Genomic DNA, 72089 nt, shown 5'->3' on the forward strand with positions numbered 1-72089 from the left:
AATTTAATAAATTATTTTGATTTTTTATATATTTTTTTAAATTACACATTATTTAACAAAAAAAAAAACTCGCGCCAAGGAATTGTTAAAAAAAATTATAACATTAAATATATATTTATAAGAAATTTAATAAAAAACGGAAAAATTTAATAAAAACCTGTTAGTTATATTTGTATGTAAATTAAACACAAAATCATTAAAACAATTAAAGACAATATTGCCTTTTAAGCAGCAACTAAAAAAAACAAAACGTAAATAGCAAACAATACATAAAGCGTAAAACTACAATAATTGCAATATTTATGTAAATTATTTAACTTATAGAAAATGTCACCAAAAAAACAAAGAACAAAATTCCTAACAAGTTTGATTTTAATCTTTTATTTTTTTAAATAAAACCGTAAAATTTGTACCTTAAAACAAACGAAATACAGCAATTTAAACATACACTTCCAGGTTTTAAAAGGTAATATTGACTTCTTCTTGTTTAATTATAAAAAAAATTATATATAAAAAAGTAAAACGAAAGCAAAACATACATTTATAAAATAATAATAATAATAATAATAAAAATAAAAACAATTGTAGATGTTTATATGTTATATGTGTTAAAATAATAATAATAAAATAATATTTAAATAAAAATTAAAAACATAAGAGTTTCAAACTAAAAAAAAAAGTAATTTAATAATTAATTAATTTACAATGTTCTTAAATTGTTATCAAAAACACATATTAAAAAAAAAAACAACAAATAAATAATGATAAATCAAGAACATATAAATTATAACAATAAAAATTTAAATTATAAATAAACATTAAAAAATTATATACATACATACATTTTATATGTTTTTAGTAATTAATTAATTGACAATGTTCTTAAATTGTTATCAAAAACACATATTAAACAAACAACAAGAACATTTAAATTATAACAATAAAAAACATTATAAAATTATTATAAAAAAATATACATAAAATTAAAGTATTTTAAGAGAAAAGAAACTCCTTAATCCCTTGTTTTTAGTTTAAAAAAAAAAAAAATATTATTTTTTAAATTAATTTGAAAGGAATCTTTAACAGCTTTTAACTTCTATATATTTTTATGAATGAATAGCAACAATTACTTCTGGAACTCATGCATTATAATAATTTTTTGAAGGGAACCTTTAATGGGGGTAGGACCAATTATGGCCCTATGTCCACCATAATTCAGAATTTAATTTCTGATGTCAAAAAACTGACATGCGAAATTTTGTGGCATTTGCTTCATAAACAACGAATTTGTGAATTTTTGAAGCTTTTTACAAAATATTCCGGGGGAACATCTGTTCCCACCGATTTTGTCCTATTTCAATACTAAACATTTCTGATCAATAAAGTATACTTTGGACTTTGTGTTAAAACTTTATTGGCCTGTGTAATTAATCAACACCTTTCTTGGTTTCAATCTTAACAATTTCAAGCCAAAAATGGCCGAAAAAAGAACTAGTTCCAGTATTGTTATAAAGATGTTGTATATGTTTTCTAAAGTTTCAATAGAGCTGGTCTGGAGTTTGATAAATTCGAACAAAAAACATTGATTACATAACTGATTCCAGAACCGTTTCCTAAAACCATTGTCGACTCCAAAACCAGTTGACAATTTTGAACAGTTGTTGTCGACCCCCAAAAATGTTGAAGGTTAAATTTAACAGCCTATTTACTGCCAGCAATTTGTGCAACTTCAATCACGCCCCTACTTGCGAAGTAGTAACAAGGTCCTCAAAACGCTAGCCTAGGGGTATGTATAAAGAAACCTAGTTATTTACATATAAAACGATAGGTCAGGCAGTGGTTAATTATGCTGCTACTGTGTGGCTACCTTAGCTCAATGCTACCCAGTGGTGAAACATTCAAAGCTACTAAAATGCTACCATTAAGGCTGTAATGGTCTACCTACAAAATTATCTCAGAACATCAGCTAGTACATGAGAGAACGAAAGTCCTTCTAGCCAAGGAAAACAACTACGTGTTAATTAAACAGTTCCTCCTAGGATGTCAACGGGGAAGTCATTCCAATTTTAACATTAAACAGTTTGATGCCCCTTCCTTCGTATAGACAAGGAGAACATAAGAAGTTATGTGCAGAATCCAATAGATCAGTCCTATTATACGGCAACTTTTAACGACATTCATAGAGACTCCTTCAATTCGATGGTCGTAGGATATAGCATAAATGTCGTATTTGACACGGAAGAAAACCAGCCGCGGAAAACAAGTGCATTTCTGACACAACTAAGTTCGGGATGGAACAACAGCAATGTCCGGCCTCAGGTGTCTTCGGTATACAAATCATTAATAACACAGTCCAAGGAATTTTCAACTCAGACACCAAAGTATACTTTTCTAAAGAATTAGGCAGTGCTGAATCCGAATCTGGGCTCAACATGTATCCATCGCATCAGGTTCTTGAGATCTCGTGCCCTAAAAGTTTTTTTTTGACATATTTGAAACTTTGTGATGTGATGGATTCAGAGTTGCGCAATCCTTTAGGAAATTTAATCTAGTCTATAGGTTTCGGCTTTTATAAAATTTCGCTGGATTGTGTAATTCTATCAGAAAAGCTTTTTAGAAGTTTGCTATTGAAATTCAGCAAAACCTGTTCATAAATTACGAAGATATAAGCTAAACTCTGCAAAAAGTCTCAGAATTTTGAAAAGCGAAATAAATACGCGACATTTGAGGTGTGTAACGATGATGTGACCGAAATGGAAACTGCTAGATAAAACTTTAATGGTCTAGAATATCGCGGGATCGTAATATATACTAATTTTATAAAAAAGTCGCTTAAATTTAGTTCTAAATTTGTTCTTTTTAAATATTTGTCGACACTAAGTATGAAAAGTGTTCATTTATCATATGAATATTTCATGTTAATGATTCCTTTCGAATTTCATTTCAAAGTTATGAAAAGTTTTAATTTATCATATGAATATTTCATGTTAATGATTCCTTTCGAATTTCATTTCAAAGTTAAACAATTATTATTATTTTTGTCCAGTATTTCAAAATCCCTATAGATGACTCAATACACAAACAAATCATAAATGTATTAATGTATCGTAATTAAGAACGTATAAAAAAACAAAACCCAGAAAATATAAAAATATTTATAAATAAAAAAAGGAAAGAAAACCCGTATGTTTACAATGACTATGCGCTAAACTTTCATTCTCTTAACAAGAAATCGAAATAAATCTTAAGTTTTTGTTATTTTTTTTTTTTTTTCAATACTATAACACAAATAAAATTTAAGAAAAACAAGAATTAAAACACAAATTTAAAAAAACATAATATTTTTTATACAACATGACTTTAAAATTTAAGCTTAAATAAGAAAAAAAAAAAACAAGAAGAATTTCACAAAAATTTTAAACAAATTTCAATTAAAAGCAAATAAAACACAAAAACAAATATAAATCAACGAATACTGCTTTAAGTTCACTTTTTTAAATTATACTTATAATTATTTTAAATATAATTTCACTTTTTAAATTGGTTTTTAAACTAAAAACAAAAAACAAAAGTACACAATCTTTTTGGTACAAACTCATCAATACGAAACAAAGAAATATTTAAAAAATACAATAAAAAAATTATTAAATAATTCACTGTAACAACCACCCAGAAATTTAGTAACAAAAGTAATAAAACTCTCTCAAATATCATATACCTACTTATAATAAATAGTTAATACAACTTACAACTACTTACTACTTAATTACAACAAGAAAGAAAACTAAAAAAAATATTTGTCTTAAATATTATTCAATAATAATGAAAATAAATGCCATATTAAAATGTAAAACAAACAAAAAATAAAATATAAACAATATATAAGAAGAAAAACAACAAAATAAACTAAATTTAATTAAAGTATAAAGAAAAACACGCACACTTTGTAATAAAATATAAAGAGAAAAAAATATATATTATATACAGTATATAGAGTATATATTTTTGTAAATTATTTTATTTAGAAAAAAAAGAACAACTTTTTATGTTTTTTTTTTATATATATAGAATGTAATAAGAAAGTTTTACAGATTCTTGCAGATTCCTTAAAATTCAAGTTTAATAGCAAATTCTTGTGTTATTCAATACTTAATACTGCCCCGCTTATTACTTGATAAATTTCAATATATTCCTGGCTCCATTACTAAGTAATGAGTAGTGCTTAAATTTCATATTACTTGGTCATAATTGTTTCAATTATTTGTTTACTATCCGATAGAAGTTTTTATTATGGTTATTCAGTGCTGGTTAGTTATCGAATTATCAGTTTATAAAATTAAAAATAATCTCTGTCTATCGTAAACATCTGTTTGATTTTACAATCAGATGTTTCATGCCGAAGTAAAATATATTTTTCATAAAAAGCTTGTATTCTAAAACAAAATTGAAAAATTCAGAAAGATTTTTAAATAATTTTTCATAATTGGAAAATGCTAGAAATTGGTTATAAAAAGTTAAATCAACAGCTTATGCCTATAGACCAAATTATACTTTTCTAAAGGATTAAGCTGCGCAGAATCCCTATCTACCCTAAAAATGTATCCATCAAATTAAGTTTTTGAGATATGGTGTGCTTAAAATCAAACAAAAAACTCCCATTTAGGGCAATTTTTGAGACGTTATTACTGCGCGAAAATATCTTTATTTGTAAAATTTCTTTTGTCATATGAAAGTACAAGGTGTCGCCATTAAAATAAAGGTTTAACTTCTTTTATATATATTTTCTTCTTGGAGATATTTTAACAACCATAAATTAACAAAAACTGAATTTTTAACTTCAGTTCGCCAATTTCTCATATTGCTCTGAGATATCATGTGTTGAAATTTCATTTTTGGGAATTTATAGTTGGGTTTGGATATCTCGAAGGAAAAGGACAATATAATAGAGGTTAAACCATTATTTTAAAGTCGACAGCTTAGACTTTCGGACGACAAAACAAACTTTATAAAGTTACAACGTCTCAAATATGGCTAAAATATGTATGACACGAAATCTGGAAAACATGATCCATTTTCGATTTCGGAGCTGCTTAACTTTCTACTTTGGGATTTCGATTCTTTACAAATTTCGTTGGTCTCTGTTATACATATTTCAAAATACGAATTTTCGAGTTGAAAATTTTTCGAACATAAATTTAATAATGAGCTTTAAAAATTTGATATTTTTGTTTTATGAACCAGAAATTATTTTAAAGCATTCAAAATTTTTTTCGAACTTAATTTCGAATATAATATTGTACTGTCATCAGCTATACTCATGAGTGTCTCAATACAAAAACTTATGATGCGTCATAAGTCTTCCACAGAACCAGTACCGATAATGACAATTTCGAACAAAAATCTCAACGCCAAACTAGAACTAATAAAGACTTTAATCATACTTTCTAGAACTTGTTGTGAAACTCATAAAATTTTTCCTGGTATACAATAGGGTTCTATAGTTGAAACAAAAAGTCGACTTTTCGACTTTTTGCATTTAGTTAAAAGTCGACTTTTAGACTTTTTGCATTTAGTTAAAAGTCGACTTTTAGTATTTTATGAAAAGTCGATTTTTCGACTTTTTTCATTTATTTAAAAGTCGACTTTTAGACCTTTCGACTTTTAGTATTTTATAAATGGTCGACTTTTCGACCTTTTTCGACTTTTTCCGACTTTTTGAATATTTTCGACTTCTTTCGACTATTTATTGACTTTTTTCGAGTTTTTCCGACTATTTTAGAGTTTTTGACTTCTTTTACACTTTTTTAAAATTTTCGACTTTTTTCGACTTTTTTTCGACTTTTTTAGACTTTTTTCGACTTTTATTTACAAAGTAGACTTTTCGACTGTTTTTATAGACGATAGTCGAGTTATCGACTTTTTTGGAACAAAATAGTCGACTTCGACTTTTCGACTTTTTTCGACAAAAAGTCGATTGTTCGATTATTCGAAAGTCGATTTATAGAACCCTAGTATACAATTGCCCAATTCACAATCTATGTTGTATGGTTGTATCGTAGTATGTCGTAATGTTTTTATTATTGTTTTGTTTCATACAACGATACGACATCGATTGTGAATGGGACAAATATTTTTTTATTATTTATAAAAAAATTCTATATATTTAAAATCTGCTACTAACTTTCGAGTCTGTAAATATAATTCTAAACCACATTTTCTCAATATCTGGCTATGGTTTTATAACGTGTTAATACAATTTAACAAAACTTTTAGTATTACACTGAAAAAAGAAATAACCAAATAGGGAGAAAATGTCTACTGGAGGACAACTAAAAGTTTTTATTTTCTTAACTAATTATTTATCCGATCAAATAATTAAAAATAAAATCTTATACTAATTATTGTATTTAAAGGAGTACATATAATTAACAAAAAAAAGTACATACATATTTAAAAAGAAATTAGAATAAAATATCAAAAAAAACATTAAATAAAAACTGTATTGTATAAATGTTAACATTAAAACAATATTAATTGGGAAAACATAATTTTAATGAACAACTAATAAAAACATAAAATAGTTAATAAAAAAAAAACAAGTTTAAAATCAATAAATAAAAAAAATAAATGTCTATAATTAAATGGAATACAATTTTGTAAAGTGGTGTTTTATTTAAAAATTATATTTTTTCTTAACTTTAGCAACCAACGAATCATTTGGGTTAATGGAATGAACACCTTGAAGACAAGCTCTAAATAAATCTATCAAAAATGTATAATTTGCAAAATCTACTAAATGTTTTGCACACTTTATTAACCTTGCAAACATTGAAGGGCAACTTAATGCGTTATAATGACAAAGTCAACAAATCTACTCAACTCCTGTAAATATAGCAAAACAAGCTGCTATAGCACTTAAACAAACCAAATCAAATTTGAAGGATTTACAAAAGTTACTGTGCAAACTGTCGAAACCCTTGCAAACATAACAAGTCTGGTAAAACAAACATTTAAATTGGGGTGAGTATTTCATACTATTGCAAATATACTAGAAAGAGTAAATTACTTGTAAATAAAGTAAAACTAGCAGTTGCCAAACTTCTACAGATACATACTAATCATGCGAAAATCGATCATACAATTCGAAACCCTTGCAAACATAACAAGTCTTGTAAAGCAAATAGTTTTATAAATAGATCAGGAATCTATCAAATATTCATATAATATTTACGTAATTTCACTATGTATAAGTACTACAAAACATGTCTGATAATTAACCAATTGTAGTAAATTTGCTTCTCTTGTGAAAATACTAGAAAGTGTGATTTAAGATATGGATTTTTTTCTCTGAACGGATCATAACAGAAAAGGCTTTTCGAAGAGACCGGCGCGATCAAATATAGATTTCGAACGGATGCTACAATTTTCCTCCGGCTCTTGTTAATAGAATCCGAATGCCTAAAGTCCTGCAAATTAGACTTTGGTTTAGAATAACTTAAAAGCGATAAGCACGAAAGAGGCTACTTAGAAGACACAAGTTGTCACTACAGCTCTACATACAATTCAATATTCTAGAAAAGTCTCTCGGAACACGGCAACATGATACATTCATTTAACTTAATTAATAACAAAGATCATTGTAGGCAACCAAAATATCTAGGTTTTGGGCTTGAGCTTTCTTTTATCCGAAGAAGGCCTGATCCAGAATAAACAAATATCAAACGAAAAGCAGCAGTTTTCTGACAAGTGACTGTCATAGACCAAAGTCTAACAAGAAAAGCTTGTGGGTGGTGTTATTTAAACTCTGACACCAAAAAAATGGTGATACAGTTGGAGTGTTATTATACTTTAATTCAACGGTTCTCAAAAGGGGGTCCGCGGACCCCTAGTGGTCCGTAGCAAAATCCTAGGGGGTCCGCGAAGACGAACGAAAAAATCATGAATAAAAAATATTCTCTATATGTTAGAAAATATTAAAAATATCTCCAAATTTTTCATAAATACTAAAATACACAATTTTTATTCAATAATCCCAGATTTGTTGGGATTTTTCGGTCGTTTATCAGGATGAAGCTAGGCCCTACAAATTAATTGTTTCACTTTTATAAAGTAAAGTATTACGTGATTTGTAATTTTTATAAATGTATATGTATCGAAATAAATGTGTTTATATCAGACGGATAATGATTTGCCTTAGAATTAAATACTGATACTGGTACCCCGGAATATGAAGTTAGGTCACATTTCATAATATTTTTTTAAATTGTAAGCAAAAGTGTTAATCTAGTTAATTTTAAATATAAATATTCCAATTCCGACGTGATACACAGATTTTAACTTCATTTTGTTGTCCAATATTATTAAATCAAAATCAGAAAATTCATAGCGTTTTGCGAAAAAAGTCAAAACCATGCAGTAAAATAATTCGTAGGTATTTTAAAATTCAAATTTAAGATCCAAATTCACAGTACATTCGCAAAGAGTTCAGGTCATATTTTATGTGGGTAACGCATTAAGCAACAACATCGAAGAAGTCTAACTTTCACATATTTTCCCGAAAACTTAGCTTACTATCGACAATACTTGATAAAGAAACCTTTTCGCTACCTTGGCGAGAAATGAACATGAAAGCTCTCACGATCATAAAATTAAACATTATGTTAGAAATCATTCTATATTTAAAACCATGCAATTGAAAACATCTCCGAAATACTAAATATTCTCAATGTACGGGAATATTTTATAGGGTTTATGGACCAGGACTAAGACAATTTTCGGATGAACAATTATTTATAACAATAAGATATCAAAATATGTATGGGGGTCCGTGAAATTAAATAAATTCCTCAAGGGGTCCGCGAAGTAAAAAACGGTGGGAACCGCTGCTTTAATTCACAAAAAAAATTGAAAAATTTCACATATATATTTTTTTCAGTGTAAACAAGCATATGACTTATTTAAAAAAAATCCCGTTTCCAACTGTTTGGGATATGTTTAATACCTCTAACAGCTGATATTTGCGCACCGGTTTATTATATTAACAGAACGGATATTATGTGTTTGTGCTGATATTTGTAACACGACAAAATGCCAATTGATTCGATATTAAATTTATACATATTGTTTTCCTATGAATTAACTATGAATTTCTATATTTGAAGGGCTTATTGCAGTAACTCGTTATGCCACATAATTATAAACATTGAGAAAAACGATTTTAAGATTTTTAAAAATTTTATGAAATTTGTACAAATATATTCGGATTAGCAATTTTGTGAAAATTCCAAAGAAGCTTAAAGCTTTTCTATTATATTTAATTTAAAGATTCGGAAACTTTAACGATTTCAAAAATCAAAAACATTTATTCTCGTATTCAGTATTTCGAAGGGAAATTTTCTTTCAAACACTTTTATAAAAATTACCTATTTAAAAATTGCGTAATTTTCATACAAATTTTGAAAATAAATTTCCTTCCGAGATATTTAATATGGGGTTTAGTTAACAGACTGTGCAAGAAAGTCGTTATTAACTAATTTTTTTTTTTTTTTTTGCTTTTGCCTTTTTACTCAATTTTTTGTTTTATTTATTATTTGTTGTTTTGTGTTTAAGCGCATATATTATTCACACAATTTTTTGTTGTTAAACAAAATGTGCGAACAAAGAGCATTTCGCCGAAGAAAATTTTCCTTGTTTTATAAAAACAACAACAACCAGACATTCAGTCACAAAACGACAATTTAACTAAACGGTTTAAAAAATAATTAATAATAATAATAAATAAATTATTTTTAATATTTTTTGTTTGTAAAGCATTCCATATTATAAGTAAGTAGAATTTAATAAAGGTTAATAATCGTATGAAAGTCAAACTTATATCTTTGTAACTTTTGTTTAAAAAATGGTGTAAATTTAGTATTTGGTTAGATTTGTATTTCTTTGAAGAATATTCCATTGCTATATTCTGAAATACGCAAAAAAACCTTATTATTCATTATTAAAAGCATTATGTTCCAAAGCGCACGTATAAGATAATGGCAACAGCTGATAATAAATAGGTATCAACAGATAAAAACAAACGATCGTGTGTATAAATAAAAACATTAGTATTCCTACAGTGGATCAAAAATAAAATGGAAGAACATTTTTTTATTGTAATTAGTACATACAAATTTGAACAAAATGATGTCCGAGTTTAACGGGATTTTCCTTTACGAAAAAAAATGTGTTTGGTACATTTATAACAGTTTTTAACGGTATATTATCGAATATAAGACCGTTGTAATTTCTTAGAAATCGTGTACACCTAACATTTCTTATCGCTAATGGATAGAATTAATCTAAATTTCTATAACAAATGTTGATTTATTTTTATAGCCTACACCACTATAGGGGAAGAGTATTATGGGTTTGTGCTTATGTATGTATGTACATATCGTCACCTAAAATGCAAACGGGCCTATCTAAAATTTTTAAAATTTTACAGGAGAAGCAAAAAACTATTGAAATTGAAAAGTTTGTTGCTATCAACGCGATTTATTTGTAGTAAATAAACAAATTGTTTAATAATGAAACATATCAGTTGTTATGATAGTTGACAATGGCTTATATATAAAAATGGATAAATTGTACCTTTTACCTTTAATATTTAAATGTTTTTGTAGATAGGGCCTTTTGTTTTTTGTCAATGAAATCGCTAATTTTGGTCGGAGGAGTCCAATCTTTTGTGTGGACATTTGTGTTGATGCAATACATTATAATCAACAATAAAATTTTGAATGTATGTATGTTACGTATATAAATATTGGTTCTACAATGAGCATAATAAATAATACTCATCTTAAAGTCATTTTCTGAACCGATTTAGCGATATCTCATAATGCTGCTCATAATTATGATAAATGCTTAAGTATATCTACGGCATAACTTAGTTTCATATAAGGTTAAAAAATTTTTGTAATTATCGAACCTCATTGGACCCTATCCCCCATACAAAGTTCCTCTCAGAAATTGGCTTCAACATCCTTTATTGTTATAAACATTAATATCTGGATGAAGTTCAGAATAAATAACTTTTATACAAACATAAATACCTCCTTCTAATTTGCTGAGGATAGGGCCATATTTGACTATAGCCCCTATTTAAAGTCAAATGTTCATTTATAGGCTCAGTTCATTTTCTCTGCTCTATCTTGTTGTATTAACAGATATGCGGACGTGTCAAAAGTAGACTTAGAATTTACATATGCAATACTACATGTTGTCTAAAATCTATATTCAGATTTACTTCCGATCTTAGCCAACTTTTGAAAGTGTAAAGCCAACTTAACAGATTTCAAAAACGTATATATAATGTACACCGCGATGTCATTTGGCGAATGTTTTCCCCTTAATAAAATGTTAAGATTGTGCTATTTAAAGAAACGCTCAAAAATAATAAATCCTATTTTACTTAAATTACCTGTGTACTACACATACAGATGTTCTGTCTCCGTAACCATTAACATACGTTAGGAAAAATTACAGATTTTGGAAAAAACTACCTGAAATTATAAGCATAAAAGGAAATGTGATAAGCCGCACTAATTCGAATAGTGATGTTATGTGAAAATTCTATAACTTTAAACCAAAATTTAAACCAAATTTAAATGTTATGTTTATGATAAATATTTCCAGAATTCTATTTAAGTGAATAATTTAAAGCTTTTTTAAAGTAGCTAAATTTAATCATTTAATTCTCTTACAGCTTGATACAGATCCAACTGTATCAAACACTAGTTAACCAATTCCATTATGCTGGGAAAAACAATTACGATTTTTCTTTTGCTCGTTGGAGTATATCTTGAATTTGCTACTTGTTATTCAGCTTATCAAGATGCACTCATAATAAGAGAATATAAAAGACAACTACGACGCAATGCAACATTATCGGAACCCGCTTTAAATCATGTCAAAATTGCTCGACAATTGGTGCATCAAGCGAACTGGGCTTCTGTTGGAACAATATCAACAAATAGTGCTGTTAAAGATTATCCAATGGTTAATATAATATCTATAAACGATAATGATGCTTCCGGGCAATCGACTGGACGCATACGGTTTCTTTTGACTGATCTAGATTTTACTGGTCCCGATTGGCAGCATAACAATAAGGCTACATTCTTGTTTACTGATGAGCAATTATTGCATTGTAGCAAGAGGGAGTGGTATGATAATAGAGCACCTATTGATCCCATGGAACCTACATGTGCTCGCGCTATTATAAGTGGACAAGTTATTGAGGTAATTGAACGTTCAATTATAATTTTATTAACTTTTATATTATTTATTACTTTTATACTTTTGTAGATGGATAAAAAAGGCAATGATTATGATGGTGCTTTAATAGCTTTTGTTGAAAGACATCCTGCTGCTAAGAATTGGTTGAAGGGTAAGATTCATTTATAAATTTTAATTTTTTCATAATTTATTAATTTTAATATTTAAAATTATTCCAGCGCACTCATTTTACTTATGTGAACTGAATATTACAAATATTTTTGTTTTGGATTATTATGGTGGACCACATACTATTGATATTACCGAATATTATAATACGAAGCCATAATTTTTTGTACATTATTTAATTTATTTACAGTTTTTCTGTAAATAGTAATAAAAAAAAATTGCAAATTTTTGCAAGTATGCATTTAAATTAAAAAAATGCCAAAGATTTTTTATTATACACACATACATACATATATGGGGGATATATTTATTTGTATGTATTATAGCTTTGTAGAGAATATTCGGACGTTTAAGAGGTGAAAATTTTACCTATTTTTGGTACTTTTTTATAAAAAATTGTTTTTGGTTTACATAATAACGGGCTCCCAATACGATGTTGCAACTGGTACTTTTTTGACTTAGAACTTAGAAACATGTAATTAAGCACTTGAGAATCTATAAAAGTGGACTTTTTGGTACTTTTTCGTTCTTCAAAAGGTACTTTTTGAGTTTTCTATTAAATTGAACATAGAAACATGAAATTATGCACGTAGAGCCTGGAGTAAATGTGAATCTATAAAATGGCACTTTTTGGTACTTTTTCGTTCTTTGACTGGTACTTTTTGAGCTTGCTACAAAATTTGAACCTCGAAACATGAAATTAAGCACTTAGAGCCTGGAGTAAATGAGAATCTATAAAATGGGAACTTTATCGTACTTCGACTGGTACTTTTTGAGTTTTCCATAAAATTAAACCTAGAAACATAAAAATAAATATGTAGAACCCGGAGTAAATTATAATCTATAAAAAGGGACTTTTTAGTACTTTTTCGTTCTTCGACTGGTACTTTTTGAATTTTTTATAATATTGAACCTAGAAACATGAAATTAAGAATGTACAGCCCGGATTAAGTGATAACATATAAAAGGGGACTTTTTGGTACTTTTTCGTTCTTCGACTGGTACTTTTTGAATTTTTTATAATATTGAACCTAGAAACATGAAATTAGGAATGTACAGCCCGGATTATGTGATAACATATAAAAGGGGACTTTTTGGTACTTTTTCGTTCTTCAAAAGATATTTTTTTGAATTTTCTATAATATTGAACCTATAGACATAAAATTAAACCTGTAGGGCACGGGACTTTTTGGAACCCTTTCGTTCTTCAACTGGTTCTATTTGAATTTTCTATTATAATGAACCTAAAAACACAAAACTAGAATCAGAGACTTGAGTGAATGAAAATTTAAAATGGAGTATTTCTGGTAATTTTTCGTTCTTTAACTGGTACTTTTTGAATTTTCTAAAATATTGAATATATAAACATAATATTAAACACGCAGTATCGTAATTGAACGAAAATGTATCTCGCTTACATCCATTTTGCAAAAAGCTCTCGATATCAATCGAAATCTCTATAGGCCATAATTGACCCTGCCCCCTTCAATAATTGATTTTAACGTTTTCTATGTACTTATCAATACCATAATAAAACAATTTTTGTTGGAACGAAAATATGTAATGTAAATATGTATGTATATGAAATCTTCTTCAGAAAATGACTTAAACGCACATAAATGGCATTCAAATTTCGATGTCTACGAAAGAAATATTTTTAGGAACCGAAACCAACATTTATGAAAAATAAAATTATGAGGATCGGTCCGCCAATATAACCCTCTTACAGAAAATCAGTTTATAGCTAATACATCATTCCAAAAGTTATCATTATGATAGAATTATGGTAGAATTAAAAACAATACTTTAAATTATAGAGAACTTTGTCCATAATTGATCCAATTCCACATTTAAGCCCCTAATCCGAAAATCACGATGACGTTCTTATTAATCTAATGATCAAAGTCCATATATATATATATATGACCACTTCCAAAATTTGCTTTTTTACGACATATGATTTACCGAATATAACTCTTACTTCTTACTTAGGAATAGTCTGCCTTTAGAGTTGCGAGTTTTCATACACTCTAATAATGTTTTTAAAGTGAAACTTTTGGAATATTTTCCAATCTCTTTGTGATCCCTTTAAATGATGTTGTTCTGGAAGAACTTTAACATCCATGTAAACATTTTGGGTAATAAATTGGAGGACTACCAATGGGGGGAGCGGAACCTCCCATATGAATTAAATACAAAAATTCGTTTATCTGGGAAACTAATAGAACTAAATTCTTAAAATTTTGCACGAAGAACTTTAATATTCATCTGAACATTTTTGAGAAAAAAGGGAGGACTTTCATCTGGGGGGCTTGAATTAAATAGAAAAATTCGTATATCTGAGAAACTATTAGAGCTAGAATCTTCAAATTTTACTGAACAACATTTAGAGAATAACGGGCGGACTTTCAATGGGGGGCTTGAATGAATTTGATACAAATTCACAATACAATTATGAATTTAATACAAAATTTTGTATATCTGGGAAGCTATTAGATTATTAAAATTTTTCATAGATTAAATTAAAATCTTAATTAACGTTCGGAACAATTGGCGAAATTGCAATAATTTGCGTGAAATCTCCCATATGTAACAAATTGTATATCTGGAAAACCAATGTAGTTAGAATCATCAAAATCGTTAAGTGGGTCTCTTATTTATATTGCTTTTAGGGTAGCACAGCACACTGGGTATAGCTAGTAATTAAACAAATAAAAAATCTTTGTTTTTACGTTATTGATCATTTTCTTAATGCAAATTCTTTTAGAAACTGATTTTCTGCAATTTTTTTTATATGGAGGATAGGGTTAAATATCGGTAGATCCTAGTAAAACTTGGAGAAAGGATTTGTTTTTAATTTTTTCGAATTTTTTATTCATCCCTGCATAATTACTCACACAACTTTTGAGCTTGCTCTGTTTTGTTGTTACAAACAATATATTTGCTTCCAAATTCCCACTTTCTGATCTCTCGGATTCCGTTTTTATTTAAAATCGTAGAAAAATTAAAAACTAAACGTAGTTGAAAACTTAGCCGACTTACAGTCGATTTTAAGCCGCCGCCGACATATTTAGTGTTAGTTGCCGCCGCCGTTAATATTTGTCGGCGCAGGGCTCTGAATACAACCCTGTAGCAACTTAAATTTATTTTCCAACGTCTGCCGTGAAAATTGCATTTTCAACAATACTTTCTTATTAATTGCCAGAATAGTTATAAAAAATTAATATATCGCTTCAAATACAAAAAATTTTTGAAAAATATTGAAAAATTTATAGAAATAAATATGAAAAAACAAAATTCTTAGGATTTACGCGAATAAAAAAACAATTGTTAACGAAATACAACTTGTGCGTGCGTGTGTGTTTATTTTTCTTGAACTAAAAAAAGTCGCGGGTTTTATTTTCGTTTTAAAATAATGGAGGAACGTGAGACACTATTGCTGGAGGAGAGTTATTGCAGTAAAGTGGGCAATAATACGACTACTGATGCTATGGACAAGGATGATTCTGATGTGTTGCATAATAATCAACCGATTGAATATAAAACACCCAAGAAATCATCGATATTAATTGATGGCGAACGTTTGTTGGATAAAATAAATATTTTGACAACAAAACCAGAAAATACTTCAACATGTACCAAAGTAAGTATGGAGATGATAGTGCTTGCTAATATTTGGATAAATGATGAAATTCATGAGCATTTATGTAGTTTTTGATATTCCTTGATAAAAAGTCCTGTTATTTTTCATGTGATATTCATGTTAATGCAAGATTATGTTGTTGTTTTTGTTTACAATCCCATTTTGTTGTATACACATTCACACAAACACGCGTATTTAGTCGGCTAATGTTGTTGTTTTGTAAAAAGAAAAAACCGTTTTTCTAGAGTTGCCAATAAATGAAAATAGTATGAAAGGCGGTCGAATAAATTAAAAGCAAAATATAAAACAAAGTTAATGCGTGTTAATTTTCCAAGTTTGGGATTGAAAACAAAATTTTCAAATTTTCATTCTGTCTACATTATTGCAGAATTGTATGTGCGTATGTTTTTATTTCAGTAATGTGAGTAATGTGAGTATGTTTATAATAGTAATGGTTTGGTGAATTTATAAACAAAAGTATGAAACTAGATCCCTCAGATATTGAGGGAACGTTGAATAACATAATATTGAAACAATAAGTGACTAAGACTTACCGGTGAAAATATTAACTCAAGCCTAGCGGATCACTGTGTTAGAAGATATGTTAGAGGGATACCACCGGGAGTGGTACTACCTCTGCCGTGAGAGTTTAACGGCATGCTGTATGCAAAAGCAACCAAAGGACTTATTGGAGTTATTCTTCTATCTTATTATGGTTGGGAAACATAATGGACGCTAACGGTCTGCGAGTGGAGTTGCGCCTTAAAGTGTATAACTCTTCCTTACCTAACCCAGATCCCTAAACCAACTTATAATTAACAAATCATCCATGTTTATAATTTAATCAAAGTATAGTTCGCAAAGGATCTTAAGGAACGCCTTCAAAATCACTTTTCTATATACATTTGACTATAGGTCCCTTATTTTTCCCCAAATTATGAAAAAGTTAATCATCATAACCCATACAGGACTCTCTTATAAATTTAATAGTGAGAGGAGAACATTAACTCTGTTTTACAATTAAGATCTCAACATAAACAGAATTACTTATTTTTTCATTAGTTCGATATAAAATACGAAAATTGATAGGAAACTCTACAAATGTCCTTCAATGTTGATTTACATGATCTATTCTATGTTCCATTGCAACTACTTGTTAAGAAAGACTTTTCGGATAACGTCTTTAGCAGAACTGCTTGGTTTTAGAGGCGGACAAACAATTTGTTTCATTTTCCTGTTTGGTCGATTTTATTAGTTTTTAAATACCAAAAGATTTTGATTGACATATGAATCTATTCCTGAAGTGATTATCTTCTAGACCTTAGCACACCTTGAACAGACAAAGGGACGGACGAACTTTCAACATTTTAGAATAGAAGAATTCAGAAATTCGTTTGATGCTACAAGTAATCCAAGTAAGTATATCCTCTGCAGATCAGATCCACGATATAAAATAGAACTATAGGCGATACCTATCAACAATCAAAGTATTAGTACTTGGAATAGTTTTCTGTCAGTTACAAACAAATTGTAATATTTACCCAATTTTTTATTATTTCTTTACAGCTTCCAACTATAAAAGATTTTGTAATTATTAAACCCATTAGTCGTGGTGCATTTGGTAAGGTGTTTTTGGGCTATAAAAATAATGATCCCAATAAATTATTCGCCATCAAAGTGATGCGTAAATCTGAGATGATCAATAAAAATATGGTCTCGCAAGTGATAACAGAACGTAATGCATTGGCTCTATCTAGAAGTCCCTTCTGTGTTAGTCTCTTCTATTCTCTGCAATCAGTATCGTATGTATATTTAGTTATGGAATATATGGTGGGTGGTGATTTAAAATCCCTATTAGCCATGTATGGTTATTTTGATGAAGCAGCAGCACGTTTTTATGTTGCTGAAGTGGCGTTGGCATTGCAATATTTACACGAACATGGTATTATTCATCGTGATATTAAACCTGATAACATGTTGATATCGGCAACGGGTCATGTCAAATTGACCGATTTCGGTTTGAGTAAAATCGAAATGAGAAGAGGCGAAAGAGGTGAGTTTGCCTAGTTCTAGTTGTATATGTAATTATATTCGATTTTTAAAATGCGTTTTTAAAAGTATTAATATTTTAAATACTATTTTCTCTTTTTAATTGTAAAGACTTGGAAATATCTGATCTCATAAATTGCTCTCCTAATCTAAATGCCCGAACACCTGGTCAATTACTGTCTTTAACTTCACATTTATCATTTGGTTCGGAGAGAAAATTAGAATGTGGAACGGGAACTTCGAATTTTATAAATGCCATTAACAAACATAGTAAGTTCAAATCATTTATTAATCTATATAACAAATTTAAACATCTGTTTGCTTTCTTTTTCGCAGACATAATGGAATCTTCCGATAGTGAAGCCGACACTTCTCTAAACGATGCAGAGAAAACAGATGATAGTAAAATATCTGGAGTTTCCCCTTTCTTTTCAGCTGAAGAAATAAATGTTTCAATAGCTCATACGTGTAATAACAACAACAATAATGTAAATATTTTCAAACTACAATATATTTCTTAAATTTCCCTAATTAAATTTTCCGAATTTTCTTTACAGTTAATGGATAGTTCATCATCATATCATACTTGTGCCTCTGTGGATGTAAGTAAACTATCACCACCTTTAGATCCAGCTTTATGCAATAATAATAATAAAATTTTAACCCAGCGACGTGTTGAGTTCGCTGAAAATAATAATTTAGCCATTGATGCTAAAAGTTTTTGTAATGTAAGTCTTAATTTTCTTCTACAATAATAAATTTCATTGCATTTCTTTAACACTCAACATATTTTCCGTTTTGAAAAGGGTTGCAAATATGATAGTAATACTAAGGGTTATGATAAAGAAAACATCTGTAATAAGAATTTAGTTAAAGTGGAAAATGCTGACGATACTTCGTTTGAATTTTCTATGATGCGTCGTCGTTCCATTGATGAGGTGTGTGTTTTTCTTATTCATATTTGTTTTCTTGTTCTTAAGTATTTCCCATTTCATTTTCAACATGTTTTATCTTGTCCTTGTTTATTGTGTTTAACCATCATAAATGTCTCATACATGTACATAATCATGTTTGTTTATACTAATATATGGGTGTCTTATAATGTGATCTCTTTCATTTTATGTTCTATAATCAATTGCCTAATTAATTTAATATTTAACTATTATGTACATATTTTATGTATAAATTAGTTATAATTTTATTTTTTTCGACTTTTTTTGTTTTTTTTTTGTATTTAGCGTATACGTTCTTCCAAAGGACAAGAGGACTCTGGTGTTTCAAGTCGCAAAAGTGATTGTTCAAATTCAAATATAAATAGTGAAACCACTTCGTCTTCTATTGATAAAGTCGAAAATTTGTGCAATTCTAGAGACGATTACAGTTGTTCGGATTATTCAAAAAGGTAAGTTTATTTTTGTTATTTAATATTGCTTTTATAGTTTTATGCATGTTTCTATCAAATATCCAACTATTTGACTTGTGTGCCATATTAGCGTAGTGATTGATTTCTTTTTATTATTTGTAAATTATGCCTCTTTGTATTCTACTTTGTATAAATGTCTTTGAAAATGGTTTTTAAATTGAAATATATTTTAATTTCAACTGTAAATAGATCAATAGTAAACAACCTTTGCAAACACAGCAGGTCTACATAGTTGCTAAAACTCAACATCATAATGTAGAACAATATATATTGCTAAAAGTATAGAAAATATATGTATCTAATCAATAGTTTAAAATTTATTTTGAAAGTGTATGAATAGCATATTTTTATACCCACCATCAAAAAAGATGGGGGGTATATTGATTTTGTCATTCCGTTTGTAACACATCGAAATATTGGTCAGAGACCCACAAAAGTATATATATTCTGGGTCCTCATTAAATTCTAAGACGATCTAGCCATGTCTGTCCGTCTGTCCGTCTGTCCGTCCGTCCGTCCGTCTGTCTGTCTGTCTGTCTGTCTGTTGAAAGCACGATAGAGTCCGAATGGAAAGAGCTAGAGGCTTGAAATTTCACATAAATATTTCTTATAGGTAAGGTTTGTTTGGTATTGAAAATGGGCAATATCGGTCCACGTTTTCGGATAGCCCCCATACAAGTGGCCCCTAGAAAAGCAGCTTTAACAGCCATAACTTGTTTAAAAATACGAATATAGCGATGAAATTCGACATAGGTAAGTTTCTTGTGATCCAAAATCACTGTGCAAAATTTTATGAGGATCGGTCCATAATTGACCCTACCCCCCATATAAGGTCCCCTTCAGAAAATGACTTTAACGCTCATTACTGGCTTAAAAATTCTAATATATAGATGAAATTCGACATAAGTAATTTTCATACGAGTCAAAATCTATCTAAAAAATTTTATGTTGATCGGTCCATGATTGACCCTACCCCCCATATAAGGTCCCCTTCAGAAAATGACTGCAACGCTCATTAATGACTTAAAAATACGAGTGTAGCGATGAAATTCGACACAAATAAATTTTATACGAACCAAATTCTGTCTACCAAATTTTATGAGGATCGACCCATAATTGACCCTACCCCACCATATAATGTCCCCTTCAGAAAATTACTTTAACGCTTATAACTGGCCTAAAAATACGAATATATAGATGAAATTAGACATAAGTAAGTTTCATTCGAGTCAAACGAGGTTTGATGGTGGGTATACAAGATTCGGCATAGCCGAATATAACACTCTTACTTGTTTACATTTAGAAAGCTGCTATAAACGGTCATTTTCGGTAAATAATTTGCGGTAATTTTGACATAGATTAAGCTATGTATACACGGTTGTTAGATCTTATAACGTTGGTAGTAAAATGTCTAACAACAATGTCAACCGAGAACGTTGCAAAAGAAAAATTGGAAGTTCACACGATTGTTAGACATTTTCTGCACATTTTACGGACAACGTTGTAAGATCTGACAACCGTGTATCACAGCTTTTAGATGCGTAACTTGAATCGTTAGTACAGCGATATAAGACTTAAACTATCACAATTTAATTAGTTTTCAAAATAAGTTTATAATACTGATAACATATTCACTAGGAATAGGAATTTAAAATGTTTGTTCTGTGTTGACATGTCTTTTTAGTACATATTTATTTTACTAGTTGTTGAAAGTTCTTTCTTGAAAAGTTATCCAACATTAATTATTTATAACTCACACCTCTTTATGCATAAAAATATTAGTAATAATACCCACCTGATTAAGGTATGTCCGTACGTCTGTAAACCTTGTAATGAAAATACAATTTGAAGTTTGGCATCTATGCTTTTTTGACCCATAGGACGAAAATGGTTATACAATCTAAGCATCCGAATAGGGTTTTGGGTTAATTATGTTAAATATACTACTATCTAGACAAAAATAACGCAATTTTTATAGTTTGTGAACCTTCTGGTACAGTTAAAAAGTTGCATGGTGTTTGTAGTACTTTGTGTGGGTGTTGGTTAAAAGTGCTTGTAACTATTCGTTCCTGGTAGCAGATGAGAACACTGATACAACCGGCTCTTAACCTGTAGCCAATAATGGTTTTCGTCCTTCGTTGTAGTGACTTCTCTTCGTTTATTATTGGTAATCGGTCGAAATCAGATGGGTTGATGTCGTGGATGTCTCCAATATAACGCAGAAAGGTCTTCCATTAGAATTTGATTGTTGGGATGATATGGCTGATAATATGTCACCAGAAAATTTTCTGGTTTCTTCATGTTAGAGATTCACAATTGTTATCTTGACACATCCGATTGTGATTCGGTGTGTCACTGAAAAAATTAATTTTAATTAAAAAGGTAGCGACTCAAAAAATTATCAGCAAGTGCTTTTACGACTTTTTTCGTAATTTCACTTTCTGGTTGATGTAGTTGCATTACGAGAATTAATGTAGAATGCTTCGGATTTTGAACCGTAGGAATATGTCTACTTTCAACCGAGATGTAAATTTTCACACTTCTTCAGTTCAATTTTTATCTTTTATCTTGTGGTGAACTTAATAAACGCTTGTATGCCACAGAAATAGTTTGACATAGTTGGTGGTTGGTAGTTGATCGCTGCTGTTGATTAAGTCGGTTGGCAATCTGAGTATCAGGAATGATCATAGTAGTCATTTTAAAACTTTTGCAACTGGTGTTAATATAGAAATCGGACGGTATGATTCTCCAATTGTAGCGGGTTTTGTCAGGTTTTAGAATAGGCGAATCGAGTGGTTTGCTGCTTTAGCAAGTTTCTTTAAAATCAGCATTGATAAGGCGATGTTAAGGTTTGGATTTAAAAATAATGTGTTTTATTTTAGTGTTAAGGAAGTTAATAGGACGATCTCATTTGCTCCGGTTCTGCGAAGTGGGTTGTTCGAAGAACTTCCAACAGAACTAAATTAAATTTTACTAGATCGAATCCTTGTATATGTATATTTATGCGTCTTTTTCTCATTGTGTGAATATATTTTTGTTTCTTTTATCACTTTGTAATGTATATTCAATTGTAATAGTCCATAGAAGTGTTTAATTATATACCGATCCTCTTTAAATTTGGTAGAAATTGCTTGCACTTTTGTATACATATGTATAATTATATAAATTGTTTATGTAAAGCCAGTTATACTCGTTAATGTCATTTTATGAAGGGGGGACTAGTGTATTTATGGGTGTATAATTAGCCGATCGTCGTTGAAATTGAAGTTTTGTTAAAATTGGTTGATTGTAGTTTTAATTTTGATTGTTGACCATAAATTTTAACTTGTCTGTATATTTCACAAAAAAAAAAAAAAAAAACAGTTGTTACATATTTTTTGTCAAATATGTAAGAGATGTGAATTTCACTTTGTGAACGTACTTTTAGATGAAAGTTTAGTGTTTGATTAAAATACAAAAAACATTAAATAATTTTCATGTTGTTATACCTATAAAATTAAAGAAATGATTTGGAAGTAGACAATGCATAAGTAATAGATTTTAGTGGTTGGAGAATTATGTACTAAAAAAAAAATAAATATAAGCTGTGATTTTTTATTGAAAAATAAAGATTTAAGTAAGTATAAGATTTTAAATATTGCTTGTACACATTTTCAAAACTTGCTCCCTTTATAACTAAAACCAAATTTCAAAACTTTTAACATAATTTTATTTCTTTAATAACCTACAAACAAATCTACATTCTACTTCAACTATAAACAACAATCAATCAATTTATCAGCTATAATATAAACAACACAAACGAAATAAGCGGAATACGTATGCATTCGCCATTTCGCAATATATCAAGGAATTTTAAACGACCAGAATTTCAAAGGTGTTTAATTCAAACTTTTATAAATATATTAAAAGTCATAATAAATATTTTTTTTCATTTCATCCAGTTCTTTTAGAGGCATGAAACGTAAAATAAATTTAATAAATCGTTCGGAAAATAATTCAATCTATGATGCAGATGGTTATAATAATGGCTCTGGTAGCACAGGTTTAACACAAGAAATTGATATTTTGGATATTGGTTCGAGCACGCCGAAAAAACGCAAAGCAAAATCTCCCATTAGAGGTGTTTTGAAAGTACGTTCTCTTTCCGATGATGAAATGCCACAATTGATTAATGAAAATGTAGCTAATGTGGTCTTTTCAACACCGGTCTCCTCACAAAAATTACCCAGACGTGATGGTGGTCTTTTGGGCAAATTAAAGGCTACACGCTTTGCTTTACCACTCTCCATTGAGACCAAGAAACGTGAACAGGCAGCAGATAAAACATCAGGTGTGCAATATTTGAAAATGGCTCATGATGATCCCACCATGTCACCAATTAATTTAAATACAAATTCGGCACCAAAAACACCGAAAAATATTAATACCCCGTTCCGTACACCTAAATCGGTGAGAAGAGGAGGTCGTCAGTCGAGTGAACGTATTTTAGGAACTCCAGATTATTTAGCTCCAGAGTTATTGCTGAAGTAAGTTTTACATTTACTTTTGGAATATTTTTTAAAAAGAATTTTCAATTAATTTTTACGCTGATTGATTCTTTAGACAAGGTCATGGTCCTGCTGTAGATTGGTGGGCATTGGGTGTATGTTTTTATGAATTTTTAACGGGTATACCACCATTTAATGATGAAACGCCCCAAAAAGTATTTGACAACATTCTTAACAAAAGTAAGTATATGAAGTGTTTAATCTAAAATTTAAAAATCTAATAACAAAACATTAAATAAAATAACTCTCACCATAGATATTGAATGGCCAGAAGGGGATGAAGCTTTATCACCAGATGCCGTCGAAGCAGTCGAACTGTTACTTACAATGGATCCAACCGAAAGACCTGCCGCTAAAGAGGTACAACAAATGCCATTCTTTGAATGCATTGACTGGGAACACTTAGAGACGGAAGAACCACCATTTGTGCCAAATCCAGAAAATCCTACAGACACTGCATACTTTGAGGCGCGCAATAATATGCAACATTTAAAATTGTCTAATTTTGCTCTTGAAGACTAAAAATAACAACATTATAACTATATTCCCTCGCTCTATCTTTCTCATTAGCAAATGTGCTAAAAACTATGCATTGTGATAAGTAGAATTATATATTAGATGTTTTATTATTAAAAAAAATATATTGTATTTTGTTATTTGTTTAAACAAACCTACCGTTTAACCGGAGCCAGGCTGCATCCTATTGAACATATTAACAAAACACATCAATATTTACCAACCCAAAAAACGATTTCCTTTTCAAACTTATAAATTTTAAATTTAATTATGATTTTTTTTTATATTGTTTTCTTTTTATTTTTTTTATTGTTTTTATGTTATTTGTAAGTTTTTCTTTTAATTTTTTTTATATTCATTTAGTTAATTCTCTCTTATGATTAAAATAAATGTTTATTACTTTTAATTTAATTAAAATACATACACGAATACAGTCATCATGTATAACTTTATAAAAAAATATATATATTTTTATGATTTCATTCTTAATGTTTAAGAGGAGCATTCTTTGACTTTGTCTTAATACTTTTTCCATTCCTTTCCTTTCTAAGTAATTGCTATTTTGTTTTTTATTTTGCTCATAGTTTATAGTTAAACATGTATAAATTGATAGTAAATTTAAATTGAAAATAAAAAAAAAAAAACAAACAAAAAAAGTGTAAGAGAAAAAAACATTTTGTTCGTTTTATTCGTACAAAAATATAAATCATCTGTAATGCAATTGCTATACCCTTTTTATTTTTCTTCTTACGTAGTCTTTAGTATGTCAATTTTCTATTTTTTTTCAAACTTTTAACAATTGGGGTCAATTTGCTGTTTATATATTGGTTATTTTTCTTTTTTTATTTCCTTTGTTTTGTATCCATTGATGTTTCACTACAAAAATTTGCATATGTTTGCTTTTTATTTAGTTATTTAAATTGTTTTATTAGGATTCTTCTTTCTCCCTTATCCTTACATCAAATTTGCATAAATCACTTGCGTTCGTTTTTTTTTCTGCTCTACTCTTTTTTTTATCGTGTTGTATTCTTATTTAAACTTAATGAAATTGCTGTGAATAAAGAAGAGTTGTTTATTGAAGTGATTTATGTTCTTATTTTCTGTTAATGAATTCATTTTAAAGTTAAGTGCAATATTTAAGATTAATAAAAAGAAATCAATCACTAATCGGCTGAGAAATGTTTAAATTACGTTATACTTTATGTGTTAGAAAAGGAAATGTAATAAATAGTTAGAAAAGTATGTGTATACAACGATTTTTATTACGTATTTAAAGTTAGATTTCAAAAATTTTTATTTTCTCATCGAATTACATTAAAAAGGCTCATTTGTACATACAATGGTAATCGATGCCAAAAAAAAAATAGTTTTTTGTCACAAAAGTTTAGAATTTAATTTTCAGTGTTTGAGCAAAATAGCCTTAATCTAGGGTCATGTTAACGTAGTCATGATCTAATAAAATGTTTATTATAGTTTATTATACCCTACACCACTTTACTGGGGAGGGTATATTGGATTTGTGCTAGACCCACCTTAAAGTATACCAATCGGCTTAGAATCGTTTTCTGAGTCGATTAAGCTATGTCCGTCCGTCCGTCTGGCTGGCTGGCTGTCCATGTAAACCTTGTGCGCAAGGCACAGGTCGCAATTTTTAAGATAATTGGATGAAATTTGGCACGCACGTTTTATTTGACCCAAGGACGAAGCCTATTGAAAATGGTTAAAATCGGTCCATTATTTCACCTAGCCCCCATAGAACAGAACCCCCCCAAAAGGGCTTTTGTGTTCATAATTATGTTAAATATACAGATATATCGATAAAATACAGCACAACTAAGTTTTATAGAAGTCTTGATGACCCTGCCAAATTTCATAAAGATCGGGCCACATTTGACCCTAGCTCCCATACAAAGTCCCCTTCAGATAATTATTGGAATGTCCCAAATTAGCGCAAGTATCGCGATGAAATTCAGCACAATAAAATATTATGTAAATATAAATATATTCACAAAATTTTATCGGGTTTGGTCCATATTTGCCCCTATACCAATTGGCTCAGCATCATTTTCTGTGTTGATTAAGCCATGGCCGTCAATCCGTTCGTAGATAATAGATAATTCGATTATCCGTCTTCCAAATGGGGGTTTAGAGCTCTTAATTATGGGTCTGTCCGGAAGTGCATCACTGTGCAGCATCTGATGCTCAGTACGTTCAGAAACGGATCACAGATATTATGATGCGCAAAATCCGATAATTGGGAAGGTATTTCGACTTTCATTTGTTTCATGAGCTTTATTTTCATTAACACGTTTTTAAACGACATTAATGTCGAAGTGCTTTACGTGAGTACCTGCCGTGTTGGCCTATCTCACGGTGGTCTTTTTCAACCGCTGGATGAGCTTTGTAACGGCTCACCACCTCCCCATTGTGTTTATTACACGCAGGGAGCAATTACGTCCAATATACGCGCACTTTACTCAAGTATTTGAGCTATCTAATCTCTGAACATTGCTGCCCTGTTGCTTAACTTCCGAGATGTAAAACATCAATTCCGTTTACAACCACGCAGATGGGATGGTCTCCGTTGAGTCGGCAACAGCACCTAGAGGCGTAACCGGTAGATCGAAGTACGAATCCATCAAATTAACCGAGACTTTGTTCTTATTCACAGTGACACACTGTGTGTAATTGTAATATGAACAGAGTTTACTCTGAACATATTTGGACAAGGAAGAAAAATTTAATTGTATCATTAGTATATGATACTTTTCATCCATCATCATTCAACCCAGCACACTTCTCATTCATCCGACACACTCATGAGAGAAAAACATACGACACACTTATTCTAAGTAAACGGGTGGGTGAGGCCCGGATACCCCACTTTCATTCCGTATCATATACAATTAACAACAACTCATTTCCAACGCTTAGTCCCACAGTCACTCCTCTGTGGGGTATTTGTTGTTCTCGGCACCGAACTTATCCCGAAATATTGAATTTGGGTTTAAACCACTACGTGGATCTCGAAGGAACCTCAACCAACTGACCAGCCAGGACAAAGTCCTTCGGTCAAGATTATATGGTTCTCTGGTTAGACCCCATGTCAAATCATACCAAGGACTTGCCGAGGAGTGAAGTGACATCACCAGTTTATAGTCCCGGCAGACTAGAGGTATTGGTAACATTTCTTTCCCCCGGATTGCAATACACCAAGATGCGGATCTATCATCAAGGAAACATGCCCGGGGGCGGGCCGTTTTTAAACGACAATAAAACTCTATGGTCTCTATTTCCGAAAAAGTCGTATGTCAATATTTGTAATGATAGGGCCCCATTTGACCCATACAAAGTTCTCTACAGAAAATAAAAGTCGTTGATTACACTAGTTTACAACGATTTTACTCACGATGTAAAACCTATGTGGATTTCTATATGTAGGATGTCTAAGTTCAGTAAAAATAATGAAAAAAATCTAGAACGTCAAGCTATGACGAAGTTTTATATATAGTGATTAATGAGGAGATTCCATATACATATGTAATTTTTAAGTGATCGGAACAATAACGAAGAAATATGATCGTTTAAAAAAACATACCCGAGTTGTCCTACTTTGTGGACCATGACTATGCCCCTGGTGGAACCATGAGCATAGTCACTCGACAACACTTCCTCTTTACGCATGTAAAATTTCATTCATTTGAATCGGGCAAACCGTTTAGAAGTTCTATAATTATTTTCGCCTTTTTATACCCTACACCACTTTAGTGGGGAGGCTATATTGGGTTTGTGCTGATGTTTGTAACGCACAATAATATTGGTCCTATACCTTAAAGTATACCAATCGGCTTAGAATCATTTTCTGAAACGATTTAGCTATGTCCGTCCGTCCGTCCATGTAAACCTTGTAATCAAACTACCGGTCGCAATTTTGAAGATAATTCAATGAAATTTGGTACATGATCTTCTATTGTCCATGGGACGAAGCCTATTGAAAATGGTTAAGATATTTCACCTAGCCCCCATACAACTGAACGCCTGAATAGGGCTTGTAAACTTTGTAATCAAACTACAGGTCGCAATTTTGATGATAATTCAATGAAATTTGGCACATGATCTTCTATGGTAGCGGAGACAAAGCCTATTAAAAATGGTTAACATCGGTCCATTATTTCACCTAGCCCCCAACCCGACGAATAGGGCTTTTAAATTCATAATTATGTTTAATATACTCGTATCTCAACAAAAAGCTGCAAAACAAAGTGCAATACTAGCCTTGATGACTCTCATGAATTTTATAATTATAGGGTCTCATTTGACCATATCACCTATACAAAGCCCCCTTCAAAATTTGACTTAAATGTCCACAATTTTATTCAACAATAAATGGCTTAAGTATATCTGAGGCAAGGTACAATTCAACTACAATGCTTTATTATGAAAACAAAATCACATTTCATTGTTGTAACAGGTGTAGGGTATTATATACCTGTTATTTCTTTGGTACTGAGCATCGAACATGATAGCCCTTTTCAAAAATATACATATGTTTTATTCCATGAGCAAACAAAACGTATTAATTTGTATACTAATGTTTCTACAACGTAACACAATTTCAAATCAAATGAAAATTATAATTCCTGGGCCCAAATTACGGCATACGTTATTGATCGAAATCTCAATAGAATCTAAATGGAGATTTCGATCGATATTGTATGCCTTAATTTGGACCCTGTACTTGAAGAAAACCTAATACGAGTGAAAGCAGTTATCGTATAAATAAAAACTGTGTTCAGTTTTCAAATATCTGATCCCTTTTCATTCATAATATTTTAATATATAAAATTTTTTGACAATATTGATCAGAACTAACGAATAGTAATATTTTAACAAATTTTAAAAAGAACAAAATATAAAAAAACCTCTAGTATAATCTAGGCATAATCCAAGAAAACTTGTTTCAAGAAAACTTAATTTGAATGTTTAAAAAACATTTTACTATCTTTAAATAACTTTTAAACAAATAAATGGATTTGGAATTCATTCATTCAGATAGTGTAGGACGTTATATAAATATTTATCAAAAATTTATTCATTGCATTTGCTCTGTTGTATGTAGGGTTGTCAATTATTCGTGTTTAAAATTATTCGAATAAAAATGTACTATATTTTTTTTATTCGAGTAGTCGATTAAATTTTAAAAATTATTCGAACGAATAACGAATAAAAGTTTTTATTCGAATAATTTTATAAAATATAAATAAAATTTGCAAAACACCTTCAAAATCTTAAAATAAAACGGTTTTCGTACATGCGCTTATAAATCAGTAACTTAGCTAAATCTCAACCTTTTTTAAATTTCTCAAAGAATTTAAAAGTGGAAGCTGAGGCCTTTATAATGATATATACGATGTTTAGCTAACCTGTTTTGCAGACATTTTTACAAACTGTTTTATATAAGAAAATCGTACTATTTATTAATGTATTAGAAACTGGCCACTATTAATGTATTAGAAACTGGCCACTATCAGGAGATGATTGTTTATAGCTTTCCAATGTGTCCAGTATACATTGATGACGTGTCCTATAACTGATTTTGGACATTTCACCTAAAGTTATGTGACATATTTTAAATATGTTTCAATCGGTGGAATATCTAGCAACGTTTCTGGAGCCTTGCTTGCCACTTGTACCCAAGCAGCAAGTATGCTGAACTCCCTGTTGTAGTTTGAAATTACACTTTTTGTCCAAAGAAGTCAACCCGATTATTGAAGCATACGCTAGAATTAGTCTAATTACACTTTAATAAAACCAATGTTTTATAGTAGGACTAAGACCCCATTTCATGCGTACAGTTCTCCTACACATCGCCCAGGAAACAGGGTTCAGTATATTTAGAAATTGTCTTTCTTGTAAAAAGACAGATACTGAAACATTAAACAAAAATTAAGCAAACATTAAAAAAAATTGAAGAATATCACTTTTAAAACTAGAACCATTTCATCTTTAACAAAACAAAAATTTTTATAAACTGCGGAAAGTAGTAAAAGTTTTGTTTCAATTATAACATATCTTTATATTTAGATTTGTGTTACAAAATATTAACATAATTTCAATGCTATGTATAATAAAATATTCGTAAAAAGTAACATTCAAATATTATTCGAATATTCGATTAATCGGCAAAAATTGTTCGAATTATTCTTTATTCTAAATCAGTGTTGCTCAAACACATACCACCATAGACTACCATAGTTTTATTTGTGTTAGTAAAGCAGCAGAGAACAGAATTCAATTCAAAATAAAAGTATACTAATAAAATGACTACAAACTATAAAGTATATGCTAACTGTCAAATATTTATTACGGAGTTTGACAGCCAGCGTATATCAAAGTCTATATATAAAAAACTATCAACTGTTCTCTCATGTTCTCCTACATTAATTCGGCTTTCTCAAAATTGTGTTGTTGTATTTCTGTGTGTATTTTAAAAACGTCGCGCACAGACCTTGCTTTGACAAGTGCTGATCAGCAACTGATTTGATTTTGTTTTTCAAGTTGAGAGCAAACCAACTGATATTGCTCATTATAAAAAGAAGAAGAATTAAACCTATACTGTATGTGTATCAACTTAGCGTCAGCAGAATTTTCTTACCCTATCACGCGTGCTATGTAATGGCAATATTGAGCTTCTCTGTTCTAAATTGAAAATTTTTTATTCGTTCGAAGAAAAACAAATTTTTTTCCTCGATTAATCGAATAATTTTTATTCGAATGACAACCCTAGTTGTATGTGTGATTTAATAGGTATTCCTGCAGCAATTCTCAAACAGTATAGGTACCAATCAATCAATTTACAAACACTTTCCGATATTCGTCCGTTTGCATATTGTTCTGGCAGTGTTTTAATAAAATAGAGTTTTAATACAATAGATTCCTTACTACCGTAATTGTTAATGATGCGCACTCGGATTTTAGGCCTGCTTATATTTATAACGGAAAATTGCTAAATAGGTTATCTTAAGAATTCCAGTATGTCCAAGTGGTTAAAAACATCAGCACAAAAGTGTACCTTGGTCATTGGGTTATGAAATTGGTTGGATCATGATATGAACAATTCTGTGCTTTTCTGATCCGACTGGCAATGTCCTCTGAGTTGCCTCCTCCCCCAATACTTGAAATTACACGAAATTAAAAGAAGTAAAAAAGACCCAAGTGCAAAAGACAACGTCTAGTATGATATTATAGAACATTGGGGGAGATAACTCAGAACCGCCGTGCTTCATGTCGTATATTGAAGGAATGTCAACCTATAGTTCCATACAAAGTTCGGTACAGGTGTATGTCAAAGTGTCCTTTTTAAAGAAAAATGCCAAACACTTTATATTTAAGCCTGATTAAGTATGGCATCAATTTACCTGCTATAAACTTAAGTTATAATTAAACATCATTACAAGTAATTAAAAAGTTTTTCCCGTAAATAAACACCCCCTTTTAATGTTAATGTCTTTAATACAACGATGTTTGGTTAAATGTACTTCAAGTGTTAATGAATATTTAAAGTTTTCCAATCCATACACACTCGCATACAAATATTTCATTAACAATTGTTTTTTGGCTATAAAAGCGTACGTTTGAACGTATGCGAAGAACATATTTTGGGAAGTTACCAACTCATCAAGTAACCAAAGTTGTTAAGTTGTCATTTAACTGCATTTTAAACGACGACACAATTACACGTCAACAGCACGCGTACGCACTTCATCGGCGACAGCAGCAGCAGCAGCATCAGTCTGCATGAAATCCAGTACAAGGAAACCAGAAAAACAAGGACATTCAACATCATACATAAGCAACATATGAGCTGTTATACAACAGGATATAACAACCAATACCAAATAGTAACAAGGACAACAATGACAAAAACATCGTGTTTAAGTCTATAAATATAAAACAAAAACAAGGTCTACGTTCGTTCATATCCGTTTTACTTGATTTTATTTGTTTTTCGTGCAAGTTGAATTTTTTTTTGGCAAATTTTATTTTTTTCTGCCATTGAGTGAAGTCCTTACTAAAGCCATATTTTTTTAACCAACATCCAAGTGTAGTCTACAAAACTGAACAAAAGTGTAAGAAGAAGGAGAAGTGCGTTAAAAAATAGAAACAATGGTTGATATTAAATCTACTTCGAACGCTGTATGGTGGATAAAAAATCCTAAAGAACATAAACGCCGCACCACGTTGTGTCAGGATATGACAGATTTATTTCGCAATATATCCATGCATGGCTACAATAAACTTCTCGAAACGGAATTATTTTTATATGAAAAGTACGTACGTAGACATTTATAAATACATTTACATACTATCTATCCTTTCGTTGTTCACCAATGCATATGTGTTGTTTGTTGTTTTTATACCTTACACCACTTTAGTAGGGAGGGTATATTGGGTTTGTGCTGATGTTTGTAACGCAGAATTATATTTGTCCTATACCCACCTTAAAGTATACGAATCGGCTTAGAATCATTTTCTAATAGCTATGTCCGTCTGTCTGTCCGTCCATGTAAACCTTGTAATCAAACTACTGGTCGCAATTTTGAAAATAATTCAATGAAATTTGGTTCTTTTCCCCAGGGACGAAGCCTAATGAAAATGGTTAAGATCGGTCTATTATTTCACCTAGCCCCCATACAACTTAACCCCCTAATAGGGCTTTTAAGTTCATAATTATGTGTAATATACTCGAATCTCGACAAAAAGCTGCAAAACCGAGGGTCTCATTTGACCCTAGCCCCTATACAAAGCCCCTTTCAAAATTTGACTTAAATGTCCACAATTTTATTCAACAATAAATGACTTAAGTACATTTGAGGCAAGGTACAATTCACCTTAAATGCTTTATTATGAAAACTAAATAACATTTTATTTTTGTAACAGGTGTAAAGTATTATATGGTCGGCCTCGCCCGACTATAATTTCTTACTTGTTTTTGTATAAGTAGTTCAATTGATAAGAAATTGGAATAACAATTATAATTTTAAATTCTGACGGAAGAATTTTGAAAAGTCTTGCTTTGGTGAGGTTATTATACCCAAAATAAAAAAGGATTCTAAGACGATGTAACTTTGCGTTGATTTTTGTGTTATTCTGGAAATATATTTGAAATTATTGATCTCGCTGATATGAATATTTTTCCGATCCAGATTTTCTTTCAATGCTTAAGTCTTCCTTATATTGTTTAATGCAGTCGACGAAGATTCCAACTACGATGATACCTATAACGAAAAGATATGTCAGACTGTAGTGTTGTTCTCGTTAAAAGGATAAGAGATTTTCGATTCCCCGTTTTGACAAGATCGACTACAACAAAGTGCTTGTACATGGATCGGCAGAACCTATTGCTATAAATTGTTATCCGGCACATTCACTTGTATATGCATGTGGGTGTGGCTGTGCATACTCCTGATTAATTCTGCGTATCATGACATGCTAGAGTACTGCAGCAAAGTGTCTGTACATAGACCGGCAGAACCATTCCTCTTGGAAGTCAATCGAGGGCGCGTGGAAGACCGTTCTCAAGTCTACCCAGTGGATGAAAAAGATCACCATGAAAAAAAGCCATCAAGGCTGGAGTTAACGTAAAGCACTCATACATTCCCCGTTTTGACATTAATAGTTCAAACCGTAATTTTGTAAACATCGGTAATAATAAGAAATTTTACGTAGGACAATGATCAAGAAAGGTATAAGGTTTCGATGAACTCAGCAACCTCTCGTTTATCTTTTGAATATTTTTTATCCGACACATTCACTTGTATATGCGTGTGGTTTTGGCTCTGCATACTCCTGATTCATTCTGTATATCATTCCTGTGATATTAATTCATTGTCCAAATTTAGACCCAATGACATTCCACTAAAGGATCCTATTGTCTCGGCAACAGTACTGAACTTATACCGAAATATTAATTTCATAGTGCATCAAACAACATTGTCACTTCCTACCATCATGTGGAACCCCAAGGGCCTCTCCTTTATCCGGCTTTGGGTTCTCTGGTCAGACTGCAAGTCAGTATCGGTAGTAGCACCTCTATACCTAGGATATCAGTAACACTAAGGTGAGTTGGTTCTCACTAAGATAATGGAGGTTCATCGAAGTGTCCGAAATATTGTTGTAATAAATTATCTATGGACCCACGAATATAAGTAATAAACAGCGTTATGTTCGCATTAAGAAAGAATCTATAAATTGACATATTTAATGTGCAACAATCTATTAAAGAATTATATCATTCGTTGGATTCTCCAGTTTGCTTAAAGAACAATAATAAGTTGCTTAATTTATTTTTCTATATAAGGAATTAGAACTTATTATAAAAAGCTGTTTAAAATCTTCAAAATTACGTAAATTTGACTATACGAAAAAAAAGATAATTCTTTTAAACAACTGGAAGTATTTGCAAATTTAAAGGACCATAAACCGTATGCATTTATTGTTTAAATGACCTAAGTAGTCTATTTTAAAAATAAACTTATGCTAAGATTATCGATATCAAGCGAATATAAATTAATTTGACAGTTGCCAAAATGAAAGGTTTTTCATTGTAGTTAGTCGGATGGGCGGTCGTGTGACGGTGGTGATGGTTGTAGGACCACATCACTACATATAAAACAAATTTCGGTGTTCGAATGCCTAGTAACCAATGTGACTTAATCTATTTTTTAAACAAACTATCAGTATTATTTTATCCTTGAATATATTTCTTTTATTTATGTCTACTTGTTTTTTTTAATATCTAGCTCTGATGTTTTTACTTATTTCTTTTTTTTTTATTTACAGATTAATTTGGTTCTGTCTACATGTGACAACTTTGGCCGTTGTGATAACTATACTGTCATACACATGGGATCAATTTGTCCTTCAATATTTTGCACTTAATTTACATGATCCTCTGTATCCAATAGAGAATATGCCATTTCCCGCTATATCAATATGTTCCAATAATCGCATATCACGACAGGCAGCTGAAAGATATGCATATGAATTGTAAGTGTGTTTTAAGTTAAAACTATAAAAAAGAAAAATGAAAAGGAAATTCAAACATAAAATGGTTAGGGAAAGTAAATTTAAATTATTTAAGAAATTTCCTTAAAACTTTAAAAATTCATAAAGGTTTTGGCTAGAGGAAAATTTAATCGTAATTGTATGTGTACATATATTTAAAATTTGGCAACAAAATTTAATTTTATAAAATGATTTGTTCTAAACTTTTAATAATTTTATTCAATTTTAATATTTTCAGATCCTTTAAAGATCCTCGTAATAGATCCGCACAATATTTTATAAAATACGTGGAACATTTTAATAGTTTATATTACAAATTTCAACGAGTTGATGATTATGAAGAATTTGAAAGATTTCAATCATTTCTTGATATTTATGGAACGGATGAAAATGAAACTTATTACGATATATTAAGAATCGTTAAATTGGTAAGTTTAAAGACAAATTTTAGTATTTCAAAATATATAACTTAAATATTATATTTGAAAACCCAAAAAGCTTACACCCAATTGTAGAAATTTAATTGTGAAATGTTTTTTGAATGGTAAGGAAATAGACTGTTTTGCTGAAAATGCATTTCAGGAAGGTCTTACTATGTATGGGCTTTGTTGTGTATTCAATTCAAAAGATAGGTATGTTTGTTATTTAAAATTGAATTGTTTGCAATAATATTATTATTTAATGCATTTAACCAAATATAGCTATAGAAAACGTAATTCTACTTTTCGTTTAATAACCTCGGAACTGGGTCTAACAGTCTTATTAAATTCTTCACATTCTGATGATATGGTTCCTATACTAAATATGGATGCTTATGTTGTTATCATACATAATCCTAATGATTTTCCCGATATTGGTTCGGGTAGTGCTATTGAAGTATTTCCCATGAATAATGAAGAATCATTTATAGCGATTAGGGCCAAGTTTATGGATACCAGTGAAGAGTTAAGAACTTTTGATCCATCATATGTAGGCATTTTTATAGTATGTGTGTCTTAGGTTAGTAACTTTTTATAAGTTTATTTTTCATAATTTAGCGTAAGTGTTACTTTGATGACGAATCCCCTGATCCCGATCTGCTTTTACGCAATACTTATACTTTTTCAAATTGTATAACACGATGTCGCATTCGTAGCATTGCTGCCTTGTGCAGTTGTGTTCCATTTTATATGCCCTTGGAATATATGGACAAAGTTGGTGTTCCCTATTGTAGTTTACATCATGTTGCTTGTATGAATCGTTATAATTGTGAGTAAGATTTTGGAAAACTTATATTGTATTTGAATGTAAAATGTGTGTAAAATTTTTAATGATTTCGGTAGCACAAATATTGTTTTTGAATTGCACAATCTACACTCACCGAGTAACTCGTGATCAATTAAAATTAATCGTATTTTTTCGTTTTAAGATGATTCCGTATCGAATTTTTGAACTTGGACTACATAAGCCTACCAGGGGCGTAGGACAGCTAGGGAATACTATTTTTTTTTAAAGCTATCCTATAACGTAGAAGATATTCTCATTCTACATTTTCTACAATTGTATCCACCCTAATCGAGTTTTTTGATAACAGCTGGTCCAAATGTTCCCGATTTGCTCAATTCTTTTATTAAACTACCAACAAATTTATATTTCATTCTCTCAGACTCGAAAGAAATGTAGACCCTATTGGTAAAATTGTAAAAAATACATTTTTGGGAATTGCCTGAGTAATTCATGATCAAGTAAAATTAATCGTATTTTTTAAGATGATTCCGTATCGAACTTTTGAACTTGGACTACATCAGTCTACCAGGGCTTAGAGGGGCGTAGGACACCTAGGGAATACAATTTTTTTAAAACTATCCTATAACGTAGGAGATATTCTCATTTGAAAATTAAATTTTCTACAATTGTATCCATCCTAATCGAGTTTTTTGATAACAGGGGGTCCAAATGTTCCCGATTTGCTCAATTATTTTATTAAACTACCAACAAATTTATATTTTATTCTCTCAGACTCGAAAGAAATGCAGAGCCTATTGGTAAAATTGTAAAAAATAAATTTTTGGGAACCCACGACTTCCGGCCTAACAGACTTTAACACTTACTACTAAACATAAAGTGTAAAATCAAACTACTACAGAGAGTTCAGCGTACATGCTGCTTGGGTATAAGTGGTGCCATGTGTACTACTTCAATCAAGGTTCTGGAAACGTTGCTAGATATTCCACCCATTGAAATATATTTAAGATATGAGGCGGCGCTTACATCCGAACGGCTCGTCATCAATGTATACTGGAACGACACGTCATCAATGTATAGTGGATACATTGGAAGATTATACACAATCTTCGGACGTGTCTGATCGTATACCAGACACAAAATATGTCGGATACTTTGAAACGCTGATCCCAGATGTCTTGGTCAAGCGGAACATAAGAGCAAATACCAGTAGGAATCCGTTGCTACACAGATGGCTCTAAATTGGATTAGAATAAATATGGCGCCCAAAGGGCTTAATATATTTACCGACAGCCAGAAGGCAATTAGGGCAATATCAGGTGAATTAAATCTAAGACCTTATTGGATTGTAAAAAAACTTTAACTGAATACTCTCCCAGAGGTAAGGTTTACATACATCATATGGGAACAAGGCCACTCGGGGGTAGTCGACAATGAAAGGGCGAATGTGATAGTTTTAAAGGGAAGGGAGCTCGACGCAACAAATTTAAAAATGGGTGAGAAAATCCCATAAGGCCTCTTGGAATAATGAAACGGTGGGTACAACTACAAAGATCCTATGAGATCCTCAAAAATGAGTTAGTATGATAGTACGTAATCTGAGTGGACACATAGGATTATTGGACATGCGGATTCAGACAAATGTAGAGCATGTGGAGAGGACAGTGAAACTCTGGACCACTTTCTTTGCCACTGTTAAACATTCGTCGAAGTTAGATTCAAGTATATTGGAAGTGATGTTATTCCGGAAATAACATTCCTGACTAAAACTGATTGGAAAATTCTTAGGAATTACGTCCAAGAAACTGAGTTTCTGAACATTGAAAAATAATAAATTCAGTGACATTTTTTTATCATGAAAAGCAGAGCACAATAGGCCAGATACTGGCCTAGGTGTATTTCTTCGGATTTGATGTAGTATACATCCTTCTATCAACCTAACCCTACAACTAAACTACTGGAGGCACTACTACGCTTCATAGCCTCGCCACTGTTGTAGATCATTTTCTTTTATTCTAATGATTGTAAAAATCGATTTTTTAACACATTAAAAGCACTGGCACCTTGTACACTCTTAGGACACTTGTTTTTTTATTTTTATTTTATTCCATTAAACAGTTCAATATTATTAACTACATATGTACATTATATGTTCATGTATAAACAAAGTATGTATGTATGTATATGTTATATCATTCACCTACCAACCATATCCATCCACCTTAATAAAATCAATGAACCATTTCCACTGATAAGCATAATTATAATAAACATTACCCCTTTTTTTTTGTTTCTACAACATATCTATTCTTTGCGACTTTAATGGTTTCATATAACAATTCTAATACGACTATACACTATTGTTGTTACCACTGCCTTAGCACACTCCTCACATCTTTATATGAAAATCCATACATTTATATGTAAGATACTTTTGCATAGCATTAGATTCATGTAATGTCATCATTTCTAAGCAACACACATGTTAATAATTACCTTCATGTCTTATTCAAACCCACTGCTTCACTGGTTGGTTGTTTGATTCTGAAGTAGAAAACTATATAGCAGCACAGCACCAAGAACACACAAAAAGACAGAAATAGTATTTTAAATTGTCATTTAAATTCATATCTAGTTAAATGGCGTAACGTGCTTACAAAGCGCATTAGCATTTTGGGTTTAGAACGTGAAGTAGAGGAGGCCTTATATTGTCCTCAGTGTCTGCCATCGTGTGATGATACACAATATGATATTTCTATGATGTCTCTACCTACAGATCGTCTGGTCGTACCGGAAAATGTGGGGTAAGTTTAAATTAAATTCAATGAAATTTAATAAAAACAACGCATAATTCTTAACACTACCAACGTTATGGGGATTTCCTTTACCTTCTTCGAATTCTTCCTCTTTTCGTCCTTTGCGTAGTGATGATTTTAATTTAAAACTGGAGGACTTGTCAGTATTGCGTGTGTATTTTGGTGAACCTACAGCTCTATTTTATAAACGTGTGATTAGTAATACCTGGGAGGAGGCATTTAGTAAGTGTTTATTAAGTTTCTCAAACAATGTTTGTTGTCGAAATTCAGGTGAATTTTAATATTTGCATTTCTCTTTCCCAAAAGGTACTGTTGGCAATATTGTTTCAATATTTTTGGGCTTTTCTATGGTGGCTGTTTTTGAAATATTATTTTTTCTCATAAAATATTTATACATTGCCTTAAAAATGTTTATCACTAATAGTGAAAATCATTCCCAGCTTTTGAAAAATGGCAAGAGGACCAAAACTAAGTCTAAGAAATTGTATATTTTACCTTGAATATGTATGTTTTAAATAAAAAGTGTAAAGTAAATATTTTTAATGTTATTTATTTTATTCATAATCTAACAATGTTTATATGACTGTTTAGTTACTGAAAATTTTATTCGGCTTAAATCCGATAATGAACATTTTCTTCAACAAGTTCCATAATCGATTCATAACTTATTCAAGTTTCTAAATATATTAATATTCCAAAAACAGTGTTATATATCATATGATTTTACCACTTTTTCGAAATAATTTATTCTTTAAGTTGTTTTACATTTAACAAAAATTGTGAACTAGTAGTATTCTATAAATTTCAATATCTCATGGTAATATCATTAGGGGCTGATCTCTAGTAAATCTACGATTTCCATCCAATTGTGCTTCATTCCTATAGGCTCTACACAGCTGTTGTATACAAAAGAAAAGTACTTCACAAATGCCGATTAACGAAAATCCAGCTATAATACCGCAAATATTACCAACATGACCTAAAGTTAAGAAATACAACTAAATTGGGATTTAAATTCTTTCAAACAAAACTTACTGAATATTTCGAACCACGAATCCACCAATACTCTTTTAAAGTAAATTGCACTTGTTTCCCCAAAAAATATACGCACCAAAGCCAAATCGGAGTAATTTTTCTTATATTCACTAAAAACAGAAATTAGTAAAAACAAGTAAGAAATTATAGTCGATCGAGGCCGACCATATAATATCCTATAATAATTATAACTATACAATTTTTGAGGGTCATCAAGGCTAGTGGAGAACTTGGTTTTGCAGCTTTTTGTGGGGATACGAGTATATTAAACATAATTATGAACTTAAGATCCTTATTCAGTTGTATGGAGGTTAGATGAAATAATCGACCGACGTTAACCATTTTCAATAGGCTTCGTCTTCGGTATCATAGAAGATCATGTGCAAATTTCATTGAATTATCTTTAAAATTGCGACCTGTAGTTTGATTACAAGGTTTACAAGCCCTATTCGGAGGTTCAGTTGTATGGGGGCTAGGTGAAATAATGGACCGATCTTAACTATTTTCAATAGGCTTCGTCCCTGTGACAATAGAAGATCATGTACCAAATTTCATTGAATTATCTTCAAAATTGCGACCTGTAGTTTGATTACAAGGTTTACATGGACGGACAGACAGACAGACAGACAGACAGACGGACGGACAGACGGAGGGACGAACATAGCTAAATCGACTCAGAAAAAGATTCTAATACTTTATTGTGCGTTACAAACATCAGCACAAACCCAATATACCCTCCCCACTAAAGTGGTGTAGGGTATAAAAATGCTTGTATTTTAAAGATTTTTTATTATTTTCTCTTAGCACTTACGGAAATGATTTCATATTGTATTCATTTAATGGCAAACCCATTACTTGGACACTAAACTTCGTCTCCGTACAAGAGGGTAAACAATCTGGACAATATAATGCATCTTCCATTTCACGTTCAAGACCACGTATATTTTGTCTTTGTGTTATGACATTATACCATTTAACTGGAAAAAACAATTATTTAACTACTAGACAATGTTTATATAATAATATGATTCGATATTGCTTGTAAATGACATTGACAGTTTTTACCAGGAATTAATTCATTCAAATAATTGAACAATTACATGTATGATTAGTACATGATATTGAAAATATTATATAAAATCTTTAACATTTGGAATTTCCCAATAATTTTTTTCTATTGCCTTTATAAGACACAATTATTAAGGGACAAATTTTGTTTATATTAGAAAAGTTGCCCGGTTACTTTATCTCTTTTCTGCTCAGGTATTTTTCTATAAAAAAGTTACTCAGTTTCTGATCATTTTACTATAGGAAAAGTTGCTCAGTTTCTGATCACTTTTCTATAGGAAAAGTTCCTCAGTTACTGATCACTTTTCTGTAAAAAAAAGTTGCTCAGTTACTGATCACTTTTCTGTAAAAAAGTTGCTTAGTTATTGTTCACTTTTCGCAGTTACTGATCACTATTTTATAAGAAAAGTTGCTCAGTTATTGATCACGTTCCTAAAGAAAAAGTTGTTCAGTTATTAATCACTTGTCTGTAGGAAAAGTTGCTCCGTTACTGATCACTCTTCTATAGGAAAAGTTGCTCAGTTACTAATCACTTTTCTATGGGAAAAGTTGCTCAGTTACATATGTATCTCTTTTCTATTAAAAAAAAAGCTCAGTTTCTGATCACGTTTTTCAATTACTCATCACCTTTTTAGAAAAAAAGTTGCACAGTTATTGATCACTTGTCAGTACGAAAAGTTGCTCAGTTACTGATCACTTTCTATAGGAAAAGTCGTTCAGTTACTAATCACTTCTCTATAGGAAAAGTTGCCCAGTTACTGATCACTTTTCTATAGGAAAAATTGCTCAGTTACTGTTCACTTTTCTATATTAAAAGTTGCTCAGTTGTTCAGTTACTGATCACTCATTACTTTTCTGTAGGAAAAGTTACACTATTAGTGACAACTTCTCTATGTGAAAAGTTGCTCGGTTTTGACCATTTCTTTACATAAGTTAGTTAATAATCAATTCATTCCTTTAAAATTCATATGCATTTATAAAATAAATACTTACAATCATAACGCATTAAACACTCCTTATGTTGTAAACTACAGAACACCGTATCTATAGGATTGGTTAAATTTTCATAGGGTGTTGGAAAAAGCATACAACCGCACAGAACAAAAATACTTCGTATACGACAAAGTGTAACACAACTATTAAAAGTATAACCATTCCCATACATATGAGGAAGTTCATCACTAAATAAACAATTACGCTGTAAATAAAGAAATTTTGAAATTAATAGTATATTGTTAAAGGAAAGTAAACACATTTCTAACTGACCGCCTTAGGTCTTAAAAATCTTGCTTCACTAACAGTTTCAAAAATACGTGGTGTAACTGCTAAATACGTATCAATTCCTGTTTGTACAAAACGTTCCTCAACACCACCCGATGAATGATCAGGATATAATGATGGTGAATGTATATCAACCTAAAAATATAGTAGATAATATCTTGTATATGTAATTTGTTGAAGTAATTAGGTCTTACTATAAATCCATCTAAAGTAAACATTTTATAGAAATCATCGTCATGTGGAGCCTTTAGTAACAATACTAAGCCTAAGCTTTCACCAAAATAACGTTTGCGAAAACTACGTACTTTTGAATACCTTTATAAGGAAATGTATATATTCGCATTATTAAATATTTTATAAATTATATTTAAATTTTTTACTTTTTATTGTTATTAAATGTACAACAAAGACCTTTCGATGTAAATGTTTCCTTAAATTCTTCAGCACAATTAATATATTTGCCACCAAGACGACATTGTACTAAAATATCTGAACAGTTGGGTGTAAGCTGAAATTATGAGACAAATATAAATATTTAGGTATCATTTAACTATAAGAAATTATTAAACAATATTTGCTGTGATAAACTATTTATGTATTTCCAAAATTTTAAAAATTTTATTGCTATGGACCCGAAATTATTTTACTTTAAAAATAATTTTCTTTAAATTATATTTTATGATATTTCCCAGATAAATTTCATTAGTTCGGAACCTTAATTTTTATAAAAATTTAAATTTTTGTTTCGATAACTTAAAGCTTTGATTAAGTTAAGTTCTCGAATTGAGTTCTCAGTATTGTTTACTGAAAGGTTGAACATGTTATCCAAAGGTAGTCACGAACAAGATCCAAACAGGTTGTATTTACGAATTACAACTCCTAGAGCATTTTCGAGATTTTTACTTTAAAGGTGTGGAAATGAATCCGATCCCACGTAGGACAAACTCGGTAGCCAAGGGTTTATTTTATTATGATTTGTTTTTAGAATGAAATAACATTTTGATGCTAAGAAAGAGGATCTGGCCATATATGTCCGCCGATCTGTTGAAAACACTATAGGTCCCAAGAGAGATAAACTAGTATTGAAAATGGGAAGTATTGATATGATGCGATACGAACCAACTAAAAACTTTATAGGTGACCTCTACAAGAGTTTTTAGAATTGGTCCATAAAACAGGCATCAAATTTTTAACATAGAGAACACAGTATATTTTACAAAGTATTAAGCTGCGCTGAATCCGAATCTGGTTTCAAACTTAAGATTAAGATTTCTCGAAAGATTAAAATCAAATGATTCTACTTCAATGAAAAGTAATGGCATTTAAAAAATTATCTTTCAAATTCTGTAAAGTCCATATAAATATCGATATATAATAATAAAATATTATATTGCAGATACATACATCTAATAAATGAGTAAATCGTGGCAGTATATAACATAAAGTCTATATATAGGACCGCCTTCCATAATCTATATCAATTAAAGAGTAATGTTTGTTCGAAATCAATAAATTCTGGAACTATCACGCCTTATGAGACAAAATTTCAAATATGTATAAATAGGTTTCAGGAATCGTGAGAATTGTTCCGTACAATTTTCAGTCAATTTAAACTAAACCAAAATAACCGACAGCTTTTAAAATTACAAGAAGAAAAAGATATATCAACATTATTGCCGGTGGCTCAGGTTCAGCTAGTTCACTATAAATTTATATACAAGCCGTTATATATGTTTTCTCAGTTAAAAACGATTGTAGCCTCTGTTTTAGTATTTGCTTACCTTAGCCATTCGTCTTCGGGTATTGTAGAACAATTCTGAATCCTCTCGATCGTATATATCCAAAAATCTTTGAAATGTCAGTGCCTTATAGTAATCGCTTATGTCATCTTGTACATAATAGTTGTATTGCAACATTTTAATTTGTTCATAAAAGTAATTTACTCCACGTTTACGGGGATCCTTTCTATTACTAGAAAATATGGAATGGCAAGTTAAACAACAATTAAAATCTACTAACTAATTAAAATCCACGATGACAGTGTTAATAGAGAAAAACTTACAGTTCTTCAGCGTAACGTGTGGCAGACGCATTGGAGATGCGATTTATTGAACAAATAGAAACTGCTGGAAATGGCACTTTACGTATGGGATACAAAGGATCATATATGGTGGTCGTCAATAGTTGACCGCCAGTATTGCGATTATTCAAGAGGAAAATAATTAGCGTAGACAATGCTGCGATATGGAAAACCAACCAAAATAGTCTGGGTTCCAAAAATAAATAGAGTATGTAATTAATTTTCTTTCTTGTATTGTTTTTGACAAAAAGGGTAATGGAATGAACGAACGAATGGATTGTTGTTATTTGTAACAACAATACAAAAGAACGTAATGCAGGAAAAAAGGATAAAAATAGGATATGAAAAGAAAATGTGGGTGTATTGGCCAATTACTAACGTGTTACGCTGGTGTAAAAAATCAAATACATTTTTGCGTACATCAAGTACGCTATTACACACACTCTTGAACAAAGAAATAACCAATTTGTTGTTTCTTCATATGGGTAGCTCGACGTCAACATCTATCTGGATAAACAAAAAAAAAAAAAAAAAAAAAATCACAAAAAACACTCATACAAACGTACCTCTCTTGATAACGACGTCCTGTTTCAACTAATTTTCCATAACAATGAAATGAAACATTTTGTAGAAAATCTCTCAATGCTTCGGCGAATGTTAAATTTCGCATATTGTTGTTTGCTGCCAATACAGGAATCCACCATGCTGCCCGGCCAACAACAAGTGCAACATCCGTTTCCTCTTTACCAACTTTATGTTGCTGCTCTTGTTTCTGTTGTTGTTGTTTTAGTAGCTTACGTTTTTTGCGTTGTTGTTTTAACTGATGTTGTTGGTTTTGGTATGCCAACGGATATGTTTTCATGTTTATTAAGTAGTCGCTGGTTTTTGTCGATATTGGACTTGGTTCAAAAAATACTGAAATAAAAAAAAATTGTTTAAAAGAGAGTAAGGCAACAAAACAACAAGAAAATATACAAATACTAACGGTGTAGTTGTAGTATTATTACTACTATCCAACAGTAACAATAAATTGCAACTGCCGTTGACTTTCAAACAAACAATTGCCTTTGTTGCCAATACATTTATATGTGCTACGGACGCAGCAAACAACATACGTGCTTTACTGGAGCTACCCTACAGTAGATAGCTGTAGTAGTATATAGTACTGTTCGTTGTTAGTTAGTTAGTTAGATAGATAGTTAGTTAGTTAGTTAGTTAGTTAGTTAGTTAGTTAGTTAGTTAGTTAGTTAGTTAGTTAGTTAGTTAGTTAGTTAGTTAGTTAGTTAGTTAGTTAGTTAGTTAGTTAGTTAGTTAGTTAGTTAGTTAGTTAGTTAGTTAGTTAGTTAGTTAGTTAGTTAGTTAGTTAGTTAGTTAGTTAGTTAGTTAGTTAGTTAGTTAGTTAGTTAGTTAGTTAGTTAGTTAGTTAGTTAGTTAGTTAGTTAGTTAAGGTTTTTCATTATTCCAAGCTATTTCTTGGAAGGCGATCTGTAGTCGCCTTATGCCCACTTAAAATAACTTACTAATTTGAATAAGGGGGCTATTATTGGTTTCGTCTTTTAAACGTTGAAGGGGAGGTGGGTGTCTGATCAAGAGTACTCCTTCAATTTACACCATTTATTTCTGCTGCAAAATGTTAAACGAACATGTATTTCTTATTAAATGTTCAGGACAAATACACATTTTTTGTTTAATTGTTAACTTTATTGGTTACATGTAGTATGTAAATATGATCCTATAATTGTTCCATGCATGCACGTATACCTATAACAATATACACCCATTCCAAATCCTTGTACGGCGTATGGATTTCATCGGCATGATGGTGTTCATTATTGTTTATTTCCTCTTGTATTATTGCCAACTCATTAACCACTACATGCCAAACATTAACTGCTAAGAGACCTAATTGTTTTTAATTGTTAGAATTTGTAATTTTTTTCATTATTACAGAAAAAGGTTAAGGAAAGGTCTTTACCACCAGAGGGTGGTTTATTTATTTATTTATTTGTCGTTGAGAGCTATAAACTGTTGAAAATCTGAATGATTCTACATTTAAATTTCTTAACAATTTAAAAGAGAATTAAACAAAATCCTTAAATTTTAACACAATTTTTTCGTCATGGATTGGAGGGTGGTGGAAACAAATATAAAGTACTTAGGTAATTGTGTTAAAGAACAAGGCACGTTTTATACATTAAATTAAATAAAAATGAAGAAAAAAAAATGTTTTGTAGCAATAATTAGGTGTGACAAATGTTTAAATATTTTAAACATGTTTAATGAAAACATTATAAAATGTTTAAAAATACATTAAAAATTATTATTATTTGGAATGTTAGAAGTGGATTAAGAAAATTTTGTCGAAATATTAATAAAGTGTTGTAAATGATAAGAAAGTATTTTGCAGCTGGTGTTTTTAAAAGATTAAATTAGAATTTTTCTTTCTATTTTGTGTAGCCCCTAGCCTAGCAATAGTGTCATGCCAATGAAAAGACTTTTCCATTGCATAAGTTTCATCATACATCACACAGCAAGTTTTTTTTTACCAGATTGTTCTGGAACTTTCTGAACGTTATACGATTTGAACCCATTATTAGCTGAGTATTTAACTTTACGTGCTACATACTTCTCTAATGTAAGTCTTTGGTTCCCTTTTAAACAGTTGTTGGACTTATTTTGCTTTATCTGCTATATATTTTTTCGTTTCGATTCAGGTTTTCATTATTAGCTTTGGCTCTGCATACAAAAGAATCAGAGCATTTAACTTTACTAGATGCTTCTCTAACAGAAGTCTTTGTTTATCTTTAAACGGAGTTTTTGGATTTATTTTACCTTACCAATGTGTGCTAGGCCTATTTTCTTTCCGATCCAGGTTTTAATTATTAGCTTACGATGTGCTTCTCTAATGGAAGTCTTTGGTTCTCTTTGACAAAGTTGTTGGACTTACTTTGCCTTATCAATATCTGCTAGAACTTGTTTCTTTCCTATCCAGGTTTTCTTTTAATGTTCAAGTGTTCCTTATACTGTTTTAAGGATTTTTAAATAGTGTGACGATAAACTTTCAGATGTTTTGCTATTTTTATGAAAGTCAAGTTTTATGAAAGATTCGTCATAGTGGAATATAAAACTCTTACTTGTTTCATGTAAAAAAGTACTGAGAAATGCAAATACATAAGTTTGATTTAGGGATATCCAAGATTGAATTAATACCAAAATGTGTTTGATTTGAGCTCAATCCCGATGTGTACTTATTTCAAGTATGACTTGTACTTTAATCTTCATCTACGTTTTAGACAAAAGTTGAGAAAAATAATCTTAAATTTTAAAATTCTAATATGAAGTAAAAATACTGTTCCTAGAAGGGAAAATTGATATGGTGAAAATGCCGTGAACATTTGATTCACAATAGTTGATTTTGTTTGCAACAGCTGTTTATTGTTTACAAAATTCACAATAGGGAAATTGTTTTTCACGTCAAAAAGTTGGTGAACGAAAAAAGTGTAAAATTTTGATTGGCTATAGGGGTGATTAATTTAATTTTACTAAATTTAAATCAGTAGCTTAGAATTGAATCTAAGTTCGAAAAATTCGAAGACTACTTCTTTTGGCATATTTCACTTTTAGTTGTTGTTAAAACTAGAATAACACTTTATGACCCACATTTATTAAAAACAGTGTCTTCTAATCTTTCTAACTTATTATTTTCAAAACCCTAACCGCCCATTAAACAACCTCCAGCTGTAATATTTATTAAAAGTGAAAAAACAGTTAAACGGAAAAATAAATGCAGCCAGCCCAGTTTCAAATTTGCAATTCGCTTTTTTTTTCTTTACAATTTTTTCCACACAGTATTTACAGTGAATATTGATAGACATCTGTAACCAAACATCTGCATTCAAATACAAATCTTTTAATGCTTCAAAAGGTTTTGCTGCTGTAACTTTGGGTGCAAAAAAAAAAAAAAAAGAGTAGGAAATATATCCATTCTATGAAGTGGATATTACACAGCAGAGATTAACAATTTGTGATACTTTTTAGTTGATTTTTAGTTCACTTTTGATAAATTTGAAATGTAAAGGTAGAATGACAAAAAGGATGTAATATCATGTTCATTAATCTGCTATTGCGATAACATTTATAAAATTGTTTATTTTGAGAAAGTATTATACATATTGTATTTTATTTTATTTATTTTTCCCCGATTTCTTTGTAAGACTGACCTGGTTTTATATTGAAATAAAAATGAATTTGTTTTTCCCTTAATTACTTACTGTTAAAAAAATAACTCGTAAAAATTGTGATTGCTAGTGGCCTTGTTAATGTTGCAATTATATTAAAATTCACTTTATTTTAATGATTATTTTCTTATATTCATAGCAAGTTGTAAGAATATGTAGGAAAGTTATATAGAAAATATTTTTTCTTAACTTTTTATTTCCTCTTCTATCTTCCAAAACCCTTCTCTTCTTTACTTTATTCAAATAATATTTGGAATTTTAATATGTCTGACTTTTTTGCTATTACTTTTAACTTTAAATTCTTCAAAATCTCCTTATGTTTATTTTAAAAATTTCTTTTGATATTGTTTTTTACTTTATTTTTAAGTGTTCTTGATCGAAACTTATTCTTTGCAATTGCTATCTATAAATAAATGTAAATTACTTGTATATTTATGAATTATTCATTTCAGTTATAAATGCTGAACTAACGAGTACATAAATATTTCAAACAAAATATTTCTAAACTATAAAAAAATCCTGTTAGATTTTTAATGTTTTATTAACATAAACGTATGTAAAATTTTAGTGTACATTAGGGTGTCCCCTTTTCTATGGAGGAAAAATAAGGTGTCAATGTTCCCAACTAAAATTAAAGTTTAATTGATTCTCAGATACCATTTCTCAAAATTTTTGTCCTGGCATCTATATTGATTAGCTGGATCAAAGGATAAAAAAGTCCTAGGGTTTTTATGATTTCTTCTAAAGGAAAGATATGAAATATTGGAATCATTGAGAGACGCTTTAAATTGCGTATCAGAAATCGAAATTTTTAAATTTTTCGGAAAATTTTCAGATTTTTTACATTTTAACTGTTTTTTCCGTTTTTCACAATTCAATCTAGATCGAAGTTTATTTGAATTTATAGACCCCTATATACGCCAGAGAAATAAGCCGAGACGTTTCAAATCGGCGGCGGCTGGCCGCCAGTAACAATTGGTATGCCGCGCCGCCGGCAATCTTATTATACGAAATAAAAATTTAAAAAACTCAAAAATTTTCCAAAAAATTACAAGATTTGTAATAATTTTGGAGTTGTAAACAAAATTGTGTTATGTCATTGAAATCATCTCCCAAAGGCCTTTCATATGATACTAAATTTGCATATGGTTTATTTGCAAAAAATATAATAGAAATCATAAAAACCTTTAAAAAGGACCTTTTATCCTTTGATACAGCTCACAAAATATAGACGTCAGGACAAAAATTTTGAAAAATGGTGCCTTAGACCAAATTTTCAATTTCGGCGTGAACATCAGCAACTTCCATTTTGGAGCCACCCTAGTGTACATACATACATAGTATGAAATGGAAACAATTTTGCAATGTGGCAGGAATAACTTAAATTGAAAGTGAAATTATATGATGCATGCCATAGAACAATTTTCAAAATGGGAATCTATGGAAATTAAACTGTTATACTATAAATCCCTCTTAATGTTTTAGAATTTTCATCATTCCTCATGGTTCTAGGGAAGTTTCTAAAAAATCTTAGGAATTTTTATTATATCCATTCTAAATCTACTTATGTATGTTTTTGGATTATGCTATTACTCGCATTGCCCGGTGTGCTTCGCTACCCTCATTGCAATTAAATGATATAAACATAAATCCTACCGTAGTATTTTTGTAATAAAGAAAAAGTATTTAAGATATATTACGTAATAATTTTTCAATTCTCACTCGCTTCCTTGTTTAATTTCATATTTCTAGGCTAAAAGTTCCGTTTTTATATATTCTCTGTTACTCAGGACTCTGCATGTTTAATTTCATATTTATAAGTTTAATATTACAAAAACTCAAAAAAATACGAGTTGAGGAACGAAAAAGTACCAAACTATAGTCCATTGTACCCATTTTATAGATTTAAATTCAATCAGGACGCAGCATATTTAACTTTATAATTCTAAGTTCAATATTGTAGAAAATTTATAAGTGAAGAACAAAAAATTACCAGAAAATACCTCTTTAAAGATTTTCATACACTCTGGACTACAGACTTCAACTTATTTAAGTCCCTGAGTGTTAAATTTTACGATTCTAGGTTCAATTTTAAAAAAGACTCCAAAAGTATCAGTCAAAGAATGAAAAAGTACCAATATATTCCCTTTTATCTATATATAAAAGAGTAGCGTTACTGGCTGACTGATTCATCATCGCACAGCCCAAACGGCTGAACCTAGAATCATTAAATTTTGACAGTAGATGTGTTTTTGGTTATGTAGATCCACTAAGCAGGGATTTTTGGAAATTTGTACATTTAGGGGTAAAAAAGGGGGAAAACGGGTAAAAGAGGTGATCTTAATAATACAATATAAGTGATATAAGAAAAATTTTAAATGCACCTGTATCTAATCTCAAAATGAGCAGATGGGTGTCCGGTACTTTTTTGAAATTCGTACTTTTAAGGGGTGAAAATGTGTAACAAAGGTGATTTTGGTACCTTTTTTTGGCCCTTTATAACTTTTTAACAAATAAACTTAATGAAATGTTTGTAAATATTTTGTATATATCTTCCAAAATTATGAGACACCTGTTTCGTACTTTTTTAAAATTCAGTCCTTTTTGGGCGTAAAAGGAAAAAAAGTATTATTGGCATTTTTTTTGGCACATTCAGAAAATTTCGACTTATTGAGGTATACCTATTAAATTATGTGCTAATTCTGTAATATTTATTGAAACAACATATTTGCTATTTCACTGGGAGAAAAGTACCAAAAAGGTAAAAAAGGGAAATATTATTTATTCAATTTGAGCCAATTTTTATAAAATTTGAAAAAATAGTTAATTTACTCACACAAAATAAGCTATTGGTATATTACTTTTGAATTCGGGTACTAAGATCTATAAAGACCAAATTCGGGTAAATTATTTGGTACTTTTTGAAACCACAATTTTTCTCGAACAAATGAATGCAGATTTTAATCGTTTTAGTTTGATATATAGATTAAAGCACGGAATATTTCTTAAACTTAATTTTCTAAATAGTCTATTCCTAGGCGTCAGGGGGAAAATGGTAATCTTTTTAATTTTCACAAAGGTAGAATTTATTTTTCTTTCTTCAATTGATACTCTTTGTATGTTCTATAATATGAATTCAAAATACATGATTATTAAATATATACGGTCCTTATTGAATAAGATTCTTTAGGATAGATCTTTTTAATACTTTTTATCTCTCTAATGGTACTTTTTGAATTTTCCAAATATTCAACCTAAAACATAAATTTGAACAGAATTTGAATAATAATACCTCTTTGGATTTTTTTACGATATTGAACATAGAAATAAAAAATTTAATATTTAGGGACTGAGTGAATGAAAATCTAATGAAAGGGACTTTTGGTACATTTTCGCTTATCAAATTATAGTTTTTGAATTTTCTATCATATTGAACATAGAAACATTTGATTGAATGAACATTTATAAAAGGTACGTTTTTCAAATAGTACTTTCGACATTTTCGGCATTTTCTAAACGAATGAAATTAAAAATACAAGGAGCGTGTATTTGCGAATGCGAATTTATTCACGTGATAAATTTCAATAATATTGAACGTAAAAATATAAACTTTTAATCAATTAAAATTTTCTATAAAAGTAATCCAAATTTTGCATGTATTTAATTTTGTTAGGGTAGCGAAGCACCCAGGGTATGCTTGTAGTATATATGTACATGCTTTAATTCATTACTCTAGGTTCAATATTATAGAAAACTCAAAAAGTTTTTTTATCAAGATTGGTTCAATAAAAATTGGTTTGAATAAAATTCAATAAAATTTCCCGTTTTTATTCCATTTTGGTACTTTTTTCCCTCCATATTGACGAAATAAAAATGTTATTCCAAGTAATTCAAATATGTGTAAGCCAATAAATAGGATGTGAAAAAAGTACCAAATATAGGTATAATTTTCACCCCTTAAACGTCCAAATAATCAAAAAGTACTAAATTTGTATTCTTATTTTTATTTCTATGTTCACTAGTTTAAAAGATACATACATAGCGATAACTATTTAGGGTGGAAGGGGGATCATACGCCATAGGGGCACATCTGCCAATAGCGAATAACTTGAAAACTGAGAAATCGATTTTATCGCATTATCAAATTTTGTTTTCGTTTGTCGATTATCTATCATCCCTGAAAATTTGAAACATTAACTTTACATATGATGGGAGGCAGACATGATTATTTGTTTTTCAAAGGGCTGTGAAAATATTTCACTGTGTGAACTTTTTGTGCTAACTTTTTTAGTTTTTGTGATAGAAAAAATATATTGGTCAGTATTAGAACGTCAATAATAGTGAACAATAAGACATAATAATATTTTCGATAATATAATTTGAAGCCCGAAAAAAATTGAAACTAAACCCCAGAACTGCCCGTGGGGCACATGCGCCAAATATATGTAATGCTTGTGATGTAGAACAAAATTTGGTTAAAATATAGAAAAAATCAGTAATAATTTGTTTTAATTTCTTTGTTAAGTTTTGTGAAATAAACAATAAATATCTGGTTTATTATACTTTGTTTAATGAATTAAAGTATAAAACAGCAAAATAAGTTTTTATTTTTGTAATTTTATCTTTTATTTTACTTACAAATCTGCCCCATCCCCTTGGCGTATTTACCCCATGGATGGGGCGATATCGCCGTTTTTGGTCAGTGCGGAAAAGTTAAAAAAATATGTACATGGGGATGACTTAGGAAAGATTGAAAGGAATAAAACTAAAGCCAACATATCTAAGTATCCGAACCAAGAAAAAATTAAGAATATGTATTGTGGTTTTAATTTGAGGCCGCCTCAAAAAAAAAGTGGCGTATGGTCCCCCTTCTACCCTAAGTTTTGTTGTACCTCCTTGAGTTTAGGTGATATGTGGTTCCTGAATTTACACTAAAATTTCAGCTTTTTAGCGTCAACCGTTTAGGCTGTGCGATGATGTGAGTAAGTTAGTCAGTCAGTAACGTTAGAATTTTATATATATATATAGATTGTGTTAAACCTATCCTTAATTACACCAACCGACTCAGATTCACTCTCCAATTCTATTTATAATAAAACAAATGTTTTTGTAATGAACTTTTTTCCAAAAAATACTAAAATCAAGTACGAATCGAACTCAAATCATAAAGTTTAAATCGAAGCAAATATTCTTAAAATTAGTACATTGTGAGATCACTTAGATCCAAAATAGTTTAAATACCACCAACATAAAGTCTTTGTTTTTAAAGATGAATCAAATATTGTGTCTTTTTTCAAATTTTTAGCTTTTATTGTGAAACATTGTGAAATCCAGTTTTGAAGTGAAACATATGCCAGAGACTTATAATACGGGTTAGGTATATCTTTCCAGCCACTTATAAGGTATTGTAACATGTAGCTATGCCTTGTCATAATAGAATATTCCGCTTCAAAATCTGGTAACATATTCTGAGTAATTTTCGGCTAATGCTCGCTTTAAACGAATCATTTGCATTTGGTACTGATTCCCTGTAATCCTGCTTCAATTTTCCCGCTTTTTTTGAATCATTTTTTTTTTTGAAATGTTGCACTTGTTGAGTTTGTCAATAATCTTCATGAAGCAATGTATCCATTTCTTGATAATAAAACATTGTTTTACCAGCCTGTGTGATCTTTATTTGAATCCCCCAATATAATTTCTTACTTGGTATAGTTTACATTCTCTTTAATATTGTTTTAAAAAAGTGTATATTTCATCAATATATATCCTTGCAAGTTGAAGAATAAACTTTGCTAATAATAAAACAAAAGTTTAGACTAGTATTTCTATGCAAAGTGTATAGTAGTACCTTCAAGTAAATTTAAATATAACTTTCAATTCAGCATTTAAAATAAACTTTCAGTGCATGTTACATCACTTCCACCATTTTCAACGTATAGAGTCCGTGTATTGTTTCTTTTAAATAACTTTCAACAAATAGTGAACGCAATTTAAGATACAAGCAACAACTTGGGAGTCATTTTTCAGATTACAGCCATTTCTTGTAAAACACTACTCACTTATACCTTTGGCTAATTTCGTATTGTACGTATTTTTTATTAATTCCTTTACAAATTTCACTTTTTTCCACTTCGAGTGTTAAATAAAAATACTGTGTGGATGCCAAGATAAAATTTATTGTTTTCTTTTCTTTAGCATTTTCCTGAATTCAATAGTGGATTTTTTGAACTTTATTTTTATAAGGAAGGTGTTTAGTAAAGTAAAAAAGCATCAGGTTGTTGTGTCTGGACTAAATATTTTCTTTTTTTTTCAATTTCTAAATAATACTTGTAACAGTAGCTTTGGATTTTTAATTAGTGTTTGCTTTAATTAAATGCATTTTATTTGGATTCTAATTAAAGATTTGTAAATTTAAAATAAAACTATTATTAATGGAAAAAGTCTGGCTCGATTTTTCTAAATACACAGAGGGAAAAAGAAATATACACGCCTGGTACCAAATTGACACCAAACTGTTTATAATTTTTCAATACCATCCGTTGTCAAAGTATATACAGTTGCGTTCAAAATAATAGGAGTGAAAATTTCAAAAATTTCAAATATAAATTTTTAGTGAAAGATTTAGATTTTCAATTAAATATTTTTATAATTTATTTATTTAACATGTTCTCTAATTTTTATAATCGTTATTTTAAATATTTAAGAAATTTATTTAAAAAAATATATATGTATATATTTTTAAATTTATATAGAAAATCTGTTGTTCAAAATAATAGGAGTATTCGATTTAAGTTCAAATATTTTTAAAATAAAAACAAAAACGAAGGGAATTTCATCTAAAATATTATTAATTAATATGTAGCAGTACAGTCAGTCATTTTTGTCAAGATTTTATTTAGAATTTGAATATATGAGCCTCCGGAACTTAATGTCTTTCCGACAACGGTTTTGAGGGGCTTGATGACACATGTCGTGGCCGATTATTCACAAATATGCAGTTATTTATTCAGAAAACCTTAAAATACGTTATATGCAAAGTCTTTTAACGTTTTGATGTAGAATCAGTTAGTCGACAACCATGTAATGGCCTACTTCCTATGGAACGACCTTCCAACAATTTGGAATCAATAATGTTTTCATACCACAATACCGCCATTTTATCAAATTTGTTTATTGGGAATATGAGAACATATCTTGGGGTAATATATTTACCTACAACATTTGGTCTACGATACCATTTTACAATTTTTTATACCATACCCTTTTTGTCAAGGCCCATCATGAATCATTCCTATTATACAACTTCCTTGAAAGTTGGTTTTAGCTTAATATTTTTCGATTAATGGACTTCCAATATATTTTCTGAATTCATTTAGAATTAAAATGTAATTTGTTGTCGTATTCATGCATTAAAAACTCATCCATTTATGAAACCACCTCTAAATGTGTTACTTGGCAAACTTTATGGGTTTCACTATATGCTTTATAGTCTAAAATTAAATTTTTTCAAAAAAGATTTGTTTAAAAATTGATCTGAGCTAACTGAATATTGATCACGATGTTTAATAACTACAATTTGGCTTAGTTTCACTAATTCGGGACGCCCTAATGGGATTAATTTTTAAAAAATGATAAGCGCTTATGGGAAGCCCTTATCGTTTTTGAATAAAATGTTTATTTTTTATGACAGATTTTAAAACATTTGACTTCCTAAAGAATTCGAAAAATCTTTTAATGCAATTACCGTGAGAATTTTCATATTTTTTTCGCGATATTTTTATAATTTTCAAGATATTTGAACAGATTTCATTTTCGTCAATTCTGACATTTTCTTTCAGGATTTTAAATGAAATAATTATGAACTGAGCTCAAAATCATCTAAATATAACAGTTTTATGTTAAATTTTTAATATTTACTACGAATAAAGGAAATTAATCTAACTTAGGTTAGATAATATACGGTACTCCTATTTTTTTGAACAGTCGTATTCGGATATGGATTTCGAAAAAAGTGAATACCTAAAAAACTAATGAACCTATATACAAAATTTCATTTGTTTTGTATTTTAAACACTTAACAAACAAATATCGTGAAACAATATTGGATTTCTGTAAATCTTTCTTTTTTAAATTAAGATGCACAATTATTTTTAAGTCTCACTCCTATTTTTTTGAACGCAGCTGTACATACTTACGACAACACTATGTAATGTTGACAGCATTGCAACAATTCGTTGTCGAAATCTAAATGTTATACACATCCATTGTCTAAATGTTAACAAACGTGGTAAGCTCACTATTGACAACGGATTTTTTGTCAATAGTGAGCTTAACACGTTTGTTATCATTTAGACAACGGATGCGTCTAAAATTTAGATTTCGACAACGAATTGTCAACGCAACGTTGTCAACATTACACAGTGTTGTCTTACGTATGTAAATACTTTGACAACGGATGTTATTGAAAAATTATAAAGACTTTGGTGTCAATTTGGTACCAGACGTGTATATTTTCTTTTCCCTCTGTGTAGTTATTTTGTTTAAATGAATTCTTAACTAAAATAAACTCTTAAAATTCATTTATAAAATTTAGATTTCGACAACGAATTGCAGACGCAACGTTGTCAACATTACATAGTGTTGTCGTACGTATGTATATACTTCGACAACGGACTTTTTAACAGTAAACTATTCCAAATCTTATACCAAATTACCCTGATATGTTTCCATAGTTATTCAGTAACCTTATGACAAATTTGTTTAACATGTTTTTTGTTAAATTACAATTTCGGTTATAATATTTGTTTGCATTACCAAGACACTACTACTTTTTAATAAAGTCACTTGCAAAAGAAATTGTATAAAAGTAAGCAAATATTATTTAAACCAAATATACTCGTAATATTACATATGAACCATATAAATCACGGATATATTTAACTTTTAAGAATGTCACACTCTTGTTGAACAAAATTCCAACACACTACATAAACCACATCTTTATACAAATTCATTCTGTTATGTTATTTCTATACCACAAAAGAATTTTCATAAATGTCATAAATTTCACCTCGTACAATAGTATTTTCTCTTTTAATATACATTTCCTCGATGCGATTGTATGTCAAACTACAGAGTAAATAAGTTCTACATGTTGTTTGCAACATGGTATTTGTATTGGTTTTTAATCGAAACTTACAGTTTTATTTTTTTTTTATTTGATTCAATTATTATTACAACTTACAAAAAATATATATATATATTTTTATAGTCTTAATCACTAGTTATGAAATTTTGAATCTTTTTCGGAAACCCTTCTATTAACGTTTTTATAGTGCAACTGCATATTGCTTGTCATACCAAGGACTTTTTGGGAAATCTTGTCAGCATTTGGGTTCTAAACTTTGCTTCAACATTCCCTCAAGCATCAGCAACATAAAATTTTTGACCAGGAAGTCGTAAAGTTTATAAAACTTGACTTCAATTTCCGTGCTCTGTTTTTTGGCCTTTAAATTTTTAGCAGCGTTCCTGTCAGGAACTTTTTGAGCCTTGTATGGTTTTAAACCTGCATTAGCCTTAACTTTTTGTACCAAATAGTCCGAGCACTAAGATAACCGGGCTGTTTTCCTACCAGATATGTTGGGAGCTCTTTTGAAAATGCTTTCTATTTTTTGGCTTTAGAAACATCATGTGGTCAATTCGTTCTACCTGAACAAGATTTTCTATAAACCTACAAGTTCTTCCGGTACTGTTTAAAAACATTCAATAAGGAAAACTTGAACATTGAAAGAGAACCAAGATCGGAAAGAAAAAAAGGTCTAGCAGATATTAATAAGGCAAAATATGTCAAACAACTATATAAAAAAATACCGAAGATTTCCATTAGAAAACAACACGTAAAGCCTCTGATTATTTTCTGTTCAGATCAAAAGCTAATGTTGGATTAAAGTCGTATAATAGCCCATTCAGACCGAGTCGAAATTATGTAATTTGGGCTCAAAATTATATCTAAAGTCTATTCTGTAGCTTAGTATTTTTTCTGTTGTTTAATCTATGGCAGAAATAAAGCATGTACGCAGAGAAAAAATATGGTTGTGGTAACCATAATCTAAGAGCAACATGTTATAGTTAGAATTATGGTTAAAGTTAAAACATATTATGATCATTATTAGTGTAATAAGATATCATATTATGATTAAATATAGTACTAATATTTCATCATAATATTGTTTTATCAATCATAATGTGATGTTGTAGCATCATATTGTGACCCAATAACATTGTCTTATATTGTCTAAAATAATCATATTGTGGTTTCAAGTAATCATATTGTAGTTTCAAGTAACCATAATATTATAGTTTCATATAATCATATAATGGTTTCGAAAAGACCGAAGATTTCCATTAGGAAAACAATACGTAAAGCCTAATCAGAGGCTTTAAGATATCATATTATGATTAAATATAGTAGTAAAATTTCATCATAATATTGTATTATCAATCATAATGTGATGTTGTAGCATCATATTGTGACCCAATAACATTGTCTTATATTGTCTAAAATAATCATATTGTGGTTTCAAGTAATCATATTATTGATTCAAGTAACCATATTATGGTTACATATTAAACATAATATGGTTAATCCAATGTGTGCGGCGTAAATTCTAATGGTCTAAGTTTCTTTTGAGCGAAAAAAAAAACAACATAAAGACCATGGAGATAACAAGATTTATGGGACTATAAAGAGCCTTCTGAGCAAAAAGAAGGAGTTTTTTGAATAAAATTAAAAAAAAAATTAATTTTTTTTGGAAACAATGAAGAAATTACTCTCTGAACTCCTTTGGACAATTTTTGCTAGGACTAATGGATGAAAAATTACACTCATTTGAATAAAACTCTGTGTGATCAAAATGTCCAACTTTAACCCCCTCTAAGTCCAGCAGTCTTTGAGTGATTTGAATTTGAGACTGATTTGTGTCTATCAATAGTACTAACATTGGTGCAAATTTCATCCAAATCGGAAGACATCGATTTTAAAAATTGGTTGACTTGACACTTGAAATTGCCCATAAATATTTTTATACTAAATGTAGTTGCTAAAGTAGTGTAAACTATAATCCGTATTGATCCATTGTTATATATTTTGACTTTTAACTATTTCCTTGTGTATGTATCTCATTCATATTCCCTAGTTTCATATAATTTCTTTATATAGATATAAGAATCTATTAAAGAAAAGGAATCTGACATACAAGCAATGCCGTCATAGTTACATGCAGTATACATCTATTCATTTTATACACAAATCATCACATAGAGATTCAAATGTAATTCATTACATGCTGCTGATTTTTTTGACGTTTTTTTTTGGTTGGTTATTAGACAGATTCAATTTTATAAAGAAAATATAACCGATATTCTGAATTCTGAAATCAAGTACGAATCGAGCTCAAATCAAGCCAATTTTGGCATTTATTCAATCTTTATCATTCTTAAATCAATCTTATTTTTATCTGGAATCAACGAGCTGATGGCCGCAGATGCTAGTGCGCTATGATACTTTTCTTAGACTTAGAATTTATTCTGGAAGAATTGAATAGATAACTACATTTTTTTAGATCAGTCTAATATGACATATCGTATTAGCAAATATGTTTGTTAATATAAATATTATAGTCGTATATGTATGGGTAAAAATTATTATTATTTTGGTTGAATAATTTCAACAAAATTCTTAGGATTTTAGTTTTCTTTTATATCCTTTTTTCTGAATATTTGTAACTATATTTGTAATATGTTAATGTAGACATCCATTTTTATTATATAATTCAACTTAATAATTAGATCTAGAGTGTATGTATGTTAAACATGTGTGCTTCCATATGAGATTACTGTGAATCGGTAAAAAAATTCATTTAAATAATTGCACTTTTTTTTTCATATAATTTAAATTATATTATAACATTCATTTTATTAAGGAATATTTGCTCTGTATATGTGTTAATTAGAGCATAATTTCCGGCATATAATTGCATATACAAATTGGTTGCATCGGTGAAAAATGCAAGTGAAAATATATTTACTTACTTGCTGAAAAATTAATTAAAATATATTTGAAAAGTTAACTAAGGTTTACAGAATTCTGATAAATAATTTTCAGGAAGATGAGCAATTACTGTGGATAAATTAGTGGTACATTTAAATACATTCGTATGTTGTGCACATTAACACATTTACTATATTGCACAGTAGATCATAATTGATTTTGTAATTTGTAACTGTTCGAGATACAACAGTTCAGACAGAGTTTAAGTTTAGATTACAGATCCTTTTTATACCCTACACCACTTTAGTAGGGAGGGTATAATGGGTTCGTGCTGATGTCTGTAACGCACAATAATATTGGCCCTATACCCACCTTTAAGTATACCAATCGGCTTAGAATCATTTTCCAGGTCGCATTTTTGAAGATAATTCAAAGAAATTTGGTTTATGATCGGTCCATTATTTCACCTAGCCCCCATACAACTGAAAACCCGAAAAGGGCTTGTAAACCTTGTAATCAAAGTAGAGGTCGCAATTTTGATGATAATTCAATGAAATTTTGCACATTATCTTCTATTATTCTATTATTTTATTATTCTATTCTACTAGAGACGAATCCTATTGAAAATGGGTAACATCGGTCCAATATTTGACCTAGCCCCCATACAACTGAACCCCCCGAGTACAGGTTTTAAGTTCATAATTATGTTCAATATACTCATATCTCGACAAAAAGCTGCAAAACCAAGTTCTATACTAGCCTTCATGACCCTGATCTGGTCGGCCTCGCCTGACTATAACTTCTTACTTGTGGAATATGCGTTGTTGCATTTCAGATCTGTCTAACTCAATTATATACAGTTTTTAACAGCTTGCACATTTTTTGTGGGTCATTTGCTTTAAATGATTTTACTATATTCTTAAAATTCTGGATTGGGCTAAAGTAAGGTACTCCTTTCGGGACCGCATAAAGTCATGAATTCTTATACAAATTTAAGGAAATGAAATATTAATGTGCCAAATATTTAGATGCTGCAACATTAACTCATCTATAACAACAAAAGCCAAAACAAACAAGTAAGAGAGATATATTCGGCTATGCCTAATCTAATCTACCCACTATCAAACCGTATGTCGTAAAAGGAATGTTCTCCTATAAACAGGGTAATATTACTCATCAAATTTACTGAAGAGTACCTTATATGAGATGTGAATTATTGACCGTTTTTATACAATTTTTCATAATTTTTTTAAACCAATTTTGGTTTATATAAAACAAAATTGGTCGAATATCAGTTCCCGACATAAGTTTTGGCTCGTAAGAAACTTATGTCAAATTTCATCTCTACAATCGTACTTTTAAGCCAATAATGAGCGTTAAAGTAATTATCTGGAGGGGACCTTTATGGGGGTAGGGTCAATTATGGACCGATCCACATAAAATTTGCTAGAGTGGATTTTGCTCTTAAAAGACTTACTTATGTCAAATTTCATTGCTTTACTCGTATTTTTAAGCCAGTAATGAGCTTTTAAGTCGTTTTTGAAGGGGACCTTATATGGGGGGTAGGGTCAATTATGAACCGATCCACATAAAATTTGATAGAGAGATTTGTCTCGCATTAAACTTATGTATGCCCAATTTCATCGCTATATTCGTATTTTTAAGCCATTAATGAGCGTTAAAGTCATTTTTTGAAAGGGACCTTATATTGGGGGTAGGGTCATTTATGGATCGATCCACATAAAATGTGGTTCAAAGGTTTTGGCTCGTCAAGGACTTACTTATGTCAAATTTCATTGCTATATTCGTATTTTTAAGCCAGTAATGAGCGTTAAAGTCATTTTTTGAAGGGGACCTTATATGGCGGGTAGGGTCAATTATGGACCGATACCACATAAAATTTGGTAGAGAGATTTTGACTCGCATGAAACTTATTTATGTCGAATTTCATCGCTATACTCGTACTAAAACAGATATTCCCATTAAAGCTGTTTTTCGGGGGTCCAATTGTTTGGGGGCTATCTGAAAACGTGGACCGATATTGCCCATTTTCAATACCAAACAAACCTTATCTATAGAGAATATTTGTGGAAAACTCAACCCTCTAGCTCATTTTGTTCGAACTCTATCGTGCTTTCAACAGACAGACAGACGGACAGATGGACTGATGTGGCTAGATCGTCTTAGAATTTAATAAGAACCCATAATATATATACTTTTTCTATGTGTTACATCTTTTTTGATGGTGGGTATAAAAAGTTGTTAAATTTTCGCTATTTTTATATATGTACATATGGCCAATTTCGTATCAAGTGACCCAACTCAAAAAATAGATTTGGATGAAATTTGCACCAAGGTTAGTATGCCAGACACAGGGTTTTTTTCACCTATTGATCCTAGCAAAAACTATCCAAAGGAGTTTAGATAGCTATTTCTTTACTGTTTCAAAAAAATCATTTTTTTAAATAATTTTTTTAATAAGTATTTTTTAAACTTTTAACGTACCAGAATGTACTAAATGTGACACTGTGCACTGAGTGAAAAAATGTAATTAAATATGAAAATATACATAATGTGTGCCTATGTCTGTAAATAAAAATTACTTGTGTATGAAACAGATAACTACCTACTTCAGACCAGACACATTGCGAGAGTGCTATTGAGTAAAATTTTGAATAAATTTAGTCCATTATAAGATAATATTAATACCATTTCATGCTGTAATCATATTGCTGCAAACAATTTGTTACTATTTGTAATTTATACTTTAATATGTTTGATATAAAATTTAATAACAAACACTCTAATTAACCTTAGTAATTTTCATAAAGAACTTCAACTTCAAATGTTTATAAAGAATTAACGATTTTACATATGCACTTATACATATTTGAAAAAAATATTAACATAGACAGGTAATTAAAGTCCATTCCCACAAATTAAGTGTATTTTTTATCATATTGCATACACTGACAGTGCAAATACATTTAAAATAGTATTCGTACACTCATTTGCACACATAGCATTCATCATGTTGAAACAAAAATTTTTAACTTAAACTTTCACTTCACATCACTGGTAATTGAATTATGATTTTTTTGCTTGCCCAACAAACACATTTTGAAGGAAATCTAATATATGAATAAATTTTTATGGAGATCTATTAAAAGAATTATCGTCAAATGTTTAGAAACTCAGTTTCGTGGAAGTAATTCCATAGAATATTCCAATCAGTTTTTCTAAAGGATGTAATATCAGGAAAATGATAGGTCCCATGATATATTTTCGATGGAAACCTGTCAATGGCAGAGAAAGTGTTCCAGCTTTTCGCTGTACTCTTCGCTGATTGACATTAATCCCAATTCATTGTTCCAATTTTTTAAACAACTTTGTGACCACTTTAAATACGTACCATCCTTGTAATCTCAGACTTATTCTTCCTGAGGAGGCAATTTTTCCTTTCGTCATCCCATATGATTTTATTGGCCCTATCCACGTCATACGGTTTTGCATTCACCTTGTTTAATTTCTCTTACAGTCTTAGATACTATCGCACTAATTACCTTCGGGCTAATAGAAAACATGTTAACCACTATTAGAGCCATATTCGATTCAAAACATTTCACACATCCCATGACACCACTAACTTTCGACTGGTTGTAGTTAGGTAATCGATAGTACCTATATCGAGTGAAAATCCCCAGACTCGTCTTGTCTCTCAGACATCCGTTTAACAACGTAGTGGTTTGATCCAATGTTTTGCTTGACCACGGACTTGTTTATTCTGAAGAGGCATCACGTCATTCTCTCGTTTGTGTCATTATAGGATTTTAATTGTATTCGTTATGGAAACTTACGGATTCCTTCTAAAGTGAATTCATTCTTCGCTGCTGATTATTTCCTAGTGACAAGAAACCCATATGAAGCAGAGTGGAGGAATAATCAGTTTTTCACATCCCATGACACCACGAACTTTCGACTGGTTGTAGTTAGGTAATCGATAGTACCTATATCGGGTGAAAATCCCCAGACTCGTCTTGTCTCTCAGACATCCGTTTAACAACGTAGTGGTTTGATCCAATGTTTTGCTTGACCACGGACTTGTTTATTCTGAAGAGGCATCACGTCTTTCTCTCGTTTGTGTCATTATAGGATTTTAATTGTATTCGTTATGAAAACTTACGGATTCCTTCTAAAGTGAATTCACTCCTTCGCTGCTGATTATTTCCTAGTGACAAGAAACCCATATGAAGCAGAGTGGAGGAATAATCAGTTTTTTTTTTTTGTTAGGGCCAGCACTAAGGGATGACCTCCCCTGTGCAGTGCATTGTGTTAGAACTAGGAAAATAGGTTATGGGGGGAAGGATAGAGGGAGTAGTGTTTGTGGACATTCGATTTAACGACACTCGACAGTACGACTACAGAACGAATTCTCTCTGTAGTACATTGTGCGATTCACTGGCCAATCGACCACAAATGGGTGTGCTCTTGGTGAATGTCGTGTATTACGTGTGAATATGCGGGTTTCGGGAACAAGTACCCTAATTTCATAGAACACATTCCATTGTAGTATCGATAGAACAGTGTAACGCAGCCTACATTGCGACGATGCTCCAGTGAATCAATAGAGTTGGATACCCTATTGTCACCGATAAGTACCTTCGCCCTCTCCTGTACGCGGTCGAGTAGCCCCAAAATAGACTTTGAAGCGCCGGCCCATACATGAGAGTTGTATTCCATTTTAGGTGGTATAGATAGTAAGGAGGTCAGAGGGAGTGAAGTATGTCTTACACCTTTTGAGAAAACCGAGACACTTGAATACTTCTTTCAACACTTGAAATATGTGTTTGGTTTAGCGAACATCACACTGTATTCTCATGCGCAGAACATCAAGAGCGTTAAAACACAACATTGAGTCTTACTTGCGTTGAAATCTACTCTATTAGCACGACCCCATTCAGAAAGGCTCCGTTCTTTCTCCTACTCTATTTCTTATCTCTTTAAATGACCTTCTATGTCAAACTTCCAGCCCTATCTACTCTTTTGCAGATGATAGCAACATTTGCCATTCTTATTCATTCAACTATAGGCCAAGTCCTTTGGAGATTGGGGCAATGAGGCAAAACATTGAATAACTCACTTAATCAAGAGTTATGGCTCCCTTATAGTCTTCGATTTAAACTTATTGGCTGATATCGCCAATACCATTTTTACACATTCCGTGACATCACGGACTTCTGACTGCTTGTGATGTGATAAACAATAGTTTATCGGTTTTCGGGTTTTCAATAAAGATTTCTGACTGGTTGTGATGAGATAAACGATAGTATACGTATCTTGGTTTTCAATGAAGATCCCCAGACTCGTCTTGTCAGTTTAAAGAAATCCGTTTAACAACGTATTCTCTCAGTGGTTTAATCTATTGTTTTGCCTGAACACGATTAATGTCTCGCAGTTTCTATCAATTCCTATTTCAGGAGCAAGATCGGACTATTTCGGTGTTTATAAAGTGTTTTTAATCGGCTTTTGTCAATTCGCCTAAAAATAAGAGCAGCTCTGATATTAAGCAGTAGTAAAGCTTTGTATTCTTTTGGTAAAGAATGCTGGGTTATAGTGAAATGTTTGTAGTATTTTTCGCATGTTCTACATTTACATTTGCACCTAGAGAAAATTCCATATCCATAGGTTTATGTGTAAAAGGTATTTTTTTTATATTTGCATACATGAGAGCAAATATAACTACTTACACATATCATGCAGTACAGGTATTTAAAGGTATTTATTAAACAATAATTCCTATATTATTTGCTAAACTTTTTATACCCACTATCAAAAAAGATAGGGGGTATATTGTTTTTGTCATTTTGAAATATTGAAAATGGGCAATTTCGGTCCACAATTTCGCCTAACCCCCTCTTCAGAAAATTACATTAACGCTCATAACTGACTAAAAGAAGCAGCTATAGCGATGAAATTCGACATAAACATATTTTATAGGAACGATAATATCATTGTAAAATTTTATAAGGATCGGTCCATAATTGACCCTATCCCCCATATAAGGCCCCCACAGAAAATGACAACGCTCATAACTGACTAAAAGAAGCAGCTATAGCGATGAAATTCGACATAAACTTATTTTATAGGAACCTTAATATCCTTGTAAAATGTTATAAGGATCGGTCCATAATTGACCCTACCCCCCATATAAGGTCCCCTTCAGAAAATTACTTTAACGCTCATAACTGCCTTAAAAAAACATCTATAGCGATGGAATTCGACATGAACATATTCTATAGAAACCTAAATCGCTTTGTAAAATTTTATAAGGATCTGTACATAATTGACCCTACCCCCCAGATAAGGTCCCCTTCAAAAAAAGATTTTAAGGCTCATAACTGTCTAAAAGAATCATATATAGTGATGAAATTCGACATAAACATATTTTATAGGAACGTTAATATAATTGTAAAATTTTATAAGGATCGATCCATAATTGACCCTACCCCCCATATAAGGTCCCCTTCAGAAAATGGCTTTAAAGCTCATAACTGTCTAAAAGAAGCATCTATAGCGATGAAATTCGACATGAACTTATTCTATAGAAACTTTAATCGCTTTGTAAAATTTTATAACGATCGGTCCATAATTGATCCTACCCCACATATAAGGTCCCCTTCAGAAAATGGCTTTAAAGCTCATTACTAGCCTAAACTAAAATCGTTCTAGAAAATTTGACGAGGATCGGTCCCCCCTAAATAAGGTCCCTCTCAGAAAATAACTAACGCATTTTACTACCTTAAAAATACAAGTACAGCGACAAAATTCTACAAAAACTTTTCTATACATAGATGTAATAAATGAGAATATTATTTTGATAACAACAAAAGCATCGATTCTTAAATATCAAAGTTTATTTATAAGGAAGCATTCCTTTTTGGCAATGATTTGATGGTGGGTATACAAGATTCGGCACAGCCGAATATAACACTCTTACTTGTTAATTATTATAATGATGCAAACATTTCAATTACCTACTAAACCTTATTAGAAAGCATTTTTTTTTTGTAAAAATTAAGTGAATTTATATAATTATTTGGAATATACATACATATTTCGATTTAAAAAATCCACTGCAAAATCGTTCAGACAATTTGGTCAATTAGTTATTTATGAAGAATTTTCTGAATTAACTTTTTGTTAAAATTCTCTGAATTCTGAAATCAAGTACGAATAGAGCTTAAATCAAGTAAAGTAAATTTTACGATCAATTCAATCATTTTCGTTCTTAAATCAATCTTATTTTTATCTCAAATCAAATATTCATTTGAGCTTAAATCAAACCGAAAATTCCCAGTTGTTGGGTTCATGAATTTGTAAAAAAACTTACCACTAATAAAAGAGAAAACTTTGCGAACCTAAATAAATGAATTCCTTTAAATAATGATTTATTATTTAAACTGATGCTACTCACATACATATGTATGTAATTTCCGTTATAAGAATACAGAGCGAAATAAATTTAAATACAAATAAAATGAAAATAAGTTTATAACTTAATTTTTTTCGTAGCATTTGCAACATTTTAACCTAGTTAAACAATTAATTTAATGTTTTAAAAAGTGAGTATTTATACATACACACATACATACATATGTATGTGCATTCACATGTAAATGAAACTTGATGCAAATAAAACTGACAGAATCGTTTTATGGTGATTTTACCATCAAAATAATCAAGATTTCGAGGAAAGAGTTTTAAATGCATTGCAAGTTTTTAATTAAAAAATAAACACACGGGAAAATTATATACAACAAATATTTAATTTTATTTTATACTCATAATCTTGAAGATAAATATGGTAATTTTTAATTTGTATGTTAAATTCTTACCGTATATGATGGGGGTAATTAAAAAGTTTATTGTGGAAATCAAAAATTAAACATGAGTTTTATGAAACAAATGACATAATAATTAAATAAATAAGAAATTTATTGAAGAAGAGTTATATTTCAAAAGAACTTTCTTTTCAGCATAAATCTGATAGTGTGTTGTAAATTTCTGATTTATGGTGTGGTATTTCAAAATTTGTGTTCCCAAGAACTACATATGTGATGTGTTATCCCGTTAGTATTATAAGGTCGTTCGTATTAAACAAAGCGCTTTGTCTGTTTGAACCCTGTACCTCGTTTCTGTAATTTTCTCGGATCGAGAAAAACTTAAAATATAATAGTCTTCTAGTTTTTAACAGTGTGACTCTGATTATTTTTAAACTGTACTCATTAAAATTTAATAAGAAATTTTTAAATTTCTTGTATTCACCCTGTTTTTCACAAGATGATCATGAATTTTCGACAGATTTTCTCGTTGCGAGAATTAAAGAAACGGGGCACTGATTTGCTCTTCAGTGACTAACATTACCCCATGTAAATAAGGCGTGAGTGAAGTATGGTATAGATATTAGGGTGATCGACTCGATTTTTCAACCGGTTTTAAAACCGGTTTTTTCTGCTTTACCAGTGTCGGTTTTTTCTTAATGTTGATTTTTCGAATATCGAATAACCCGGTTTTTTCACTTTTTAAAAACCGGTTTCGAATACTAGCGTATATTTTTCTAAAGCTCCTTTGGGTAAACTTTTTTGATTTTCCTAATTAATTAAAAAAATTTATTTGTAAAATTGATAACTGTTTGATAAAATTTTATCAATCTTAATATTATATTCCAATTACAATAATTAATTTACGGCTGAAATTTTATGGAAGTGTTGGAATGCCTATGCAAATTTCATAAACAGGGCTTTTAAAATAAGCTAGGATTACATAGTACCTTATGTTTAACAGAAGTGTCCCACTTTTTTCCTAATTTTTATACCCACCATCAAAAAAGATGGGGGGTATATTGATTTTGTCATTCCGTTTGTAACACATCGAAATATTGGTCATAGACCCATAAAAGTATATATATTCCGGGTCCTTATTAAATTCTAAGACGATCTAGCCATGTCCGTCCGTCTGTCTGTTGAAATCACGATAGGGACCACACGAGAGGATTGTTAAGGTTTGTATGGTATTGAAAATGGGCAATATCGGTCCACTTTTTCGGATAGCCCCCATACAAGTGGACCTCCAAAAAACAGCTTTAACGGGCATAACTGTTTTATAAGTAGGAGTATAGCGATGAAATTCGACATAAAGAAGTTTAATGTGAGCCAACCTCCCATATAAGGTCCCCTTATGAAAATTACTTTAACACTCATTACTGGTCCCAAAATGCAAGTATAGCAATGAAATTCGACATAAATAAGTTTCATGTGAGCCAAAATTTTTCTACCAAATTTTTCCAGGATCGGTCCATAATTGACCCTACCCCCTATATAAGGTCCCCTTTAGAAAATTACTTTAACACTCATTACTGGTCCAAAAATGCGAGCAATAAAATTTAATTAAGTTCCTCGGGAGCCAAAATCTTTTTAATAACTTTTATGTGGATAGGTCCATAATTGGCCCTACTCTCCCTATTGGGTCCACTTCAGGAAATAGCTTAAACGCTCATTACTGTCTTAAAAATACGAGTAAAGCGATGAAATACTACACACGTAAGTTTCTTACGAGCCAAAACCTCTGTACCAATTTTATTGGATCGGCCCATAAATGACCCTTCCCCCATATAAGGTCCCCCTCTGCAAATAACTACAATGCTCATTACTGGCTTAAAAATATGAATGTGACGAAAATTGACACACATAAGTTTAATGCGTGCCAAAATCTCTCCACCAAATTTAGGGAGGATTTAATTTTCAGAAAATTACTTAAACGATCATTACTGCCTTAAAAATATGACTTATGAAATACGGTTATGAAATTCGCTCCGAATTTAATGCGGAATGTGTTGGTAATACACAAAAGGTTCCCTTCAGGAAAGAGTTTTGGTTAATAACTACGAGTGTTCCTTATTTAAAATACGAGTATAGCGCTGAAATTTTGCATAAACAAGTCCTATACATAATCTATGTACAAAATTTTATGAGTATCGGTTCATAATTGACGCTCACGGTTTAAGAATTGAAATAAAATATTTGTTTTTTTTTAAATTAATATTTTGGTAGTTCAAAAGAGCTCTGGCCATAATTGACTTAAGCCATATTCCAAATATCACTCTGATGTTTATAGGGGAGCATTCCTTTTACGGCATACGGTTTGATGGTGGGTATATGAGATTCGGCACAGCCGAATATAACACTCTTACTTGTTTTATATTAATGAAATAATGTAAATCAGATGACTAGATCTATAGTTATAATCTCTTAAACTGTTAAAATCATTTCGGGCCATGTTTTATTAATCAAATTTAAACATAAACATTAAATTTTTCAAATTAAAATATATTTTTTTATTTATAATGAAAAACCGGTTAACCGGTTTTTTCTGAATTTGAAAAAAAATAACCGGTTTTTCTTAAATGTCAACTATTCGAAAACCGGTTTTTGGAAAATGTCGAATAATCGATCACACTAATAGATATCCGCCTGAGTTGATAAATAGTTTTTTTTTGTTCCCGTTAATCGAATTGCGGGTTTGTAGCTTCATCATTGATGAAGCAAGT

At 30.4% G+C, this 72089-nt stretch overlaps 5 protein-coding genes across 6 annotated transcripts; 4 read left to right on the forward strand and 1 right to left on the reverse strand.

The window, feature by feature from the left end:
- The first annotated feature begins 9670 nt into the window (after positions 1-9670).
- Positions 9671-12700, forward strand: LOC119600979 (protein CREG1). The gene is made up of 4 exons (XM_037951585.1): positions 9671-9825; positions 11744-12279; positions 12346-12427; positions 12495-12700. The coding sequence occupies exons 2-4, from the start codon at positions 11791-11793 to the stop codon at positions 12602-12604; spliced, it is 681 nt and encodes a 226-aa protein (XP_037807513.1). The 5' UTR covers positions 9671-9825; positions 11744-11790; the 3' UTR covers positions 12605-12700.
- Positions 12701-15582: 2882 nt separating this feature from the next.
- On the forward strand, positions 15583-25284 carry LOC119600975 (serine/threonine-protein kinase greatwall). Of its 2 annotated transcripts, XM_037951580.1 has the most exons (11): positions 15584-16087; positions 17654-18140; positions 18248-18406; positions 18473-18624; positions 18694-18864; positions 18943-19074; positions 19375-19538; positions 23341-23436; positions 23504-24088; positions 24165-24289; positions 24366-25284. In XM_037951580.1, the coding sequence occupies exons 1-11, from the start codon at positions 15860-15862 to the stop codon at positions 24629-24631; spliced, it is 2565 nt and encodes an 854-aa protein (XP_037807508.1). In that variant the 5' UTR covers positions 15584-15859; the 3' UTR covers positions 24632-25284. The 2 variants fall into 2 exon arrangements, with proteins under 2 accessions (XP_037807509.1, XP_037807508.1); XM_037951581.1 differs by lacking the exon at positions 18943-19074 and having other exon boundaries at positions 15583-16087; positions 24366-25200.
- A 7507-nt stretch (positions 25285-32791) lies between these two features.
- Positions 32792-35678, forward strand: LOC119600974. Its single transcript, XM_037951579.1, has 2 exons — positions 32792-32955; positions 35468-35678. Exons 1-2 carry the CDS (start codon positions 32792-32794, stop codon positions 35676-35678), a joined length of 375 nt encoding a protein of 124 aa, XP_037807507.1.
- A 57-nt stretch (positions 35679-35735) lies between these two features.
- On the forward strand, positions 35736-40013 carry LOC119600967 (pickpocket protein 28-like). Its single transcript, XM_037951571.1, has 8 exons — positions 35736-35748; positions 35942-36120; positions 36191-36324; positions 36394-36676; positions 36730-36940; positions 39552-39720; positions 39842-39954; positions 40003-40013. The coding sequence occupies exons 1-8, from the start codon at positions 35736-35738 to the stop codon at positions 40011-40013; spliced, it is 1113 nt and encodes a 370-aa protein (XP_037807499.1).
- A 531-nt stretch (positions 40014-40544) lies between these two features.
- Positions 40545-56590, reverse strand: LOC119600968 (sodium channel protein Nach). Its single transcript, XM_037951572.1, has 12 exons — positions 56527-56590; positions 46958-47098; positions 45763-46111; positions 45179-45382; positions 44898-45087; positions 43497-43624; positions 43335-43431; positions 43102-43245; positions 42829-43033; positions 41579-41744; positions 40768-40877; positions 40545-40711 (listed from the first exon to the last, which is right to left on the reverse strand). Exons 1-12 carry the CDS (start codon positions 56588-56590, stop codon positions 40545-40547), a joined length of 1965 nt encoding a protein of 654 aa, XP_037807500.1.
- Positions 56591-72089: the final 15499 nt, after the last annotated feature.

The sequence above is a fragment of the Lucilia sericata genome, unplaced genomic scaffold (assembly GCF_015586225.1).
Source record: "Lucilia sericata isolate MDLA Ls3-8-SP2 unplaced genomic scaffold, ASM1558622v1 Contig000132F_arrow, whole genome shotgun sequence".
Classification (NCBI taxonomy): Eukaryota; Metazoa; Arthropoda; class Insecta; order Diptera; family Calliphoridae; genus Lucilia; species Lucilia sericata.

Coding starts and splice junctions, on each gene's coding strand:
- LOC119600967 (XM_037951571.1), top strand. Junction 36,325..36,393: donor GTATTCAATTCAAAAGATAG/GTATGTTTGTTA, acceptor AACCAAATATAG/CTATAGAAAACGTAATTCTA. Junction 39,721..39,841: donor GTCGTACCGGAAAATGTGGG/GTAAGTTTAAAT, acceptor TCCTTTGCGTAG/TGATGATTTTAATTTAAAAC.
- LOC119600968 (XM_037951572.1), bottom strand. CDS start 56,590: ATGGCGGTATTGTGGTATGAAAACATTATTGATTCCAAATTGTTGGAA. Junction 45,383..45,762: donor GGACGTCGTTATCAAGAGAG/GTACGTTTGTAT, acceptor TTTGGAACCCAG/ACTATTTTGGTTGGTTTTCC. Junction 43,246..43,334: donor ATGACGATGATTTCTATAAA/ATGTTTACTTTA, acceptor TTTTAGGTTGAT/ATACATTCACCATCATTATA.
- LOC119600979 (XM_037951585.1), top strand. CDS start 11,791: ATGCTGGGAAAAACAATTACGATTTTTCTTTTGCTCGTTGGAGTATAT. Junction 12,280..12,345: donor TAAGTGGACAAGTTATTGAG/GTAATTGAACGT, acceptor ATACTTTTGTAG/ATGGATAAAAAAGGCAATGA. Junction 12,428..12,494: donor TGCTAAGAATTGGTTGAAGG/GTAAGATTCATT, acceptor AAATTATTCCAG/CGCACTCATTTTACTTATGT.
- LOC119600974 (XM_037951579.1), top strand. CDS start 32,792: ATGGTTGATATTAAATCTACTTCGAACGCTGTATGGTGGATAAAAAAT. Junction 32,956..35,467: donor GAATTATTTTTATATGAAAA/GTACGTACGTAG, acceptor TTTTATTTACAG/ATTAATTTGGTTCTGTCTAC.
- LOC119600975 (XM_037951580.1), top strand. CDS start 15,860: ATGGAGGAACGTGAGACACTATTGCTGGAGGAGAGTTATTGCAGTAAA. Junction 18,865..18,942: donor ATGCTAAAAGTTTTTGTAAT/GTAAGTCTTAAT, acceptor CGTTTTGAAAAG/GGTTGCAAATATGATAGTAA. Junction 19,539..23,340: donor TGTTCGGATTATTCAAAAAG/GTAAGTTTATTT, acceptor TCAATTTATCAG/CTATAATATAAACAACACAA.